Source organism: Vigna radiata, chromosome 5 (genome assembly GCF_000741045.1).
Source record: "Vigna radiata var. radiata cultivar VC1973A chromosome 5, Vradiata_ver6, whole genome shotgun sequence".
Lineage (NCBI taxonomy): Eukaryota > Viridiplantae > Streptophyta > Magnoliopsida > Fabales > Fabaceae > Vigna > Vigna radiata.
The window spans coordinates 32,655,119-32,727,035 of NC_028355.1; the positions used below are offsets into that span (position 1 = coordinate 32,655,119).

The 71,917-nt window shown below is 31.5% G+C and overlaps 8 protein-coding genes across 16 annotated transcripts in view; 4 read left to right on the forward strand and 4 right to left on the reverse strand.

The window, feature by feature from the left end:
- LOC106759747 (cytochrome P450 3A31-like) overlaps positions 1-3,473 on the forward strand; it is a 5,311-nt gene extending 1,838 nt beyond the window's left edge. The window contains exons 3-7 of one of the 2 annotated variants that reach the window (XM_014643075.2): positions 1-444; positions 1,141-1,291; positions 1,831-1,980; positions 2,377-2,546; positions 2,907-3,473. The exon at positions 1-444 is cut by the window's left edge and continues 201 nt beyond it. In XM_014643075.2, the coding sequence (XP_014498561.1) occupies positions 1-444; positions 1,141-1,291; positions 1,831-1,980; positions 2,377-2,546; positions 2,907-3,014 (1,023 nt within the window). In that variant the 3' untranslated portion in view covers positions 3,015-3,473. The remainder of the gene's footprint in view (positions 445-1,140; positions 1,292-1,830; positions 1,981-2,376; positions 2,547-2,906) is intronic. The other variant, XM_022781483.1, reaches the window with a different exon arrangement.
- A 1,165-nt stretch (positions 3,474-4,638) lies between these two features.
- Positions 4,639-12,937, reverse strand: LOC106760622. The gene is made up of 4 exons (XM_014644040.2): positions 12,371-12,937; positions 9,801-12,225; positions 5,336-8,213; positions 4,639-4,942 (listed from the first exon to the last, which is right to left on the reverse strand). The coding sequence occupies exons 1-3, from the start codon at positions 12,787-12,789 to the stop codon at positions 5,361-5,363; spliced, it is 5,697 nt and encodes a 1,898-aa protein (XP_014499526.1). The 5' UTR covers positions 12,790-12,937; the 3' UTR covers positions 4,639-4,942; positions 5,336-5,360.
- A 5,274-nt stretch (positions 12,938-18,211) lies between these two features.
- LOC111241594 lies at positions 18,212-19,279 on the reverse strand. Its single transcript, XM_022780268.1, has one exon. The coding sequence runs from the start codon at positions 19,277-19,279 to the stop codon at positions 18,212-18,214; it is 1,068 nt and encodes a 355-aa protein (XP_022635989.1).
- A 4,152-nt stretch (positions 19,280-23,431) lies between these two features.
- On the forward strand, positions 23,432-27,837 carry LOC106762248 (protein SUPPRESSOR OF npr1-1, CONSTITUTIVE 1-like). 3 transcript variants are annotated; one of them, XM_014646036.2, is made up of 6 exons: positions 23,432-24,057; positions 24,292-25,411; positions 25,513-25,579; positions 25,776-26,002; positions 26,179-26,895; positions 27,330-27,837. In XM_014646036.2, the coding sequence occupies exons 1-6, from the start codon at positions 23,531-23,533 to the stop codon at positions 27,378-27,380; spliced, it is 2,709 nt and encodes a 902-aa protein (XP_014501522.1). In that variant the 5' UTR covers positions 23,432-23,530; the 3' UTR covers positions 27,381-27,837. The 3 variants fall into 3 exon arrangements, with proteins under 3 accessions (XP_014501522.1, XP_014501523.1, XP_014501521.1); XM_014646037.2 differs by having other exon boundaries at positions 27,297-27,430; XM_014646035.2 differs by having other exon boundaries at positions 23,433-24,057; positions 26,995-27,837.
- A 738-nt stretch (positions 27,838-28,575) lies between these two features.
- LOC106759776 (dr1-associated corepressor homolog) lies at positions 28,576-33,989 on the reverse strand. Of its 3 annotated transcripts, XM_022781486.1 has the most exons (7): positions 33,682-33,989; positions 31,786-31,852; positions 31,540-31,612; positions 31,356-31,449; positions 30,001-30,129; positions 29,847-29,904; positions 28,576-29,485 (listed from the first exon to the last, which is right to left on the reverse strand). In XM_022781486.1, the coding sequence occupies exons 3-7, from the start codon at positions 31,592-31,594 to the stop codon at positions 29,012-29,014; spliced, it is 810 nt and encodes a 269-aa protein (XP_022637207.1). In that variant the 5' UTR covers positions 31,595-31,612; positions 31,786-31,852; positions 33,682-33,989; the 3' UTR covers positions 28,576-29,011. The 3 variants fall into 3 exon arrangements, with proteins under 3 accessions (XP_022637207.1, XP_014498599.1, XP_014498600.1); XM_014643113.2 differs by lacking the exon at positions 31,786-31,852; XM_014643114.2 differs by lacking the exons at positions 31,786-31,852; positions 33,682-33,989 and adding an exon at positions 32,309-33,649.
- Positions 33,990-37,753: 3,764 nt separating this feature from the next.
- LOC106760623 (zinc finger protein 1-like) lies at positions 37,754-38,653 on the forward strand. Its single transcript, XM_014644041.1, has one exon. It carries the CDS (start codon positions 37,754-37,756, stop codon positions 38,651-38,653), a length of 900 nt encoding a protein of 299 aa, XP_014499527.1.
- Positions 38,654-53,710: 15,057 nt separating this feature from the next.
- LOC106760624 lies at positions 53,711-57,084 on the forward strand. Its single transcript, XM_014644042.2, has one exon. The coding sequence runs from the start codon at positions 54,866-54,868 to the stop codon at positions 56,726-56,728; it is 1,863 nt and encodes a 620-aa protein (XP_014499528.1). The 5' UTR covers positions 53,711-54,865; the 3' UTR covers positions 56,729-57,084.
- A 1,625-nt stretch (positions 57,085-58,709) lies between these two features.
- Positions 58,710-65,885, reverse strand: LOC106759751 (cysteine-rich receptor-like protein kinase 10). Of its 4 annotated transcripts, XM_022781489.1 has the most exons (10): positions 65,520-65,885; positions 64,180-64,331; positions 63,222-63,344; positions 61,356-62,278; positions 60,987-61,112; positions 60,461-60,639; positions 60,161-60,371; positions 59,804-60,041; positions 59,494-59,644; positions 58,710-59,211 (listed from the first exon to the last, which is right to left on the reverse strand). In XM_022781489.1, exons 4-10 carry the CDS (start codon positions 62,170-62,172, stop codon positions 58,903-58,905), a joined length of 2,031 nt encoding a protein of 676 aa, XP_022637210.1. In that variant the 5' UTR covers positions 62,173-62,278; positions 63,222-63,344; positions 64,180-64,331; positions 65,520-65,885; the 3' UTR covers positions 58,710-58,902. The 4 variants fall into 4 exon arrangements, with proteins under 4 accessions (XP_022637210.1, XP_022637209.1, XP_022637211.1 ...); XM_022781488.1 differs by lacking the exon at positions 63,222-63,344; XM_022781490.1 differs by lacking the exons at positions 63,222-63,344; positions 64,180-64,331 and having other exon boundaries at positions 61,356-62,198.
- Between the last annotated feature and the right edge of the window lie 6,032 nt (positions 65,886-71,917).

The following is a 71,917-nucleotide window of genomic DNA, read 5'->3' on the forward strand; positions in this document are numbered from 1 at the left end:
TTGGCCTCGCCGAAGGCTGCAATGTATGAGGAACTGTTCATGACCATTGCTAAAGATGCTTGCTTTTGGGCCTCCTATAATGTTACTCCTTTCTGGAGACGTGGATTTTGGAAGTACCAATGCTTATGTACAAAGTTGAAATGCTTAACTCAAGACATCCTTCAACATTGCAGAAAAGGCTGTAAACTATCTAGCCATACTAAGCATGATGTACATAATGAAAGTTCCAATAAAGAAATGAAGTCAGCAGATGGTGCAAAATGCTGTTCTGATGATGAGTTCCAAGATTACTATTTCTTTCGAGATCTTAAGGATCATCGAGATGGTAAAGAAGAATCTTGTGGGAATGTAATGCGCATGATATTTCACGGATGTCAAACTACCTCTGTTCTAATCACGGATGTATTGACTAGGCTTGTCATGCATGGGGAAATACAGGATAAGGTTTCATTCTCTCTGTGGTGTATCCATTTCTGTGAATAATTTTATTTTGTTTTGCTCTCCAATGCCCAAAAATTCCTATAATGAATATTGCTAAATCATGAATCTATCTCTGTACAAACTAGGGATGCACTTTTGTTTTACAATCTGCTTAATAAAAGGAGGGCTAGTTAAGTTGAATTTGTTTTAATATGTTGGAGATTCATATTGACTAGGGAAAAGAAGAATTTATAATATATAAACAAGTATAAACTTTATCTTACAAACTGATTTTAAAAGATTGATTTATATTCAAAATCTACTTCTTAACATATTATTTTGAATTTTTTGTCTTTTAGCATAGACATTTTTTGTTAGGAAAATGCACTTGTTCTGTATCTCTTATTAACCCTTGCCAGTGGTTCTGTCTGCTATATACATCTGCTCTGCTATATGTATCTGCTCTTTTCATAGCAAAAGTTACGTTTTCTCATTTTCATTTTAGGTGAAATTTCTTTATTGTTGTCAAAACTGTAACAAACTGTTATTCTAGTATCTTTTGAAGAAAAACTATATTTCTGTTTGAATAGATTTCATTTACATGCTCAAAGGTGGGTTTAGTGCAGGATTTTCACTATCAAACTCTGCTTTTTAATTTGACTGAATGCAGTTCTTGATGTTTGCAAGCCCACCTGGTGCTTATTTCGTGTGCTTTTGCAGGTTTATTCGGAGATTAGAATGGTAGGAAGAAACCCATCGAAATGTGAGCATGAAGATGTTTATCGGATGCCGTTATTATTGGCTACAATTTATGAATCTGCACGCCTTCTTCCCACTGGTTCCATGCTGCAGAGATGTTCTTTGAAACATGGTGAGATGTTGCTTCTCAAGCATAGTTTTTTGTGTACAAAAGCTAACTAATTCATAATCTTTTCAAGTTATCTTGCTTAATAGTGGGCACTGCTTGGTTTGATTTGATTTTTATAAACTGGCTACAGTAAATCAATAAACTATAGGAGATTTGATTTCTATATGCACGATATGTTATGCGTATAAATCCGGTTCAAATGAAGATGCTGGTATAATTCTAAATATCCTAGTTAAATAAATATACAACTCATAATGTAAAAGAAAAAATAACTCCTAAGTGATAATCTAAGATACTCTACAACATGATATTATCAGATATTTCTATCAATTTAAAAGTATGGATTTGGATATTCTAGTTCCAATAATTTCATCAAAAAGGGCTAGTTTAAAAGGAAGGTTGTGCTAATTTATGCAATACAAATATGATGTACTTGCATGATTTGGAAATAATTGTTTTTTAGTTATTCTTAATGTATATTTGAGGATTCTATCTGTACTCCTACTGGTATTTGTATTCATTGATGCTCCTCCATATCTCAGACTTGAGCTTTGCATCTGGTGTAACCATTCCTGCTGGAGCTGTATTGGTTGTACCAGTTGAATTGGTACAGAAGGATGAATTCAATTGGGGGAGTGATGCAAGTCATTTCAATCCTTACAGATTTCTCTCAACTGTTACAAATAGATCAGGTATGAGCATTTGTCATCTCACACCCTCGCCATTCCTCTTCCACCCTTCTAATTTGGCAATGTCAATAAGAGAAAAAAATCTGTCCATTTGGGATTGAAAATTGCTAGTGTAGTCTGATGGGTCTTTCAAAAAATGATTACCAGAAAGATACAATAAAACATCGATGAAACATGAGTGCAATCCAAATATAAGAGATTAATATCACTTTCAACCCAAAATCTTAAAGTCTTAAAACAATGGTTTATGGGTTTTCATTCTTACATGGTGTTCAACTTGGATTCCCAAGTCGATATTAAACCTTTATATTCAATAAATTGTTTATATGTTATCTGTAGGTGGTAAGGGAGAAAAATTTGTTGCTCATCTATTGCTAATCTTTGATATTGAACTCTCAGGTTCTGCTGAAGACCTTTCTAGTACAGGATTCAGTTCATTTGTACTAAATGATCCAAATGAAAATGCAGCATTCTTGCCTTTTGGATCAGGTGCACGGGCTTGCATTGGACAGAAATTTATCATCCAACTTGTTGCCTCAGTGTTGGCATCATTGCTAAATAAATATGAGGTTTGTCCCATGAAACATCATCACCTTTGCTCTTGCTTCCTATGTAATGAGAGAGACGGGAACACAATTCTATACCATAAAATTACATAAAGTCAAATATCAAGTACTTTTCAATTCAGCAAAGGAAACAACATATAATATAAAGTAAGAAAATAGAAAATGAAAGTAACTGAATGAATGCAAAGTGTTGGTACACTTATTATAATGAGGATTGCTTTTGCTTATATACTTATCATTACTTATGTTAGATCTCCAACAATTACAAGTATTTTCTTTGAGTTATGATTCCATTGATGTTACAACATTATTGTGTTATAGCTTTTTCAATTGTTCTGTAACTGATGTTAGTTTTGAATGCAGATACGGCTTAGCTCAGACTCAAATGATGACTCAAACACAACCTTGAAGAATAATCTTCTGCAGCGTCATCCCAGTTCACAGATATTATTCATGAAAAGGGACCAGTGAAAGAAAAGAAGCACAAACACACTGTGTAGATAATAAACTTGGTGTTGTAATTGAAGTTAACAACACCAAAAACATCTGAACCTTTCCTTTTTAGTTTCACTACACTCCTTTTTCCAAGATGAATGGGGAAGTTCTCTGGCTCATTGTGGTCTTTGGGAGGATGAATCTAACCTGAGTTTCTTAGCTCAAGTTTTTTTCCTCCCTCTTTTTAAACATTGCCCTGGTGTTGGCTTCTGGCCCTGACACTTATTTTTTTGGTGTTTTAAGCACTTTGGGTCAATTGTTTCTTTGGAGCCTTTGATTTTCCTTCCCCTTCTCTGGATGTGGATCTTTTGCTTTTCTTATGTCAGTAACTTTTTCACTTCTGAAGGAAGTTTGTTCTTGTATCTGATATTTTCAAAATAAAATGTACTTACTTGGATAGTTTGCAGTACTTCTTATCTATCACCCTCTTGTTTAGTCTAAGTCTAAGGGCATATTCACCATCTTTATAGTTTTATATTGATATTGGAATTCTGTATGAAGTTTCATTTTACTTTCTATCGGAGAAACGCGATATCAAATGAGATAAACACGATATCAGATGAGATATGAGTCTAATTATATAAGGAATTGATATTATTTTTACTAAAAACTTGAGTTAATAGTCTTTTACTTTTATATAGTATTTTATTTTTTTATTTTCATGCAATGTGGAAACGAGACTTATATTTATATTTCCAATACCCAACCCACTTAACTCAAACGTATAAAGTATAAGGTTTCCAGCTTCATGTGCTTGAGTTCCTTAATCTTTATCATCTACTTTAAAAATATAGGTAGGCGTGTATAAGTCTTTTAAACTAGACAATGGAGGATTACTATACCTTCTTTAATATTTAAAAATATAATAATTTGTTTTATTTGGGTTAGATTAAATTTAATTAATACTCAAAAGTGGGCTTGATAAGGTGGAGTTTGTTTTTGTTTACATATATCAATAATAATGAGGACAAGTATAATCGGTGGTATTGATGATAAATGATAAAAATGGTAAGATTAAAGGTAAAAGTGATGCTAATTACTAAAATAACAATTATAAATAGTCACTTCAATATAATCAATATTCACCTATTTCCTTTTTAGTACATTAAGAAAAAAAATATTATTTTAATAAAATAACTTCAATTTTGTTAACTTTATTTTCGCCAATGATTAATATAACTGAACATGTATTTGATTTTTAACAATTTTTTATCAAATAAAAATTTTAATTTTACAAAACAAAAAGTAAAAGAATTAAAAACTTCAATTAATTTTTCTCTAAATGACACATGTGATCAATTTTAAAGAGTAAAGTTACATTTAATTACCTTGAACATAAATTTTTTTTAAACAAAATTAAATTTTTGTATTATATGTGTAATTTTTTTTCTTATTTTATTCAAAACTTAATATGTCAATACTTATGTTATCATTTAAGAATAATAACAATAATATTAAAATGTTGAGGATAATAAATAAATAATAATAATAATGAGACAAATGGACTAATAATCAAAGAAATAACCATAGTGTAAATAAGAATGATGTTATAATAACAATGATTAACTATTATATTAAATTGATAATATTAACAAATTTTGATGATACAATTATAATTATTATAACGAAATGATGTGATGCTAATTATGTAAAAAAATACATTATAAATATAATGAAAATACAGAATCCATCGCAGGTGCCCATGCATCCAAAACAACTTCCCAAGCCTACAGAATCCATTAACATTCTACATTTTGCTTTGACACATTCATGTTAATTTGAAACTGAAAGAATGTGGAAATCTTGAGGAAAAGATAATGCTAATTGCATTTATTACCAAGATGAAATTGTCCATTCAATTGAAGAAGTCTCGAATACAAGCTTTAAAGAGCAGCTCCGACAGCCTGCAATAAACACATGAAAAGAGAAGAAGTATTATCAAATTGCTTTTGGTTCTTAAAAGTTTTTATTATATAAAATGATTCTCGAATATATCGATTTCTGGATATGTTCACTCTTGCCAAGAGTTCACTACTACAAGAAAACGATTATGTTCACTAAAATAATCTAACTCAATCCTGTGTAAACTTGAGTTATAACATAAAATTTGCAATTACTTATATACTTTAAATTGGTCTTATTTTTAATTGATATAATCGATATAAGACTTTAAACACCTCTTTATGCAAGATAGTATGAGTGATCGATTCGATAGCAAATAAAATAATATACACGATAAATAACAAATATCGCTGTGTGGGACTTGCAACAAAGAATACTGTGGAAAGAGTATGTACCTTCATAATAGACGTCAAAGCATTATCAGTTTGTTAATGATTCTTTAGTAGACGAGTGAACAATGCGGACTTCAAAATCATTGAGTTTTGGTCCCATCCAACGACGAATGAATACAAGTGGAACATGATTGATGATCCAATAATCTTGGCCGTTTTGTGGATCAATGCTCTCAACAAGTTCAGTTGGCATATCACAGAAATCAATAACTTTAAGGTTATACAAGGCTTTGATGCCTGAGGGTACCTTTTTCATACGAGTGATTTTGGTAATTTTGACATATTCTAGAGAAAGCAGAGCTCCTTTATCTATGAGGATAGCACTTACTGTGTTCAAGCGAGCCAGATTCAGCTCCTTCAATTTTCGAAACCCTCCACTTTGAAAATGCAAGATTTCACCACCATAGGCATTGTCCCAGATAGTAAGCTTCAACAAATTAGGCAAATTTTCCAGCGATCTCAACGGATCATCTTTTAAATTGGATAAAGCCAGCCTCATCTTAACAAGAAACTCTAGTTTTGAAATCCAATTAGGCATCTTCTCCAGTCTTGCTTTCAAATGAAGCCGTTGAAGTTGGGGTATGGATGATATAGAGTTCAGGTCAATGATTTCATCCTCACCTATTGCTGTGATATTCAGTGATTCAAGGTGTGTCATCTCTGCCACTGAAGCACATATTGCTTTTCCATGTTCCCTCCTAACACTCCTCAAGCCTAACTTTCTTAACTGCTTCAAGAATATCAACTCTTGAATGAGATCTATTCCTCCATGTTCTACCTCCACATAGCAAAGATTTTGAAGAGAAGTCAAGTTTTTTATACCCTTTTTCATCAGCACACCAGTTGTAAATCCCAAAAGAGAATATGCTGCTTCATAGTTTCGATGGAAAGCAAGAAGATGCCTTAACTTTTTGAGCTTGTTTATCTCACTTGGTAACTCATGAACAAGAGTTTCTCTTATATCCAAGGTCTCTAGGTTCTGTAACCTACCAACAGATTTGGGAATAGACCGTATTTTAGTCCTCTTTAGATTTAGGTACTTCAAGTGGAAAATATTCCCTATATTCCTAGGAACATGGTTTAAAGATGTACTTTCAAGGTCTAGTACTTTCAAAACCCTAGACTTTGAAGCCAAGAGACCTGTAAAAAGCTCAACCGCTCCTCCTTTTCCAAATGCATGAAGTGCACGGATGTGTGTGAAGTTGGTGCTTTTCAACACATTGTTGATACTGGTGTCTATAGATAGGCGTCTACTTGATGCACTCGTCGCTGATTCATCATCACCTTCATGCACAAAATGGCAAAAACACAAATCCTTCATTTTTCTTACGATCAATTCGTGTAATAAATCATGAACTCGACAACTTTTAACTTTCCCTTCGAACCCAACCCAGGAGACTTGAACCAGACTTCTATAAATTAACTCAGATAAGTACTCATCCGCAACTTGCTCTAAAGTTCTCCCATCGGATTTAACAAACCCTTCAGCTATCCATTGCCGAGTTAACCTCTTGTGATTAATGGAGGAGTCCTCAGGATATATACCAAAATACAATATGCATGGTTTCAGATAGTAAGGCAGGTCATCATAACTAAGAGATAAAATCTTTTTTAATCTAGTTAAATGGGCATTACGGTGCAACTCCAAGTTGAGATTTTGACTCACCTTTTGCCATTCGAACACAGTTTTTGATTTTGTTGAAAGTAGACCACCAATGGCCACAATCGCCAAAGGTAACCCCTTGCATTTTCCAACAATTTCATTTGACATTCCTTTAAGCTCTGCCGGACATTGGCCATCAAGCTCAAATTTAAATGCCTTCTTGCAGAAGAGTTCCCATGCTTTTTCAGAAGGCAATGGTTGTAGGTTGTGAACATGAAGAGGAAAGGATTTCTTGAAAAACTCAACAACATGGATCATTCTAGTGGTGATTATGATCCTGCTACTTCTATTGTTACTAGGCATGGCAAGTTCAACTTGGTCACAAAAATCTTCATGCCATACATCATCAAAAAATATCAAATACCTTTTATGCTCCAGGTATTGCCTCAATTCAGAAATCAGCGTCTTCTCGTCCATCTCTTCTAACATTTCTGGAAGAGGGTCTTTTGTCTCCCTACAAAATTGCTTGATCATGTCTGTGAATATCCCTCTCACAGTGTATGATTGAGAAACTGTGATGCAAGCACGGCAATCAAAGTGGACTTTTACGTTTTCACTGTCAAAAACGAGTTTGGCAAGGGTAGTTTTTCCAAGACCCCCCATCCCTACCACTGAAATCAATGTGCGTTCTTTTTTGCCCTCCAACAACAGACTAAGCAATTCATCTCTTGGTAATTCAAATCCTACAATTTCTGTTTCTTCAATGAAAAGGGAACCCATTCCGTGATCATTCCTTCCACTACCTTCTATCCTTCCAGTGCTACTGCTTGATGGTTTTTCTTGTGAAATTTGAAACTTATACCTTTCACTTCTTTCCTTGATTAAAGAAAGTGACAATTTAATGTCCTGAATCTCGACGGCGATCTGATGACGAGAAAGCAATGTTCTTATCAGGTTTGTAATCTTGCAAATTGAAGCCCCAAATCCATGACGGGGGACCTGATGAATCACCCTGAGGTATTCATCGATGACATCTTCTATGCGAACTGAGACTTCTCTGACCTGCTTTACCCAAGTTCTTATTCCATCATTGGTGTTTGCTTCATCTGCTGCCTTTCTATCTGCATCTTTGAGGAAGGCTTGGATGCTTTCTAGTTCATCTCTGATGTCTAAAAACTCTTTGTTAATGCCACTTAGAAGGTTTTTTTCTTCCTTTAGAATTTGGAAAACTTCTCCCAATGCAAAAGAAATCGCAGCTTCTGCCATTTCAGTCGTACTCTCTCACCTTACAATCATGCTGCTCTCATCTATCCAGCATAAGCATTTCAGAAATATGGTGCCTCTTGCCTTTTTTCTTTGTTGGGTGTACTGTTTGTGAATGCTGCAAGGAAATTTAATCTCTAAAGTCAACGAAGAGGAACGTGTACAGTTGTTGGACGGCTACCAATTTTCTTTGTTTAACATTCTGCATCATGATTTCTTCTGTGTTCCCATTTATGTAAAACGATTAATTTGTCCTTATTTTATCATAACAATAATGGAAGTATTCCGTTTTTTGTTCAGATTAAACAATTTGTGAGTTGGAGAATTCTACTTGTTTTATTTTTCATTTCATATTATATAAATACTTATTCAGAAGATTTCTCAGAATGGACTTATTTGCAGTTGGAGTGGAACTTATTCAGTATAAGTTTTTAAAGAGCAAGCTTAATCATTATAGGTAACAGAGTAGATTAAGTTCTAGTTACCATTTTATTATGAAATTATCAGTTTTCTGAGCAAGTTTCCAATTTTTGTTCTGAAAATGGATTTTGACCAGTAAAATTGGTGTTCTTGAATTCCTAGAAAAATTTCATCAAAGGACGTAAATTTCTCAATTCTTTTACTCAAAATTATGATCATTGCTTTTTAAATCTGGTAGGAACCAGAAGCTTGTAATGTGAATGGTTGGTGGTGAACGTTATTATATGAGGAACAGAGAAGCACTTTCATTATGAAGATGATATCAAGTTGATGAGCAGTAATGGGATACACGTAACCAGTGTTAGGTCTATCGAAGAGGAGGTTCATTGAAGAGATAAAACAGCAATGAATTCTGAGTCCAACTATATAAGAGATTGACATAACTCTGTACTTAAAACCTTGAGTAGATGGATCTTCTACCTTATATGATGTTTTACTTTATCATTTCTATCTAAAGTGAGACTTAGACTCACATTTAGAATCCTAATAACCAGGATTTTCATTGTGTAGTGGATTAGAGGTTCTTAGAAATCTAAATGTGAGTTTGATTCTATCACATTGAAGAGAGATGAAAAAATTGAAAAATATATAAAGAAAAACACTTACAAACTCTTTACAATGTTTAGCTGCCGCATTCTTAAATTCATTACAATGTTTTACAAAATTCAAATTCACACGGAGTTCACATATTCCGAGTGAAGCAGGATAAGTTCAAGGAAATATGAACAACTTATTCGAAGATTCAAGCTACATGAAAGGAATGAACAGACAAAGTTCATCATTTTTGTGGGAGCTGCAATACTGGCAAATTTGAATTTCTGTCAACAAAGCCACAACAAATAGTAAGTTTGAGCAGTATAGGTGCAAGCAATTAACTAAAAAAACATTCTTACAAGTTTTTACAATATGAAAGATAGTAAACTAAATTTTCAAATGATAGACATTAAGTGTAAACGTGGGTTGATTAAAATAAATATTAGAATTTAACACAAACACAATGGATTACAAAGGTAGAATTAAAAAGTACACTACTCATTCATGCAGTCAATTAAAAACTATGACTTCAGAATTTTCATAAGAACAAGAATAGAAATGGCATGAGAAAAGTACCTTTACATTTCAGACAGTGACTAATGTGGGAATAGCACGCAACTCATAGTCATGGAATTTTGGTCCCACATTCTGACGAATGAGAACAAGGGGAATATGCTTGATAACTGAATAATCTTGTCCATCTTTTTCTGGATCAATGCTTTCTACTAATTCAGCTGGCATATCAGCAAACCCAAGAAATTGAAGGTTTTTCAAGTGTTTGAGGCCATGAGGTACCACCTTCATCTGGGGGTTATCTTTAAATCTGAAGTGTTTAAGACCAAGCAAAGCTCCTTCATCTATAGATATAGAATTTAATCTGCTTAATCGAGTGAGATCCAGTTCCTTCAACCTTCGAAATCCTCCTCTTTTGAAGTGCAAACTTTCACCAATATATGCATTGTCCCACATATTGAGTCGCAACAAACTTGGCAAATCTTTCAGTGAGTCCAATGGATCTCCTTCCAAATTAGATAAACCAAGCCTTAACTTAACAAGATACTTAAGTTTTGGAATCCAATCAGGAAACTTTGTAACTCGAGCTTTCAAATTCAACACCAGAAGGGAGGTTGGAGTTGATAAAAAATTCAAGTCAATTATTTCATCCTGATCTTTAGCACTTACATTGAGAGATTCAAGGTGCTTCATCTCCCCTATTGCACTAGATAGAGCATTTGCATATTCTGTTTTCACTCGCCTTATACCTAACTTCCTTAACTGTTTCAACATCTTGAGCTCTTGCATAAGCTCTAATCCACCATGATCAGCCTCCAAAAAGTAAAGCTTCTGTAAGGATTTCAAGCATCCAATACCCTTTTGCATTTTCACCCCAGTTGTGAAATTCAACATAGAGTACTGTCCTTCATATTTTCTATAGTAGACTGGGAGAAGTCTTAATTTTGTCAGGTTTTTTATCTCTCTTGGTAGCACTTGCACTTGTGTCTGTCTTAGATCCAAGGTTTCCAAGTTCAGCAACTTACCAACGGATTTAGGAAGAATCTTTACTTTTGTATGGCTCAAGTTTAGGTACCGCAGGTGGAAGAGATTCCCCAAATTATTAGGCACAGAATCTAACATAGTGCTTTCAAAATCAAGAACTTTCAAAAGCTTAAACTTGGCAGATAAGCTACCCACAAAATCTTCAGGCAATTCACTTTTCTTGAAAACATAAATAGCACGAATGCCTGAGTTACTGGTTTCCCTTAACACATTTTTGGAACAAGAAGCTATGGAAAACCTTCTAGTTTTTTCAACTGTGTCTAATTCATCATCTTCACGCATCAAGTGGCAAAAACTTAACTCGTTCATTTTTCTGATGATGATATCACGCAATAAATCATGGACTTGACAACTTTTAACTTTACCATCAAAGCCAACTCTGGAAACCTGAACCAAACTTCTACTTATTAACTGTGTCAGATACTCTTCAGCAACATCCTCCATTGGTCTTCTCTCCTCATTTTTGATGAACCCTTCAGCCATCCATTGCCTGGTTAATCTCTTGCGACTGATAGAGTAGTCCTCCGGATATACACCAAAATACAGCATGCATGATTTCAAATTGTGAGGAAGATCATCATAACTAAGAGATAAAATCCATTTCAAACTATTTAAATGTGTATTGCGCTCTAACTCCATTCTCAGATTCTGACACACCTTTCTCCATTCAAGTATGCTTTTTTCTTTTGTTGCCAAAAGACCTCCCATACAAACAATTGCTAGTGGTAGCCCTCCACATTTTTGAACAATTTCCTTTGACATGTCCTCAAGCTCAGTTGGACATTGCTCACTGGGCTCAAATCTAAATGCCTTCTTGCAAAAGAGCTCCCATGCTTTGTCTGGAGACAAATGCTGGAGTCTGTGAACATGAACAACAACTGATTTCTTAAAATACTCTGCAACGTCCATGTTTCTAGTGGTGATTATGATTCTACTTCCTTTTCTGTTATTAGGCAAGGCATGTTCAATCTCATCAGAAAAATTTTCTTTCCAGACATCATCAAACAACACCAAATACCTCTTTGACTGAAGGTATTGCCTCAATTCTGTTACCAATGTCTCATCATCCATATTGTGTAATCCTTTCGGAATAGGCTCATTAGCGTCCTTGCAAAACTTTTGTACCATTTCTGTCAATATCTCCCTCACAGTGTATGACTGAGAAACTGTGATGAAAGAACGACAATAAAAGTGTCTTTTCACTTGTTGATTATTGAAAACATGTTTAGCAAGAGTGGATTTTCCAAGTCCTCCCATGCCTACCACAGAAATCAATGAGAGTTGGTCGGTTCCTTTTATTAAGCAACCGATCAACTCATCCCTTGGGAGTTCGAATCCCACCACTTCAGTTTCTTCAATGAAATGTGAAGCCATTCTTGGGTCACCCCATTTGAAATCTTTTGCCCCTTTAGAACTATTCAATGATCCATCTTCAAATGTAGATTGAAACTTGTACCTTGTTAGAGATAATACTTGCAATTAGAAACTAAAATCTCAGAAAGTTACAAAGATAAAGGTTGAATCACTATACATTTAGAAGCATTGAGTAACTATCAATAATTATAGATTATATAAAGTGATAATTATACAAAGTAGCATACCTTTCACTTCTTTCCTTGATTCCTTGAACTGCTGACTTGATATCTTGAATATTAGAAGCAATCCGATGACGTGACTTCAAGGTTTTGATTTGGTGAGCAATCTTTTGGAGTGAAGCTATGCATGGTGGATGGTGGTTGGCCCTATATGCCACATCCATTATGTATTCATCAATGACATCTTCTATGCAAAAAGATATTTCTCTCAACTGCTTCACCCATGTTTTTATTCCTTCATGAGTATCTCCTTCACCTCCTTCATCTCCAGCTCTTCTATCTGCATCCTTCAGGAAGGCTTTGATGCTCTCTAATTCGTGTTTGATATCTGAAAAATCATTTCCAAGGCCTTTCAACAGATTTCCTTCTTCTCTTAGAAGTTGGTACAGCTGTTCCACAACAAACGATACTGCACTATCTGCCATTTCATTTCAGTAATGGAGCTTACAAATCTAGCATGTATGATGTTTTGGTGAATTTTTTGCTACCATATATAGCTCTGTTTCATTTTGCAGATTGAGTTTAAAGAAAATGTTTTGTATATGCTGTTGCTTTCAACTTGTTAGAGAAGTCATTGTTTAATGCTGAAGACAAAATAGGAGTCTAAGGTACGTTCGGTCTGAGTGATACATGACCCCCTATTTAAGATAATCTATAAAAATAAAATGGTTATAAAATTATGAATTTTTATATTAAAAAAAAAATAGAGTGAAAAATAAGAAAAAAATAATATTATATAAATGAAAAAAATTTAAGTGTGTGAAAGAATGATTATCCTTTAAAGAATTGTCTATTCCTCTTTATTTGAAGGCTTTTATATTTCCATATTCCTTCACCAACCTGTTTGATATAATATGGGAATAATACAATGTGACAGCAATACTCTTTTTTTGTAAATATTCCTTTATCAGAGAAGAAGGGTTTCAATGCCACTGTATATTTTATTAAAGCAACAAGGAAGGAATTAAACCTTTTTTATGTGTTCTATTTGTCTATTTGTGACTGTTACGTTTTAATCTTTATGCTGGCTTTAGCATATGAAATTATTTCATTTTGATTATGATAAATAGTATGTATATTGATGCTTTGCAATCATGCAGTTCTGCAATATTAAATTCCCAGAGGAAAAAAATAAAATAAATCTTTCTGGTAATGTGTATAATTAATTCTCTTACGAAGTCAATGGTTTAGGTCATCCTATATTACTGAACTTTCTTTCTTTATTCCATAATTAAAGGGTTGCACGTCATTCCACGTGCATAATTTTCCTTCTTAAAGGGTAAAAAATGCTAACCTATCCCATCCAAAGACAAGTTAGCAAGCTGCCTTGCCAGACTTTTTTTTTTTTTTTAAATATTATATTTTAAAATATGTATATATATAATTGATTAATACTTAGAATTTAATTTATAAATATTAATCATTTAAGTTTGTGATGTTATTAATATTGTATATGTTTCTTTCTTTAATTACCATTGTATCCAAAGGGCGTGAGATTCTTATATTTTGACGAGAATAAAAGTAATTTCTTAGAATAATTTTTCACTCCCGCTTTATTCTGCCTTATTTATTTAATGTTTTTATTTCGGATTAAAAAGATAAATTTTAAAAAAAAATCCGAAGAATGGTATAAGTTTGATCAAACATTGTTTGATGGGAATAATTTTTTTTTTTTTATATATAATGGTAATCCAAGAACAGTATACGTGATAATATAATTAAATAGTAGTGGTTTGACACTTGGAGGTGGTTGTTTGTCATTATTAGATGGTAGTTGTCAAAACCTTAATTGTGTTCACACCACGACTAGGTGTGTTGAAAATAATAAATAGTTGAACTGAATATAAAACATGGAAGTATTTTTTTTATGGAAAACTAAATTAAACTATTTATTTAATTCAAATTCTAGAAGACTGAACAACTAAAAGAATGGATCAATCTACGACTTAAACTCAAATTATTATGATAATTGGAAAGAAAAAAATATTTATATGGTCATTCACTAGTTCTCAAAGTCATCTATTTTATTTATTTTTTATAATTTTTGATTTTTTTCAATGAAATTAAAATTTAAGTTGTAAAATTTGTTTGTTAAAAATAGTTCAATATTAAAAATACATCAAACATATTAATAAATACAGTACATAATATCTTTTGCGATCTATAGTCAAAAGTTTATCTTTTGTTCTTATAAGAAATTAATTTATATTGCAAATTCTATTGTTTGTGGACAAATACTTTATTTTTATGACTGGAATGTTCTCGTTAGGTCTTGTATAATGAATCATGAAAAAGCGAGTACCTACAAGTACTTCGACACTTAAGTTAGTGGTAAGGAATATATGATGACTTTAATGATGATAAAAAACTTAAGATATTTTTTATTTGAAGTTGAGTTACCTTTATATATTTAACCCTCGTTAATTACCTTTAAGGACATTTAAAACTCTTCACAAATGCTAATGAATGTGTTGGGAGGAAATTTTAATGGCTAGAAGGAAGTTTTAAGATTGGGAGAGGTTGGAAGATAGTGAGAGGATGAAAGACTTGTAATATTGAAGGCTTCTAATCTTTTGGCTTGCATAGAAATGATACAACCATTTCCTATTTATACTAGTGGCACCTCCTTAACCAATGGCTAGGATCTTGCCACCACATCATTCATCTAAGAGCTATAATTCATTCTCTAGAACTTTCTAAAACATTCCTACAATTCTAAACTTTCCTAGAAACATCTTATGGATAAACATCCCTAGATATTTTTGTACATCATTTTAGAATCTTCTAGATAGGATTTTCTAGAATTCTATTTGGGCCTTCTCTACTTGGGCTTTTATCTTATAGGCCCAATAACAAAATGAATTTATATTTCAACACTCCCTCTTAAACTTGATTTTGTACTCCAAGCAAACTTCTCAGCTTCATGAAGACTTCTTTCTTCAGCGGTTTGGTGAAGATATCTGCTACCTGATCATGCGTCTTCACATATTCCATTTGCACATCCTTGTTGTTGATGCATTCTCGAATGTAATGGTAACGGGTGTGGATGTGCTTACTTCGATCATGGAAGACTGGGTTTTTTGCTAATGCTATTGCCGACTTGTTGTCCACGAAAATNTTTGTTNGTTCCACTTGTGGCAAGCTTAACTCCTTCAATAGGTTGCGTAGCCAAACAGCATGGCAAACGCATGAAGTTGCANCTACATACTCTGCTTCACATGTAGACAAAGTGACAATAGGCTGCTTCCTGGACATCCAAGTAAAAGCTGTGTCTCCCATGTAGAACACAAATCCACTTGTGCTCTTTCGGTCATCCATATCTCCACTCCAATNGCTATCACTATATCCAACAAGCTTGTAATCGTTAGAAATGGAATAATATAGGCCAAAAGTTGTCGTACCTTTGATATATCGAAGAATCCTCTTCGCAGACTTAAAGTGAGTAGTTGTTGGAGCTTCCATGTACCGACTCACGACTTCAACGGCATAGAGAATGTCTGGTCTTGTACAAGTTAAATAGCGCAAACTTCCAACAAGACTTTTATAGAGGGTTGGATCCACTTTTTCTCCCTCTTCATCCTTACTCAACTTGATGCCGCATTCCATAGGAGTACCAACTGGATTAGCATCATCCATCTTGAACTTCTTGAGGAGGTCTTTGACATAACTTTCTTGAGTAATAAATATTCCTTCATTTCCTTGCTTTACTTCAATTCCGAGATAATATGCCATAAGCCCCATGTCGGTCATTTCAAATTCCTTGGTCATATCCTTCTTGAATTCCTCAAACATGCTTGGATTGTTCCCTGTGGATATCAAGTCATCGACATACAAGCATACAATCAAAATATCTTTACCTTGAGCTTTGATATAGAGTGCATGCTCATATGGACACTTGATGAAATTTGCTTCTTTGAAGTACTTGTCAATCCGAACATTCCAAGCTCTCGGGGCTTGTTTCAATCCATAAAGAGCCTTCTTTAATCTCAAGACTTTATCTTCTTCTCCTTTAACTTCATACCCTTATGGTTGCTCAATGTAGACTTCTTCTTCAAGAACTCCATTTAAGAAGGCAGACTTGACATCCATTTGGTGTATCTTCCAACTATTCTGAGCTGCTAATGATATGATAAGTCTAACAGTTTCTAGTCGAGCAACAGGAGCAAATACCTCATCATAGTCGATGCCAGCCCTTTGACTGTAGCCCTTCTCCACCAATCTTGCTTTGTATCTCTGAACTTCTCCTTTGGAGTCCTTCTTTGCTTTGTAGACCCACTTGACACCAATTGCTTTGTGCCCTTTTGGAAGCGAGACTAGCTCCCAAGTGTCATTCTTCTTTATTGCCTCGATCTCTTCATCCATTGCATTTCTCCAACTCTTCTTTTCAGTTGCTTCTTGGAAGTTCATGGGCTCACAGTTTGCAAATAGACAAAATAAGGTAACATTGTCTAGATTTTCAGTTACCTCATAAATTTCTTGGAGATTTCGAAAACGTGGAATTCTTTCACTTGAGCTTTCATCATCTTGAAGAGTTGTATTTGGTGAAGTGGGTGGAGTAGCAGGTGCCTCTTGTGNTTGTTGTTGTTGTTGTTCCACATCATCTTCTTCAACGCACGGGAANAAGGTATGGTCCTCACAATTTGTCGACCAATCNCATTCTCCTTCTTCATCAAACACTACATTCCGACTGATGATTGTTTTCTTTGAATCAGGATTGTAGAGTTTGTACCCTTTGGAGTTGGCGTCGTAACCAATAAAGATGTATTTTTCACTTTTGTCATCAAGTTTACTTCGTTTCTCATCTGGNACATGCANATGAGCTATACTTCCAAAGACTCTNAGATGAGAAATACCTGGCTTTCTTCCGCTCCATGCTTCTTGTGGTGTTTTTCCATTAACGCTTCTTGTTGGAGAGCGGTTGGTTAGATAGACTGCACATGCAACGGCTTCAGCCCAAAACTCCTTTGGAAGTCTCTTGCTTTTAAGCATGCTCCTTGCCATCTCCAGGATAGTTCTATTCTTCCTTTCCGCCACTCCATTTTGTTGAGGGGATCTTGGTACTGTCAATTGTCGTCTGATCCCATTGTCTTCACAATACTTCTGAAACTCTTTTGATGTGAACTCTCCTCCACGATCGGATCTCAAAGCTTTGATTAGAAGGCCACTTTCCTTCTCAACATGGGCTTTAAACTTCTTGAANTTCTCNAATACTTCTGATTTTTCTTTTAAGAAATATACCCATGTTTTTCTTGAAAAATCATCAATGAAGAGAAGGAAATAATTACTCTTACCGAGTGATCTTGGCTTGATTGGTCCACACACATCTGTGTGAATGAGTTCTAATGGCTTTTGGGCTCTTGTGTCTGACTCCTTCGNAAAACTCAATCGAAATTGTTTTCCAAGTAGACATCCTTCACAAACTTGGTTGGGGTGAGTAATAGAAGGCAACCCTCTCACCATTGCCTTCTTGGAGAGCAACTCTAATCCTTTAAAATTAAGATGGCCAAATCGAAGATGCCAAAGCCATGATTGGTCTTTGTAGCACATCTTGAGACATTGTGGGCCATCACTTTGAATGTTGAGCACGAACATTCTATTTCTTGTCATTGGCACCTTTGTAATGAATCTACTTGTATTATCTCTTATAGAAAGGTTATTATTCTTAAGTTGAATATCATAACCTTTCTCTAAGAGTTTTCCTAAGCTCAAGATGTTGCTTTTCATGCTTGGCACATAATATACGTTGGAAATAAATTGATGTTCTCCATTCTTTAGTCGGATGAGGACATTACCTTTTCCTTTCACCGCCACCTTTGATTCATCTCCAAAAGCCACGTTTCCCTCTACTTATTCGTCAAGCTCTACGAACATGCTTCTTTTCCCACACATATGGTTACTTGCTCCACTGTCAAGGTACCACTGATTATCCTCGCCTTTATCTTGGCCCTTGTAAGCCAATAGCAAGGTACCATCTTCTTGACACCTTTCTTCAGCATAATTGGCTTTCTCTTCGACTTTATTCTTGTTAGGGGCTCTACATTCAGAAGCATAATGTCCAGACTTATCACAATTGTAACACTTGATTCGTGATTTGTCATACCTTGAATTCGAATTTCCTCTCCCACGACCTCTATTAGAGTTTTCTCCTCTTTGGTTATTGTTGTTAGACTTTCGTCCTTGTCCACGTCCATATGCACGCCCTCGTCCTTGTTCTTGATTATAACTTCGCCTTGATTGATTGTGTGCATTTTCTTCTTTTCTTGAATCAATGTGTACCTTGAGGACTTGTTCCACGATCTCTTCCATCTTCTTTTTCTTTTCTTCATAAGCTTGCAATGAACCAAGAAGTTGCTCTATTGACATAGCCTCCAAGTCCTTGGTTTCTTCGGTAATGGTGACAATATGTTCGAACTTTGGATCTAATGATCTAAGAATTTTCTCCATAATTCTTACATCATCTAGCTTCTCACCATTTCTTTTTAGGTTATTAGTAACCATTAAAACTCTTGAAAAGTAATCAGAGACTAGTTCTCCTTCCTTCATATGCAAAGCTTCAAACTCTCCTCTCAAAGTTTGAAGACGTACCTTTTTTACTTGATTTGCTCCCTTGTAAGAGATTTTGAGCTTCTCCCATGCTTCCTTGGCTGACTTGACTCCAGAAATCTTCTCAAAAGTATCTTCATCTAATCCTTGATAGATTAGACAGAGAGCTTTCTTGTCTCTCTTCCTTGAGTCTCTCAAGCTATCCTTTTGAGCTTGAGAAAGACTTTCTACATTCTCTGGCTCGGTGTGGCCCTTCTCGACCACCTCCCATACATCATGTGCACCAAGGAGAGCTACCATCCTTAAGCTCCAATTGTCATAGTTGCTCTTAGTGAGCATCGGGACTTGAAAGGGAACTCTGGTATTTGCCATTTCTATGAGGATCTTATGGCTCTTGATACCACTTTGTTGGGAGGAAACTTTAATGGCTAGAAGGAAGTTTTAAGATTGGGAGAGGTTGGAAGATAGTGAGAGGATGAAAGACTTGTAATATTGAAGGCTTCTAATCTTTTGGCTTGCATAGAAATGATACAACCATTTCCTATTTATACTAGTGGCACCTCCTTAACCAATGGCTAGGATCTTGCCACCACATCATTCATCTAAGAGCTATAATTCATTCTCTAGAACTTTCTAAAACATTCCTACAATTCTAAACTTTCCTAGAAACATCTTATGGATAAACATCCCTAGATATTTTTGTACATCATTCTAGAATCTTCTAGATAGGATTTTCTAGAATTCTATTTGGGCCTTCTCTACTTGGGCTTTTATCTTATAGGCCCAATAACAAAATCAATTTATATTTCAACAGAATGTTATGTTGTCACAATGTTAAAAAGGCAAATTACTGCCTTGTGAAAGCTAGTGGATCCTTGTCTCATATCTTCTCGTCTTATGTCTTTGGTCTCTTGTATCAGAATTATGCCTTACCTATTAGGCTTGATCATGGTAGTCAATGTATGATTGAGATATATCCAACTTTATATCCAAATTTACCAAGTTATCCTAGTCGAGATGTATCAGGCCCATCTTGACCTAGATGTATCAGGCATGCGTATGTGCATCAAGTCTTACATAATACACTAGCCCCTGCTTGTAGTAAACGAAGTATAACAAGAATCTCATGCCTTTGTGATGAAATTAAGAATACGATTGTAAGACCCGAGAAAATGCAAAACTTATAACTAATATGGTATAGAACTCGAGCATGTTCTATTAAAAATCACATGTCTTCACAAGGTGTTATGTAGCTCAGTTAAAAAGAACTATTTGATGGGCTAAGTGTACATGTTCGAGTCTTGATTAGAGCAATTAACTTTATGTTATGTAGCTCAGTTAAAAATCACGCAGTTCTGCAATATTAAGTTTCCTGAGGAAAAAAATAAATAAATCTTTCTGGTAATGTGTATAATTAATTCTCTTACGAAGTCAATGGTTTATGTCATCCTATTAAACTTTCTTTATTCCATAATTAAAGGGTTGCACGTCATTCCATGTACATAATTTTCCTCTCTTAAAGGGTAAACAAATGCTAACCTATCCATTGAAACTTTTTTTTTTATTTTATATTTTAAAAATAATTGATTATTCCTGAAACCACACTCAAAACCAACGTTTATATTCTATTATAAGTAATGATAATCGATTATTGTCAAATTGAAACACATCCTAGACATGATTCAAGCATTCAAACATACATACATCATCTTTAGATCACGTGAAAACATAGTTAACACATCATACAAGCATTCAAACATCACATACCCATGTAAACATACTCAAACACACATAATACATTGCCTAAATCATCTAGATCCAATCGTTGACATGTTATATACCAAATAATAGGGTGCAAAAGAGTCTCCGATAAAAACACCAAATAGGGTTTTCAATTAGCCAAACTAAATAAGCATAATGCTTACAAATGAGAACTAAGAAGATGAAAATTCTCCAAAATAGAGTTGCTAATACAAGGTTGTTTTCTCCTAAACTAGAGCTTTGATTGACAATCCAAATGGTCAAACTGAAGAACAATACGCAGGAAACCCATTGTTCAAAAATTAGTCTGATCCAACAGTGAACAATTTCACAACAACGAAAACACCAGTGTAGATTTTATGTTTTGCAAGAATGACTTTTTCTCTTCCTTTGGTTGTTTTCTCTCAAACTAGACTTCCGCTTGACGATCCGAACTGTCAGAATGAAGAACCATACGTCTACAACCCACTGTCCAAAAATCAGCCCGATCCAACAGTGAACGACTTCAAAACGACGAAAATACCAGTGTAGGTTTTATGTTATGCAGGAATGACTTCTTTTCTTCCTTCTCTCTCACTTGACTTCTCCCTCCCTTCAAATGACTCTATTATGCTCTACTAATCTGACCTATCTCCACTAAACCAAAGTGAGATATAATGGTCCACATTATTTGTCCTATTCTCCACATAGGAAGGGAGTCAAATAACCTAACACTTATAACATATAATTGAATGGAAACCCCCAAACATCATAACTTTGTTCTCCCTTAACATCAAACATTTTGTTAGGCTAACCAAACAAAACATACATAATACATTCATTGGGAAAACCCAACACAAATATTACATAAACCTTATGCCTATGCATACATAAACCCTTGCCCAACAATAACAACATACAACCAGAATCATAATCACATAAAAACATATATCAAACAAGGATCATTAATCAAAATAACCAAGAACACATATATCATACAACAATAAAGAAACAAAGGTAAGCTTCCCGATATCATAGCCAATCCTAAAGCTTTATCTATACTTCCAAAACACTACTAAGCATCCTTTGCACCAAGGGTTTTGTGTTGTTCTTTCTTTTTTTCTTCCAAACGTCTATCTCCCATGTTTTTCTCTTTGATTAAATTTTTAAGGTTTCTAAACACCATCTTCCCTTTCTCTATATCGTAATATGTATAAATCAACTCTACCTAAATCTTTAATTTCCTTCTATCTCATATTTTCTAACCTTTATTTTATTTAATTCAAACTCGTTTACTCCCTATACCTCTTATTTAATTTCTTGCACCTAATTAATAAAAGATAAAAGACTTTTTCTATTTAGACAAACATATAAATAAAATAAAATAAATAACATAACAATTATATTCTAACAAAAATGTATACTCAAAAACACTAATTTCTCAATAAAAACCAAAGTCACATAATTACTTTATTTTTAAAACTTCTATTTTCTCAAATTTTACTATTATCTTGTGAAAGCTAACATGTTCTTTTCCGAGATGTTCTCCCCTTATATATCTTTAATATCGTGTATTTGATTTCTATCTACATATAGGTTTGATGAAAATAGTCAATATATGACTGAAATATATCAACCTTATATCCAAACTTACCAAATTATATATATATATATATATATATATATATATATATATATATATATATATATATATATATATATATATTATCGTGTATTTTTTTTCCGTCTCATCTTCTAATGTGTAATAGGAAATGCAGTTCGAATAATTAAATCATTTCAATTTCTGTTTAAACAATATAGAATTTAGTAATCTAGAATATATTAGTTTGGTTGAGTTTTTTGAGTTTAATTTAGTTTAGACAAATTAATTTTTTTTAATTTAATTAAATTTGAATGTAATTTGGTTTAGTTAAGTAAGTATATAGTGAAAATTAAGGTTGTGTTCACTTTAATTAATTTATTGTTGAAAGAGAATTTGAAAGATGGATTTAAGTATCGTGTTCAGATACAATAATTTGAGAGGAAATGAAAGCTCGAATTTCCGGGATCAACTGAAAATCCCGTCTCTCTGAAGAAAGGAGATTTGTGGGAAAAAGAAGTTTTTACAATATTAATTTCATTATCATTGTCTAATGTAAAATTGCAAAAGAAAAAGAAAAAGAATTCATTCTTATTTTATGAACGATGCTTTTTGGAATCGAATATGAAAAAATATATATTTTCACAAACATGTAACTGAATATATATTTACGTGATTAAATTTTGTGGTTTTATTTTATATTTTTGTGTTGTTTAATAATGCAGTAGGTGATCTATTTTTCTAGTTTTAATAATAATAACAAACACTAATAATAATAATAATAACAATAATAATAAAATAATAATAATAATAATAATAATAATAATAATAATAATAATAGTTTAAAAAAATCTTTAACTCATTATTGTCTGTGGAGAAACTGGGTAAAGACAAGGCTTTTTGTAAGAAGCTTCAACGAAAAAATCACAGAAAGAGACTGCAAAAATGAAACGCGTTAACTTTAAAATTCCACTACCAACCGAAGGATTCCGATTTACATTTCTTGACTGTTTGCCTGTCTTTTCGCAGGATTTCGTGATTTAAGAACTCGTAAATACGATTTGGTAATTATAATAATCACAATATACTTAGAAAAGATTTTTGTAAGAAGCTTCAACGAAACGCGTTAACTTTATAATAATACTGTGTTTAATATCATTTGATGTTTCTCTTACTTCATTTTACCTCTCTTTCCTTTCTCCATAAATTCAGGTCACTCCCTTACTTGCCCTCATAACAACTATCTCTCACTTTCCCACTAAAGGTCAGAGAACAAAGTTCCAATGCTGTCAGGGGCAAGGTCGCAGTGGGATTCCTCCCACGCCATCATCCATCGCACCTCTTCTTCATCTAATGCATACGATGTATTTGTCAGCTTCCGTGGTGAAGACACGCGCAACAACTTCACTAGTTTTCTCTTTGGAGCTCTCCGTCGACAAGGCATTCTTGCCTTCAAAGATGACCAATGTATCAAAAAAGGCGATTTCATAGCACCCGAGCTTCTACAAGCCATTCAGGGCTCTCAAGTTTTCGTTGTTGTCTTATCAAAGAACTATGCTTCCTCCACTTGGTGCTTGCGTGAACTGGTAGAGATATTTAATTGTTGTCAAACTTCAGCAAGACCTGTTATACCTATATTTTATGATGTTGAGCCTACCACGGTGCGCAACCAGAAAGGATGTTATGAGAAAGCATTTGCAGAACACGAAAATAGATTCAGAGAAGATAAGGTGAAGATGGAAGAAGTTCAAAGATGGAAAGAAGCTCTCAGAAAAGTGGCCGATATCTCTGGTTCGGAAATCGGAAATAAGTGAGCACTCTTCTCTCCCAATTCAATAATTAGTAACCTCAATTGATTTCATGACAAATCTAGCTTTATTGATATTTGGAAGTGCTTCACAAAAATTAAACTGCGGTGGCCTATATACTTTACTCTGCACCTTTTTAGCTTTATTCTGCACGTTATTATTTTATCCTAAAAATATATATAATCTTTTCATGTTCTGGTCATGATGATTTGCCCTCGTTTCATATAAATTTTCAGGCCACAAAATGAACAAATTGAAAAAATTGTTCAAGAGATAATATATAATTTGAGACCAAAAATTTTAAATCTTCCAAGGGATGAACTAGTTGGGATAGAGGATCGAGTTCAAAACTTAGGAAATATTTTGCGTTTCGACCTCCTTAATGATGTTCGAGTTGTCGGAATAAGTGGGATGGGTGGCATAGGAAAAACAACTCTTGCTCGGGCTTTATACGAAAGAATTTGTCATCAATATAATTATCGTTGTTTTATTGATGATGTAAGCAAAATATTTCTTGATTCTCGTTCGTTGGGCTTACAAAAGCAATTAATTTCTCAGACTCTAAATGAGAAAAATGTAGAGATTTGTAATGTTATCGAGGGAACATGTTTGGTGCAGTCCAAACTAAACAATGCTAAGGCACTTATAGTTTTTGACAACGTTGATGAAGTTCAACAACTAAGGATATTTAGCGGAAATAGAGACAATTTGTTGCGAGAATGCTTAGGTAAAGGGAGCAGAATCATCATAGTTTCTAGGGATGAACAAATATTGAAGATACATGGAGTGGATGATATTTATCAAGTTCGACCGTTGATATGGAAAGATGCTATCCAACTATTTTGTAGAAATGCTTTCAAAGTTAATTACATTTTGAGCGATTATGAAAAGTTGGCACATGAGATACTATCACATGTTGAAGGTCATCCCTTGGCAATTGAAACAATTGGGTCATCTTTGTTTGGCCGAAGTTTGTCACAATGGAAAAGTGTATTGAAAGGGCTAGAAGAAAATAATAAAAGTAAAAATATTATGGATATTTTGCGCATAAGTTATATTCAACTGGAAGAAAAATACAAACAAACATTTTTGGATATTGCTTGCTTCTTCAATTATTTTCACGAAGAACGTCTGAAGGAAATTCTAAATTTCCGTGGATTTCATCCTGAAGATAGCATACAAGTTCTCATTGATAAATCACTCATTACTAGAGATTTCGATGAGAGAATACATATGCATAGCTTGCTAGTGGATATGGGAAGGTGTATTGTTCGAGAAGTATCACCTAAAGAGCCTATAAAGTGGAGTAGGTTGTGGACACGCAAAGATCTCCGTGATGCTATGTCAGAGAACGAGGTAAAATTTACATGTTTGATTATAAATTTTAGATTGCAATTATTTTAAAATTTGTAAATACTTTATTTAAAACATGCATCTAACAATGTGCCATGTTATAGGCAACTCGAAACCTTGAGGCAATAGTTCTTAGATATCACCTGGATGAGGTTGGTGTTAAAATCCCAGGTACGTAAACGTTGTAGTGGGAAAGAAGAAATTCCTGTGTTTTATTGAATGAGAAAGTGCCTCACCTAAGATTAAAGAAACTGAGAAAAAAAAAACTGTCGACATATGTAACCTGCTACTTCCTAATATTATCATAGACTATTCAACAATTACAAAACTGCTTCTAAATTTAGGGAATCATGCAACTGATTTACAGATGAAACAATCAAGGCGGATGGTCTATCAAAAATTAAACACCTGAAATTGCTTGATGTTCGGAACGTGAAGTTTTCGGGAAGTCTGAGTCATCTTTCGAATGAAATAGGATATCTTGTTTGGTACAAATATCCGTTTGAGTGTTTGCCTCAAAGTTTTCAGCCACACAAACTAGTTGAGTTAAACCTGTATGGGAGCAGTATTCAACGACTGTGGGAAGGCACAAAGGTAGTGTAAATTAATCTTTTATTTGTACTTCTTTTAAAAATAAAGAAAATAAATGACAAACTTTTTATTTTTAATTCCTTTATTCTTTGGTTAATTTATGGGGAAAAGAAATTAAAGAAAACCCAAGTGTCATTATTAATTTTGTTTTCTTTTTTTTTTTTTGCCTGTCTTTGTAGCCTTTATCCAATTTGAAGCATTTGGATCTCTCTCTTTGCAAAAGTTTAGTTGAGATGCCAGATGTAACAGAGGCCCTAAATCTTGAATCGATAAATCTTGAAGGATGTGGACAGCTCCAAAATCTCAATCCATCGATTGGGAGTCTGAGAAAGCTTGTTGTTTTGAAGTTGAGAGACTGCAAAAAACTAGTAATCTTATCCAATACTATATTGGGCCTAAATTCTCTTAAATATTTGGATGTCTACGGTTGTTCAAAAATAGGTAGTAATTGCTTACTAGATGAAACAGGGAACACAGAGCACATGATCAGCTGTTTGTCGCCCTCCTCTCCTCTCTCTTGTTTGTGTGAACTCGATCTAAGCTTCTGTAACGTAGTTCAAATTCCTGATTATATTGGAAAGTTAAGTTGCTTAGAGAAGCTAAATTTAAAGGGAAACAATTTTGTTAAATTGCCTAACCTCAAGGACCTTTTGAGACTGTATTTTTTAGATTTACGGAATTGCAAGCGATTGAAATACTTGCCTGATCTCCCTTCACAAACAGTCTTGCCCTCAAAACCTTTAATGTTGTCGAGATTCCCATCTTCAATGTTTCATGATCTCCCATACTATATGGATTTTAGACTTAGAGGATTAATTATTTTCGGCTGTCCAGAATTAGTTGAGATTGAAGAGTGCACTACAAAGAGTATTTTATGGACAATTCAAATTATTGAGGTGTGGATGCTCTTTCCTTCTTCTTCTTCTTCTTCTTGCTTTTTAATTTTTGTTTTGTGTAGGAGAACAACTACTAACCAATAACTTTGCTGGTACAAGGCGGCCTATCAATTGTCATTCCCTAGAACTTATATCCCTGAAAGTATTATGCCTGGAAGTCAAATACCGAGCTTGTTCAACAATGAGTTTGTGAACGTGGACATACAATACCCGGACAATAATTTCATAACCATTTATCCACCTCCCGTTCCGCATGACAATAATTTCATTGGTGTTTTGTGTTGCGTAATATTTCGTCTACACAATAAACATATTCCAATGGATTTTAGAACAGATCACATGTGCTTACATTATAAAGATGTTTCTATGGACGGACGTGATATTCATCCTTATCCTTTCAGATTGAGGTCGATTAACGCATTGTTGGATGACAGGGATTTTGCTGCAGTGGATGTGAAGAAATTTCAGTATCGCTGGGTAAATGAACAAGACCTAATTAACTTCAAAATAACCCATTGTGCAAATTTGACAGCTCGGAAGATTTCCGTAATTGAGGAAAACGGTTAGCTGCAGTGAAGAATTGAAGGCTTTATTATTGAATGTGGAATGTGGAAGTATGATTTGCAACCATCTAACCAGAGAGAGGCACAGTAGAAGCAAGAAGCAGCACTGCATTCAAATTATCCTTGAATAGGCACAATACTTCTCTCTTCTATAGATATACTTTTGTTTGCTTCTTTCAAGTTTTACAAATGCATTTCACATTTTGATTCAGAAAGTTATACTCTTATGCAGAGGCTTCTTTCAAGTTTTACAATTGATTGTTTCTCTGCATTTTCGCTGATTTTTCTCATAAGCTTCTACGATAAAACGCAAAAATGAAACGCGTTAATTCCACCACCAACCGAAGGATTCGAATTTATATTTCTTGACTTTTGCTTACAGACTAAGAGTCATCTTGACTTGTTACGTCCTAAAACTATTTATCGTAGGATGTAATGATTAAGATCATATTGATTAATACTTCTCATTTCTCAATTTCTTTTTAAAGTTTCATCTCTAAATCTACTTTTTTAATGGTCTCTCTATATAGTGTAATTAGTGTTATCACCCGTTCTACCTAATTTTGTTTACTTGTTAATTTTTATTACGAGTAAAAAAATTAATAGATTACTAAAATTGATAACAAAAGATATTTAAAGCCTCAATAACCTATTTTGTCCCATAATTTTTAATTTAATTTCAATATCGTTTTACTAGTTTTAGAATTCTCTATTAAATTTCATTTCTTTCTGAAACGTAATAATTTAATCTCTTGCATTAATTGATAAAAAAATAATCATGAAAGTAAAGATGCCATAAGTATTCTTAATAAAGAAGTTTAATTATTTTATTTTTCATTTTCTCCTCTTACAAGTTCTCATTAATAAGTGTATCCAAACAAGGCCTAAGACTCAATACATAACACTTAGAAGGCAAAAAAGGAAAGGAACACAACTTTGTTTTTTTCTTCAGATAAGAACAAGAGAATATTACATAAAGTTTATGCTAATTTATCATTATAGTTCTTTTTAAAAATGACCAAATTAAAATATATCTACAAGAAATGATAACGTTACCCTTCCTTACCCTCCAAAACTTAAGTCACAAACATACCCAAAGTAACATATTCTCCAGCAATTTGATAATTATGTCTCTTTCATTGCTTTTGGATATAGTTGACATCCATTGAGATACTTCTATCCAATTGATGAACAAAAACTAGAAAACTATTCTATCAGTTAACAATCCAACATAAAGAAATCAACTAGTAACTCAGATATACCATGAGTTTGATCCTGAACTAGCACTGTGGTTGTCAACTAAAAACATTCATTTAAATCCTAAAACTGCATGATGCTAGCATTACATTTAAGGAAGAAAAAAAAAATCTATATCTGCTACACGAGATCAGATACATACTAGAATAGATAAAGAGAGGGATCATCAGAAATGGGTCATCACATTAGCATGGGACACATACAGTGATTACTAGAAGATAGTGATCATATCATAGTACTAGCAGTAAGTGGTTATTCTTCTGTTACCATGAGCTTCCTGCAAAGGTGCATTTTATTTACCCTTCCTCATCATAATCTTCATCATCCTCTTCTAGTCTACTACCGAGGGTTGCCAGTTGCATAGTGTCAATGGCCATCTTGTCGGCGTTCAATAGGGACCAGCCTGGAATTTCTTCATGTTTAATGTCCATGTCAGCAGGCTCAGGCAATGGAGCTTCAACAGCTGCACTGGCATTTTTGTCTTCATTTTCGTTTAAGTTAGCATTCAGATCAATGTTACGGAAAGACTGAGCACTTTCCTCATGAGCTGCAGAAGTCTCCTTTGAGTACTCCTTGAATTGCACACCATTATCTATTGGCAGACTTGTGTTAGGCATATCATTGCTAATTTGTTGAATAGAGGAGCAAGGCTCAGATTCAACCTGCTGATGAATGATGTCTCTTTCAACAGTTCGAACCCCTCGTCCACGGCCTCTCCCTTTACCTCGGCCTCTTCCCCTACCAGGAGTGCTGGTGTGGCCCAACTCGTGCTGCAATGAACACAAAAGATGTTATTCACCAAAACAATACAAGTCCAAGATTAGGCCGTTTTACACACAACACAACTTCCCTTCCTAACAAGAACAACTTCTAATGAAAAATATTACTCTAAAAACAAAGCAAAACAAATATATCCACTTGATAACACATGCTTTTGCTTTGAACATTAAAAAGATTTAGAATGAAGTGAAACTTCAACATGATAACTAGATATAATTCACTGGTAGAATTAACAAAATATTATGAGACAGTATAACGACTTTTGCACCATTGTCAGTGTGTGTGACACTTTAACATGATTTAAGAAATATAATTATGTATTATCACGGATTTTCATGAAAATGCAATTACCATCTTACTCCTCTTGGCCTCTTCATCACTTTCATTGCCCTCAACGCCAGCAGCTTTCCTGATAGACATAGCATTCTTAAATTAATCAATTGCTAATATGGATGGTTAAATCAGACACCATAAGAAAAAATATAACGGTTACTGAACTTCAAACCTTCTCTTTGAAAGGGCGCGATCATCAGCTCCAGCCTCAGAATGGCCATGTCCATGCCCATAGTCAGGAACCCTGCTGACAATGTCTCTCAGAAAGTCGAAGACGTTATAACTATGTACACAATGTTTCCTGCAATTTACATTTGCCATTGGTTAGACTAGACTTCTAATGTACTCAAGATGTAATTCTGATGCACAAACTTGAAAGAGAAGTGGTATTATATTATAAATAAACAGGACCTGACTATTATATAGTTTAATTTAACAATTTGAAAGAGATATCAGAGAAAGAGAACTTGTAACTCCTAGGGTTGGTTACAGTGCTATCATATCATCTTACTCGGTTTTCAGTTTAAAAGGAGTCACAAACAAGTAAGTCAACTTATGTTCAAACATAGCACAAGGTACAAAAGAAACCACAAAATCTTAAGTATGTTTGAAATCTTAATGATGAAGTCAACAATTTTACAAGGAAAGGACGCTATTCTTATACTAGTGGACATAGTAACAGTTTTTGTACATTTTTCCCTTTACCTCATCCATGTTCAGCTGAGAAGGTGGTTCATTGGATGGATTTCCGTTCTCAGTTTTCTCTGATAATGATCCAATATTCTTGAATCATTTTTGGAAAGAATTGTTTCGGAGGAAAGACACCAAACTTCATATGAGCACCACTTATAATCCCCAAATGGATGTAGCCAACCATTGTCTAGCATAGTTACAGAATCTTGACTGGAACAAAGCCAAAATGCCCCCCTTCACTTAGCTGGGCTTAATTTTGGCTCACGAACTAAAATGCTTCAAGAAAAAAATGTCCACTTTTCATGCTATGTGTGGTCAAGAAAACTCCATTGTTGCTAAAAGGAGCAACTATTCCATCCAAAGATGATTATGTTAATTGGTTGACCTAACAAAGGGTTGAATTGCTTCATGAGCTACGGCCTATGAGCCAATTTACTTAACACACAAAACTAAATGAGAAATTATGCTCATCAACACAGGACAAAAATGTGATTTGTTTTTTGGTTGAACAAAAGGCTCGAGTTAAATGACTTTTTCCAGTCAAAAAGAAGATTTCAGTGGAGTTACCAAAATCAATAAATTATCACATGAAATCATTTAAGAGATATATAAATATATAGTATGATCTTATCATACGTAAAATGGAACTTGACCCTCTTTAACCAAGTGATGAGGACTGGGTATTTGCTACCTCAGGTGTTTAATAATTAAAACACACCTTAAAAAAAATTAAAATAAATTTCAGCACAGGGTAAAATACGCCCAAAATGAACAACACTTCAGTTCAAAAGGTTCATTAAAGTCGAAGTAACTTTAAAATATTCATTGACTTACAAATGCAGTGCATTCATGGTCTTTGCTCCTCTCTGAAGAGTTATTTCATAAGTGCGGTCACAAAGATCTTGCAAAAATAACTCCAAAGCTTTAGCTGTAAAAATGCCAAGAGTGACATCAACAACGAGGAAAATGACGAAACTGTGGGAAGGTACTGACTAGGTAGTATGTAAAAGCAACTTACATACTAAAACAGGAACTGCCAATGCTATCTTTCCGACATCCTCATCTGCTTGCATTATCTTCTTTATCCGAGCCTGAAAATTATAGTTTCCATCAGATAAAGAATTCTTTTAAAATATCACTTTCGTTAAATTAAATAATGGAACAGAAAAGTGGAAGAATTGAATCTGAATAACACTCCAATTTGTTAAGAGAATTATGGTTCAACTGAAAACTTAGTTCCCATTTCATAGAATCTAAATCCCACCCCATCCCCTTCCCCTTCTGCATGCTTCAAATTTGGTGATATGGAGATTGGTATCTCGGTCAGCTACCTAACAAAATAAAGGGTACAAGAAGAGAGAAAAATCATGTAAGGACAAGAAGCAAGGCAACGTAAACAAGGCAAGTACCAGAGGCAAGGCAAACAATGTAATCAAAAGTATTATTAATCAGACATTACTTGTGTTGGGAAAGTATAATGGTTAAAACTGATGGATAGAACTTAGAAGTAATGCTGTTGTGTCTCTCCCTTGTAATGACAAGTGTATTTCCTAAAACAATAATAGCATTATGATCATTGTTTTAAAAATTGGACCAGTTCTCAACTCAGTAAAGGTACAAAGTTAATGGGTTACAGGTGAAACCAGTGGATAGTGGAACCGCAAGAACAGATGAAAGGCACATATTATTTGTATATAGTAGATATATTATTTGTACATTTTCCAAACAATTAGTGTCTTGGTGGTAAATTGAGAAGTTGTAAATATTCCAGATCTTTGGTTTGATACCTCAAGGGTGAAGTTTAGCCTTTATTTTCCTTAAAATTGAAGTAACAAGTGAGAAGCTCGTTGGAGAAAGTTGCTGCCAGCTAGCCAGCATGAGAACTTGTGCAGATAGGCACTCGAGAAAGCCATTCATGAAGTAGGTGCTCAAGGTTATATCCACAGATCAAGACCAGGTTATAACACAAAAGTAGTAAATTCAAAAATGTTGTTCAATTAGACCAGTTGTCTTCAAGTCGGGTTTTAAAACACTGATTATCATATATCATCTATCAGAGGTTATCATATCAGCGTACACATTAAAAGCTTGAGAAATTAGCTCAATCTAAGCAACATTAGGTAAGAAAAGTGAATCAAGACTTAAAATATCATGCTATATACTTGAACAATAATGTCCTTGTCAACTAATCCGAGAATTGATACATAAAACAGCAAATACATGGTAGCAGAAAACAATAAAATCTTCTAGAGCACTTCAAGTCGTTATGATTATAAAGAACATAACCATGAACTATCATTAACCTATAAATAGAGTATAAACTTGAAGTAAACAATCATGTTCCTGCACATGAGTACAAATATACTTTACAGTCTATATAATATCTTTGCTTCAGCAAAATCATCAAAAAACTGTCATATTTCTAAACCCATTCCATCACAGATTCACAAAAAGGTAGTAAATCTCAGCTTCATAAGAACAATTCAAAGGGAAAGAACATTACAACCGTCAAATCCAAACCCGCAACACATGAAATGAATCTATCATCATAAATCTCCTCAACAGTCTCAACTCACGCATCCATCAATCTAAACTCACATAACCCAAATTACGCCAAGCACCCAAAATTAGCATCACAGTCTCCAAATCACCCCCATGACTATGAATCCATTTTTAGTACGTCGCCACGGGCATTCTCCACAAGAGACAATTCTGCTCAAGTCGTGTAGGAGTATTACAATCGACAAAACTCTCCCTCCTAGTACTAAACACGACCACATGCCCAGAACTCCAACTCAAAGTATACTAAATTGCCAAATTCAATTACAAACCACAAACAAACAACTTCCTAGAAATTAAACTTGGCAGAACTCTTCCTCCAAGTATTAAACTCGGCCACATACACAAAACTCCAACTCGAAGAGTACTAATTACCAAATCCAATTACCAACCACAAACAAAGAAATTCCCAGAAATTACACTGAATTCAACCCCCCTCCCCCGTCCCAGAAACTCGCAATAACCATAAACCGAAATGAGAAACGCTCAATTAAAGTCGGAAAAAACATTCCTTTCACTTTCCACAGTTTCCTGAGACCCCGAACAGCAGAGTTACGCGCAAAGAATAAAATTTGATAGCTGAAAAAGGAATTTTACTTACAGCGGGGAAACGGGTGTCGAGCTTCTTCCTCATTGTATCGAATCAGGGGGTCACACGAAGAGGAACGAAACTCCCAACAAAAAGAATGAGAAGAAGAAGAAAATCTGGAAGCTGAGAATAGGAAACTACGAAGCAGTAGACAAAATCAAAGGTAGCGAAACGATCTGGTCTCGTCTCAGATCCGAGGGTGGCTGTCTCTGATTCGGAATACACGTCCGTACGAGTTTGACGGTAGAAGGAACCTGCAACGTCACACAGCTGTGAGGGAACAGTCCCGATGGACCAATCGTTGCACAACACCTGACAACAAAATTATGATGCAAAACAACATAGGTTGTTGAAAGAATGTTTTTTTTTTAAAAAAAAAACAACGATTCGATTTTTTATTTATTTATTGAATTCAAAGTGGTCCTTTATATATTTTTAAAAGAAGTTTAATGAGATTTTTTTTATTAATTTACTGTTATTCTAAAGAGGAATTAACATATCCTAAATAATAATTAATTCTTTTCATATATCTATTTTGTAATTTTATAGAAACAAAAAAAATAACGTTGATTTAACCAAGAAAAATATATTAAACTTTTTTTAAAAAAATATAAGAATTACATTAAAGTAAAAATAATAAATCATTATTATAAATATAAAAAAGAAGATGTAAATATTTTTCAATGACAAATGATTTAAAGAATGCTACAAATTTATAATAATAATAATAATAATAATAAAATATTATTATTGTAGGCTTCATAGTTATTCAATGTTTTAAAAATCATTGGAATATGCTAAAAGTAATTATTGTAAAAATATTTATATTCTACATCCAATTATCATAATTATGTTTGATGTTTTTCATAAGACCACCTAGTACAAAATAATGAGTTGTTTATACGACACCTATCACAAAGTAAATTTTAATTATATTTTTAAATTTGAATTTGTAACCTAAACAAATCTTTAAAAAAAAATTGTAAAGGCATGGTTACTTATGTATATTAATTAATTCCATAATATTTTTAATCAACATAGAATCTTTAATATAAAAGTAATATTAGATAAAGTTGTTAGAATTATTTCAGAAAATATAGCCAGCTAATGAGTCCAATAATTTTACATTAATGAGTAATTTCGAATCAATTATTTTGTTACTCTAAAAAAAATATTGGAGTTGATCATGAAATAATTTGAAATATGGGAAAAATTAAATACATCATACAACCTAGTAAAAAATATATTTAAAATTAGTCTGTATAAACTTACTCGTAAGTCTTCAATCTTTATAACTTAATGAAAAATAACATTACAAAGAACATTAATAATAATATTTTTATAAAATATTATTATATAAGTAACTTATTTTATACAATAATAAATAAGAAAGTAATGATAACTTGATATAATATGTTTTATTTTAAGCTCATGGTAGTTTTTGGTGGCAGTTACATATGTTTATTAAAGAGTAAATCAATCAAAATTTATATACAATTAAATTTAAAAGAGATACTGAAGATTTTAAATTTACAAATAAAAACAAAAAATATAAAGCTTTGTTTATTAAGGTTAATGTACTAAAAACTACTTTTTCTTTTTTATTTTATTGCAATAAAAAGCAACTATATCAATATTGATTATAATGAGCCAACTATTATATAAGAACAATTTTTTGTGTCATCACAACTTTTTCTTTTACAGTCATAAAATATAAAACGATAGTTAACACGTCAAACCGTTACTATATATGTGTCATTTAATACATTTAAATTTATAACTATAATATTTTAAATTGTCTTAATCTTATCCATAATGTAAATTATTGTCTATTTAAAAGTAATTAATCACATAATCCTATATATTATGTTTGTTTGCAATTTCAACAAATTAAAATATATAATATTTAAATTGTTTGCAATGAATTATTTTTATTTTTTGAATATTTTTATTCAGATAAAATAATTAAAATATCTCATATTTCATTTTTTTTTATAAAATAAACAAAATTTAATTTTGGAAACATTCATTTTAAAATTTAAATTTTAAAATTAAACTTTACAAAAGAATATTATAATAAATTTTAGATATTTGTTTTCTTAACGAATTCACTAGTAGTGAAATTGTAATTTGTTTTCTTAACGAATTTTTAAATTTCATTATTTTAATTATTTGAAATACCTTTTAGATATTCCAAAATTTCAATCTTTTTTTAATATTATCATGCAAGCAACTTATTTTACTCAACCAAAATTATCATCATTATAATAAAATAAAAAATTATAAGATATATTTTTAATTGTTGTAATTTTTCTCTTTAAAATATTCATTATTCAATAGCGAAGTATTAATAATTAATGATCTGTATACCTAACCAAAATCAATGTTATTAGTATAAATTGATAATGTAGTGAGTATTGAAAAAAATCAAAATTATATTTATGTAAATATTTTTTTAATGATAATTAACCATCAATATTAAAGTAAACTATGGACTAATATTTGGTAATATAATATTTAAAATACTTATTATAAAATTAAAACTTACCATGTATATATATACGAACTTGTATGTGATAAAAAATGAAAACATTTTATAGTAAATATATATATATGTTACTATTTGTGTTAACAATATATAATAAAAAAAACATGTGCAATATTGTATGTAAAACCTAGCTATAAATAAAATTCAATTGTTGATTCATCTCTCAATTATTTCTCATTAAAAAAAACTCTCCTTAGTTATTAGTACTTAAATAGAAAACATTCCTCGAGTTTTAGTATTATTTACTTGTGTGGTATACTTTATTAATTTTACAAAATTTTACAAATTTCTACTGTCTCAATTTTTTACAAAACTGTGTCCTTCGTACTAAAACGAACATCCACAAATGTAATTGAAATTAAAAAAAAAATGTTGATTATTTACAAATTAGAACCACTAAAATTGTCATAATTCCTTCTTTGAAAATCAATGACATGAATATTTTTGTAATTAAATTAGGAATGTCTAAAATCTACAAATTAGGACCATTGAAATTTTGTTCATTAGTCCTTATAATAATGAATTTCACAAGTATGACAAAAATTTTACTGATTTTTGTTTTTGTTTTTTTTTTTTTAAAAAAAAAGTGGTTAATTCTTGAAACTAAGCCTAAGTAATTACATGTTATGAAGTTTTGGTTTAATTACTAACACAAAAAGATGCATGTTTATTAAAAGAATTAGCAGTATAATATGTTATTTAATAGTTTAATATATATGGCTTAGGTAATTAATTAATCATTTCAAAACTATGTATGTAAATTAGAGGTTAAAAAAATATTTGAAATATTTAAACTTGCCAGGAAATCAAGGGATTGTGTTTATGACAATATCAAGCATTAATGAAGCTAAAATTACATCACAGAATTACTTCCATTAATTTCTCCACCAAAGAAGCTTTTTTGAATGCCCAAGTAATTTTAATTCAACAAGTAAATTCAAAGTTTCCATTTTTGCTTAGACATCAAATTTGAACTACATAGAAGTAGAGATGGTATATTATTTGAGTAATTAGCCACATTCTTGCCCCTAAAAGATTTGAACTATTTAAGTAATTATTCACCATATTAGACTGTGTAATTAAAACCATTAAGCAAAAATTATATCCCAAAATCTCTTCCATATATTCATCTTTTAAAATGGAAACTTCCCAAGTAATTTTATACTTTAAAACAAGTAATTTGCAATTTGGTTTGACTTAAAATTTGAACTACACAGAAGCTATTTCAACAATTAACCACATGTCAATTATATCCTGATTTAAACTACTTGAGTAAATAACACACTACAAGGTGCAGTTAAATCCAATTTAGGAATTTTCTATGTGCAGAGATCATGCACAAATTACTCAAAACCTTGTTCAAACCTCTTCAAACTTTTTATGCTAAATAGTAACTGCAAAACACATGAGATCTCATTCCTTATTCATTAAAGATATTTGCATTAACACATATATGTTTAAATAAATAACCATAGTCATGTCTCTCTCTATTCAATCACTTCCACAAATTTCAAAAGATTGAATATTTCTTTTCCTATGGCATCTTCACATGATTTGGAAGATTATTCATCCGAAGCCTCAAGCACCTCACAAGACATTCATAAATCTAATGCTGAAGAAGAGAAGAAGCATGAGGTGACAACAATGAAGGAGAAAGGTATCAAATTTGAGGAAAGTAATAAGGTTTCCAATTCCAAAACTCACATGGTGTTAGATTTTGTTAAGTTTTCCAATGATCAAACACTTTGTGGGTCAAAAGTGGAATTGGATTTTTTCAATGCCAAGGGTTCATCTTCTAGGGCAAATCACACTCAAGGAAGAGATGAACACAACAAAGAGGAGAAGCCATCGTCAGAAACCAACAAGACCTTTTCCTGCAACTTCTGTCAGAAAGAGTTTTCTTCTTCACAAGCATTGGGAGGACACCAGAATGCCCATAAACAAGAACGTGCCCTAGCAAAACGAAGACAAGGGATTGATGGTGGTGCTTTTGGGAACCCTCATTTTCTCTATTACCCTTATAATCCCACACACTCTTTCTATGGATCTTACAATAGGGCACTTGGGGTTCGAATGGAGTCAATGATTCACAAACCTATGTATCCTTCATCTTCTTCACTAGGTTTAAGGTTTGGTCAAGGGTTGTCGAGACCAGATACGATGAACTCTTCTTGTTCTTCTTCTGCTGTTGGTTTGCAAGCAAATGCTGGAATCAAGATTATGGGGACTGACACAACTTTTAGGGCACAACGTGATCATGGTAATAATACCAGACACAGTATTCCATTCCTTGCAGAATCTTCTGCAAATGTCACTGCCAAAGCAAATTTGACTCCGTTGAATCATGTGGAGGACAATGATGATGATCACACCAAGATAGAAGGAACTTCAAATCCTAGTTCTTCAGATGAAATTGATTTGTCACTTAAACTTTAGTTTTGATCTTGTTTTAATGTGAGTAATCATCAAGTTCTTGTTTGATGGGGGTTACTCTTTTATTTTAATCGTCTTATTACTATGATGTTTTAGTGTCAAATTATATTTTTAAAAACTTTATGGAGTTTTTTTCTTACTTTTAATTGAGAAGGAAGTAATTTATGTTAATTTTCTACTGTTCTTTTAGCCCCTTATCAAAAATTATTTTTAAAACTTTATATAATGACATATTTTATATAATATATCTTAATTAATTGAACAATATTCGTATGTGTCATGTAAATATTATTGTTATAAATATTAGAAAAAATCATGACTATATATGCTATCTTAAAAACATTACTAGACGCTAATTTACTTATTTTACATATATTTTTACACGAGGCAATGAGTATTCGTAAAATATTTGATAAAGTATGCAATTTTAAACAATTATTTCTTTTCCTTTGTCAGATTTTTGGACATATTGTTTCCTATTACTCTTTAATTTGTAAAGTTCAATATTAAATTGATTACTTTTGTTTATTTACCAACGAAATCATACGTGAAAAATATATATGTATTTACATTTTCATTGCATAAAAAATATGTAATTTTATTACTTTTAACATATATATAATTTTATGAAAAGAGTGTTAAAAAATTATGTGGCCGTTATTTTTGAAAAAATATTGAATTATTTTAAATTAAAGAGAGGTTATTCAATAACTTATTTTAGTAAATAAATATATAAATTATCCTTTATTTATTAATGGGTTAAAATGTTCTATTAAAAAATTATACCAAAAGAAGTTATCAAATGATGTATTTTCTTTATATATTTGTATGAATTATATCTTTATGTCTTTTTAAATATTCAATATATTTTCTGATCCGTAAATAATTTATATATTTAAAGAGAAGTCAAATAATAAATTCTGACTATTTTATTAAAATAAAAAATTATTATATTTCTTAATTCATTCAAAGAAGATTATAAAAAGGAAGGAAAATATTAAAGTAACGCACTTAATTTTTTGTTCACTTAATTAGCATTAATTTAATTATTTAGTTTTAACCTATGGAGGTTCTTTTTTACTTCCAGCCATGGACCTCCTAAACTCAATTAACTCTTAATCAAATTACTAATGTTTGATTTGTTCGAATCTGATTGTAAAGTTATTTTTATAAATTAAAAAATAATGAAAGATAAAAAAAATGTCATGCACTCTCATTCATTAATTTGTTTTGAAGAGTTGCTTTAGGAGGGAAAACTGAAAATATTAATATTACTTTTTGTGTTATATTAAATAAAGGATAATAACTACGTATCCTTTTAAAAAATAAATGAGAAAATATTGGAAAAAAAATATAAAAACATATTTCATGAACTGTGAAAACATTAGTTTCACTTTTTAGGGTAATACTAACTCTCAGTTACTAGAAATAAAAACACAAAAAAAAAGAAAAGAATCATAATATCCAAAGATAAACACTACCATATAATTTATTGTTCATAATATTTACAAAAATTCATTTCAGTTACTCCATTAAAATAAAAATAGTTTTTAAAAAGTATACAAAGATATAAATATATGGACAACTTTTCTATATATTCATTAATATTTTTACATTGATCTCATTCTCCTTAACGAATTTTTATCAAAGATCCTTAAACATGTAATTGATCAAATTTGAAATCACTTTAGCCTCTTAAAAAAAATAGTATTCTTTCTTAGATTTGTTATAATTCCCGATTTTATCCATTCCAACTGTTAGCAAATAACATATACATTATTTCCACTAATCAGGACTTATAAAATGTATTACTTATGTTTTCATGTTAAAACACTATTATAGCAAATCAAAAGATAACAAGTAATTCAAATATGTAAAAGAAAAATCATTTTAATGCATTCCATAAATAACAATTATCTAGCACATTTCATCAATTTAACAGTATTGATATATAGATGACTTTTGAAATGCTCCATTGGATTAGTATTCATAAAATACGAAATTCTTCTAACATATTTTATTAAAATAAAAATAGAATTTTTTCAAAAAAATATAAGAAGATATCATATCTTAGATATGTAAATATATAGACAACTACTACTCTACATATTTATTAATATATATATTCTTGATTCTATAGTATCCTATGCTATAATTCTCATTCTCATCTCTTATAGATTAGTAAAAACTCGTATAAAACATTCAGGAGGAGTGGCCATGTTTTATTAATTAAAATTTTCATTTAATGTACGTATCTTTCACAAACAAAGAAAAAAAATGTCATAAATTATTTACAAATATTATTTTTCGTTATGCTAGCAAAAGAGTGAAAATATGAACAAACTTTGAACTGGTTTGTCAAAGATCTTTGCATAAAGAACATATTCCAAAAATGATTTCAACAACAAGGTATAATTAATGAGTCTAATAGCTCAAACGGTTCAAATCTTTCCATAAACAGAATGTTACTAATTATTAAATTGAAGTATGTTTAAAATATATTTTTTGTCCAATTTAATCGTCTATATTTTACAAGCATATCTCCTATTTTCACCCACAGCAGTAGTTCCAAAATATCAAATAATATTTTCTATAATTTTTGTATCAATAGGATTTATCTTTTTTAAATTACACACATTAAAAAACAAATACATCTAAAGAAATGTACTTTTAATTTTAAGAGTGATAAGTTGGAACGAGAAGCATCTCACTTTAAAGCCTTCACTATTTGGTTTCAACATGAGTTGAAGAATGAATAAAAATGTTAGAATCGAAGGTATTTATCAAGTAGTTTACCCAATTTAGATCACTTTAGAAAAATTCTAGTAAGAGGAAGAATTGAAGTATAGTCTTACTCTCCTTGCCTAACAAATATTTGCTTTCCAAGAAGCAACAATTTAAACTAAGAGGAAGAATTGAAAAACTTAAAAATACTAGAAAAGCTCTTAGCTAAACCACTTACCTAATTGAGATTTATTTAAGTTAGGATCTTTCGTCGCAAGCTTTAAAAACAAACTTTTGGAACAATTCTTGGTTGAATTGTCATCATGGTTTTTTCTCTTTCTTTGAGGAAGCTATAGAAAAAGAAATGATGTAGGTTTATGGTTGTTTAGTTTTTGTTGTGTGTTCTCAGTTATGTTTGGTTAATGTTTCAGTTTCTTTTAGTTAGACTGATGACTTTTATTTGTGTGGTCAGAGTTATGGCATCTAAGTCACCTCTTCCTTTCCCTCTAACCTTAGATTTGTTGAACTTGATTAGGGAAATCGAGTTTATGGCAATAACTCTTTAGCAACAGAATGTTGCCATGATGCAACAACATCAGATGGCCTTGCACCAAATGGAAACTGCCATGTTTTCAGAAACTACCCAACAACAACATATGGATACTTTGAGGTAATTAAGAGAGAATAGGACATTTGGTGGTCCTTCGCATGTTACACCCCCTCAAGTTCAAGAATGGATCTTTAAGAACTTTCTAAACATCATCCAACTAAGTTCGATGGGAAGACAAGCCCAAAAGGGGTAGATCAATGGTTAAGGGATATGGAGAGAATCTTTGATGCCAAGAGTCTAGCAAAAAATTGGTATGAAAGTGTAGGAAGTTTGAGAATGGGCCGAGAGGTGACATCAAGATGGTGATGATGGTACCATTATCTATTAAGGAGTTTCCTGCTTTAATAAAAAAAACCAAAGTGGTGGAAAAGTTAAAGGCTGAGATTGAAGTCAGTAGAGACAACCATAGAGAGTGGGAGAACTATCTAGGTCAAGAGCTCGACAAGATGAGAGGAATAAATCTTACTCTAGATCTCGATCTTAGAAGTTAAGAGGGAGTTCTTACCAACAGTAGTTTCAACAAGGCAAAGCACAATGATATGTCTGTGGAGGACCACATCTAAGGAGTGTTTGTCTTTAGATGGTTGGTTACAAGAGATCTAACCTCTGTGGTGGAAGGGACATTTTGCTAAGAATAATCCCTCTGAGGAAAGAGTTGTAGCTCAACCTCAACAAGTATCTCAATAAGAGATGAAGGGTGACAAACCTCAAACTATAAAGATGGTGTATGTAATATATATATATATATATATATATATATATATATATGAATTTATAATTATTGTTGTTAAAAAAAAAAAGTCAATTAACCTTTTAAAATATTTTATATTAGTTATATTAAATAAATATAATATATTATTTTGAATAGGTTTTATTACAATTCAATAATATACATAGAAAAAAATAATTAACTACTTAAAATATTTTATATTAGTTATATTAAATAAATATAATATATTTTTTTGGATGGGTTTCATTGTAATTTAGTTATATATATATATAATTTTGTATAATTAATTTAATATAAAAAAAATAGAAAAGAGAGAAGAAAGATTAGATTTAGTTTAGATTTATACTCTATGACAATTAGTCAGGTCAAACTTGAAGGATGACCAAAACGATCATAATTATTTAAACACTTTAAGTATTATCAATAATCAAGTTTATAATAGTAAAGTGTGTTTACTAGATATTACGTTATGATTAAGCCTATATTAATAGTAGGTTCATCTCGAAACCAATAAATACAAGTGTGAGGTAAAGAGATAGGTACTTACATTTATTGTGAATTTAAGATTTTATTGTACTAACCGATCAACTATATTATTAACTTGAGCATTAGAGTATTTTGACAAATTTAGAGTCTTACACAACTTGAAGGAGTATGAAAAACTTACGAAAACTTTAAAACTCTAAAAAAAAGTGAGAAGTAAAATGTTTTGACTATCCAAACTCTACACCTGAAACAAAATTAGACCTAGATATAGTATTTAATTTATTATGAAAATTGTATTCTAGATAGACATAATACATAATTATATAATATGAACTAACATATTAAAATTAAAATTTATTATAAAAGTATAATTGCACAATTTATCATGACATGAATTATAGTCTTCATAATATAAATAAAAAATATAATATAAATTAAAATTTAATTTTAATTAAACTTAACTTAATAAAATATAAATTAATTTTAATTTAAATTAATTTAATTTAAAAAATTAATTTTAATTTTAATTTTTGTAAGTACTGAATATTCGTAATACAAATAATATAATAACCAATATTAAAATATCTATTATTTGTATATAATAAATATCAATACTAACTATCTAAAATAGATTTTAATAAATTTTATCCACGAATACTCATACATACGAATACTTTTAACATCCTTAATTTCACATCATACCATAATAGATTCCTGATAATTAATAATATAATTTAATTTAAACACAATAAAACTAAGGAAACAATATAGCATATATTAAATAGGCTAGATTTTTCCTAAATTGACATATGTCACTAGTTAATAGGTCAGCTTTAATTTTATTCATTTATATTTTATTTAATTTTTTTAAAGTTGAAAACCAAAACAGCATTTTTGTTAAAAAAATTATTGGCCGATTATTGTCGATTTTTATTAATTTTTCAACATTTTCTTTTATCTCTTTTCTAGTTGTTTTTTTTCTTTTACTATTATGATTCGATCTTGAGGTTTATTTGAACCAAATACTTGGCTAATTCATTGACTTTTTATAATGATGGATTCATTTAATCTAATTTTAAATGCTACTTTAATTAACTTAATCAATATTTTTTCGTAATAACAAAAAAAGACAAGAACCTTAGTTTAATTATATAATTTTAACTTTAATTTTACTTGAGACGTTTCAAACTTGTTCATTAAGTCTACAAAATAACGTCTCTATTAAAATAACATTGCATGACGCGTATAACACAATATAAAGACCACTCTACATTTTACAAAGCTAATATACCTTAGACAAAAGTTTCTTGGTTGGTGAAGTACAACATAGGTATCGACATTTTTGTGTTTCCTTTTTTCAAGCATGCAATTTCCCCTTTTCTTTTGCGAGTGATTTACGGGTTTATGTTTGTAGTGGATTTTTTCATGTATGAAATTTCTTTTATTGTTTGTTCTTTGGTGCTTAATTTGGGGAAAACTAGTATATTTGAGGTGATTGAGAATAAGTTTATATTAATTTTTTTCTAGTGATAATTTTTAGGGTTTACATTCTAATTTGCTTATATAGAACAAGTCGACATAAGTTATAAAAAAGAATTAAAGATCTAAATCAAATTTTTAGTTAGTGTGTGCATGTTTTCATAATGAACACTCACTTCTCTCTTTTAAAGAAATCAAACATAACTTGTAAAATTTGTTGGATTTAGGTTCAATTGAAACACAATTTGTGGTTTAAGTATGATAATTATAACTACTTGGGAGAATTTTTGCTAGATTTTGAGGTGAAAAGTGTCGGATTATAGTTTCCCCTTTATTCTTCATATGTGATTATATTTATATATATACCTTACATTTTTTTTTTATGAACTGTTCTTATAAATAATAGGTATCTTGACATGCAAAATGGACACAAAGAAAAAGAGACTTAAATCAAATGCAACGACTATTGAGGCCAATGGATGGAGATCTAAAGAGAGTCGTAACATGATGGTAAAGAAAATGTAAGAATTTACTTACAAAATATTACTAATTGTTTATGATAATGACATTTGTTAAATAGTTTGATGATAACTATTTGTTAAATAGTTCTTTGGAACCTAATTGTTTTTTTTTTCATTGTTCTTTCTTTTCTTTGTTAAACTAGATAGACATTAGATGCAAGGAGTACAACAACCCTTATATACATGCAAAAAAAATATGCCTTTATCCTTATCAATAAAATTAATCATAATTTTTTTTCTGTAATATTTAAACGTATAATACTATATATACAACTTTGGTATTTTACTCCTATAACCAATTATTCCATGTGATTCATTGGGAAAATGATAAATTATTCATAATGTTAGACAATTATATGCATGATATATACTTAGTTGAATCAAGAACACATTTAATGTTACGGTTCTCATTCTTATAAGTACTATATTTTTTTCTAGAAAAATTAGAATACAACATAGACAAACTCATGAGAAACAAAATATATTTTTTAAATAAAGATTTATATGATAAATAGTCATAGATATTAAAATGTAAAATAGAAACTTTAGGTGAAATAGTACATTATTTTTAAGAACTTTTTCAAGGTGGCCCACAAGTTCTTGAGGATATAGCAAGAACATTTCAAACAAAGTTTAGGATACAAAACAAGGGAAAAAAAAACTCAAGAACAAAAAATTTGAAAGAGAAATGAGTTGAATGATGATCCAAGATAAGTGATGAATGAGTTGCCACTCTTTCAAAGAACTCGATAAACCTTCAATTCATTCAAAATATGTCAAAGTTGACTAAGAAGTGTTGACTATTTAACATCTCATATTGACACTTCAAGTGCATCCAATACTTTTAAATGCTTTTTAGAGATTTTCACATTTTTAATAATAGAGACCTAAGCTTTATTTTTTTTTATAGTTTAGTTAAAGTAAAATTCATTTGAATCTAATTGCATGAAATATTGATTTTCAAAGTGTTGAACATTTTGTCAAACGAGATCCTCTGTCGTCTTGGACACAAAACGTAGCTAAGCTTAAGAAGTCTATAGAAAGATTTGAAGAAGAGGTATTTGATACAGCCAAAGATGAGGTATACCTTTACATGTCTCGTGTTATTGTTTTTATTTTGTTTTTGTCCATTTTTATTTTTGAAATTACATGTTTTTTCTATCTTATATATAAAAATCATATTATTATAAACACTTAATGTTAAAATAAACAATACTATATATTTGTAGGCTGAGTACATCACAAGAATATCAACAAAGATGAAAGGAACAAGGCCACCATTTCAAAGTGAGGAATGCAATCTTTTTCCCTCACAAGTTTCTGGTTCAGGTGCTCAATTTTATTGAATAGAGTACTTATAAATCTATTATTATTTCACTCTATTTCTCTTAAAATGGCAATGATTTCTAATCACATTTTTCTCATGCATTTTTACTTTTAGATGTTTTTAGTCTATAAAATATTAACTTTTAAAAAGTTATTTTTTAAAATTTGAAATCACTATTTTAGTATAGAATAAGTGAATTTTATTGTTAGTCATTATAAAAAAAAACTTTTATTTCCATCCTTCAAAATTTAAAATAACTTTTTTGACATATAAACATTCATTTTAAGGAAAATAAATTATATTTATATAAGGGATATAAAAAATATATTTTGAGGTGATGAGAAGGTGTTGTAGAGACTAAAGGGGTATTGAAACATAACTAACCCTTGTTTTCAATTTTAAATGTTGCTTCCACTTGACTTGCAATAATAGCTTTGGATCTTCTAGGCTAATAGAAATTAAGAAAGAAAATATTTCTTTAACTTCTTAGTTACATAATTTGATACTTTTTTCTAACTAAATTAGTTATTAGAAACCTAAAAAAATTTAGGAATTTTGTTAGAAGACTGATAATTTTTTAAGTTTATGCCAATCAAATTGTTACATTCTTCTTTTAGGGTCATTAATATTGAGTTACTAGTCTATCAGTTTGTAATAGAATGATGATATTTTGACAATATTTTTTAACAATTTTTTTGACAACGAGACACGTGTTATTATTTTATTGATCTATTTAAATTTAAATTTAAAAAATATTTAAAACAGACCAATCATAAATTGTGACATATACATGGTGAAAAAAGTTGTTACTTTATAATAATTATTGTCTTTTCACTTAATAATATACGCTTTTTCCTCTACTTTTGAACCAAAGAGACTTAATAAGTTTCAATCTTCGTATGTAAAAGTGCAGATATGCATAAAATTAATCATTATACTTATCATAATTACATATTCAGAAGTAAGCACATAAGTTATTTTTACAAGTTTTTTTTTATATATTTACAATTAACTAAATATATGTTTTAATTTTATGTTTTTAGGAGGAGAAAAAGAAGTAAGTGCAGAATGGCAGGAAGAAATTTATCAGAAGGTAACATTAAACATAATGCTTTGCTTTCATAATTTTTATATGTTAGCTAGTGGCTATTAATTCAAAAATACGATGTTAGTATTGAATATAAGCAGGTTATAAAGAATCATTTTGGATATTATGCAATACCTTTTATCTAACAATTTGGTTTCTTTTAAGATTAAATTAGATATTAGATACTAATTTCTTTTATAGCTAAAATATAGTTAATTTTAGAGACCAATTTAGATTTTAATTTATAAATCAATTATAATTTTTTATTCATAATATATACTATTTTAGATACCAACATTTTTTAGTTTCTAAATTGATAGTTAATTAGTCACTATAATGATTAATTATTTTTTGTTTTTAAAATTGATTACTATTTAATGATTTTCTTATATTGAGAGAGAAGTCTAAATTTAGTTTTTGTTATTGATATAGTTATAAACAAATTGAAGTTTTGTGAAATGATAATGTTAGTGACACACCCTTATTGCAGATACAATCGGTAAAATGCAAATATTTTACAAAACTCAACATTCTTTACAAAGGTTTGAGTAAAAGACTCGAGCAGGTAGATAATTTTTCAATTTTATAATTAATTTGGAAAGTTTCATTTAGAATAATTAATATTTTTCATTGCACTAAAGTTTCAGTCCCTTCCTCCACAACCAAAGACACATGACATGAAAAAATGTGAGCATCATTTGAAAGCATTGGAATTTACTTTTGCACTCTTCAAAGCAAGCAAAAGAGAAATTACTTCTGATTTCGAGCAAAAAGTTGATAAGATGGAAAAATATATACAAGTTATTGACCAACATAAAATTGTTAATTCCAAATCAAAAATGTTTCAAGTGGAAGAGACATCTACAGAGAAAGTAGAAGAAGCACATATACACAAACCAACAATAACACAAGTATTTGGCCCACATAACTCCTATTTTACAATGCCAATTTTTCAACAAGTGACAAACCAATTTTTCACTTCATATCCACAAGAAGGTATGATTCTATGCAATTAATATATTCATTATGTATGTTTATACAAGGGTTAATGTTAGAAGTCTTACATCGATTAGAGAGATAAAGTCAATTTATAGTATATAAATAGATGCAAATCTTATTTTATAAACTGATTTTGTAGGATTAATTTAGACTTAAAATCTACTTCTCAATAGAGCTGTCAAAACGGGTTGTAACCCGCGGGTCAATCCTGCTCACCACGGGTTTGAAAAAAATATTTTTTTTATGCGGACTAGTTTTTAACCTGATTCATTGGGTTGAACCCGTGGTGAGTCGAGTTGGCTCGCTAATTCACCTAATTTAATTTAATTATTTATTATTTTATGTTTCAATATTATTATTTAGCATTTTTTTCATTATATTGTAGATGAGGATAAAGAAGATGTTTCAAAAGAGAAAAATATTATAGATTTATCTATTCAAGACTCTAATATTATAAATGGACAAGTGATACAAAAATTATAAATATTAAAAACGTATTTGTTCACCTTTTGTACATGTTTTTGGATTACGCTTGGATTGTATGATACTTTTTTATTTATTTTGAATTTTCTTTGGAGTTTAACATCATTTTAGTGTGACGTTTATTCATATCTGAATTAAAAAAAAAGTTTTATTTTTTTTTTATTTAAAAAAAATTATAATTAAATGAACCAGTGAGCCAAGCCAACCCATTTAACCCACAGTGGTGGGTCAGGCTGGGTTTAAATTTTTTCAACTCGTCTATAAGTGAGCCGGGTTGAGTTGGTTCACTAACCAATCCGTGATGGTTCGGACTGGATCGAGTCGGATTACCCGTTTTGATAGCTCTGCTTCTCAACGGTTAATAACAAACACTCTTTATCATTTTTATTTACCAGGCTATGGAAATGTTGTACAAGAACAAACAAATGGTGAAACCACTCCTGTCATTAGCAATTCTGCAATTTTAACTCCACCCTTACTTGAAAACTGCAATAAAGTGAAAGAACATTTTGAAGATCATAGTTCCATTTGTGATGATTCAAGCCCTGCGATGCAACACTTGATTAAAGTGGTTAGAATATTACAACTCATTACATGATATATTTCATAATAAAAGCTTTAATATGTATACTAAAATGTTATAATTATGATATATTTGTAGTTGACTTCCATATCAGCAGAAGCCTTGATGGCTTCTTGTGGAGAGATTGGAATGATATTCCATTTGAGTGATGACAAGTCAACACTTGAACCACTAAATGGTCAACCAATTGGTGTAATTGACTCAAACTCAAAGAAAGTATTTGTAACAGATTCCCAAGCAAGATATTTGAGTCGTAGCAAATTTGGTCCAAAAGAAACGAAAATTAATCGTTTTACTAATGCAATGCCTATAGGTGACAATGTTATGCAAGAAACTAATTCAGAGAAACTTTTCTCAAATTCAAGCATTATTCAGGTAAAATTCCTAAATGGTAATGAGCTATATTTATTTTCTAGTATGCTTATGGAAAATATTGTTTGCTAAAAAATGTCTCATGTTATATTATTAGAAACATATATACATAATTAATTTTTTTTTTCATATTTTTTTTTTATCTAATGCATGACTAGAATTAATGCCACATCATTTTCTATGCAAATATATTTTTATCATTTCAGTGAGCTCTTATAGAATTATATTGATAGTAATACTTAGAATTAAGCATTATTTATTTTTTATGCTGAAACCGGTTTTGTGGGGTTGAGTTAGGCCTAAAATTCACTTTCTAACATGGTATCAAAGTTATGGTTAGGGCCTATCCTAACGATATTTGTTGGGCAGATTGTTCCATCCGCTATTGGGCCGTTATCGGACCACCTATTAATATCTAGTCTCACGCTCGATATGTATATACATTGGCGTGAGGGGGGTGTGTTGGAAGTCCCACATCGACTAGAGATATGACCAATTTATAATATGTAAGTGGAGTGTATTGGAAGTCCCACATCGACTAGAGATACGGCCAATTTATAATATGTAAGTGGGGTGCAGGCCTCACCTTATAAGCTCATTTTGTAGGGTTGAATTGAGCCTAAAACCCACTTCTAACATAAAGTTCATGTAATCATTATTTCATCTCAACCTAAATATTGAAAAATTTCCTAATAATATTTTTTAGTACTAAATTTGTATGACAGAACATTAGTTTTTGAAATAACATGTTAGTTTTAGAACAAGGATTGAAGAAATCAATGTTTTGAAATTTTTTCATAATAGAACAATGGTTGAAGCTTGCATACAAATCATTATCCTTGTGTTAATGCTTTAGGAAAGGTTGGTAGCCTTTTTGCATACAAGTTTGGTAGCTCTTATGAATACCAAAATACAATGCTATAGTAAGAATTAATATGGTTATGTCTTATGTAAAAAAATAACACAGTGATAACTTTTGTAGGAAAATCATACTCTTTCAGAAGAAATAAAGGAGATAAACAAGCAACTAATAGACACAGAGGTAGTCATTGACAAAAATAAGAAAAAGTTTCCAACTACCATTGAAGCACAAATTGCAGTTGGTGGTGAAGGATTAACTGTCAAATTGTTTTTCAATTCAGTGACTGTTAATCTAAACCCAATGTCAAAGCATGATTTTCACAAAAAGGTAAATTGAGTTATGTTTAATTTTATACATAACCTTAATTTGCTTTGTTTAGTTCATTTTCTTAACTATAATATTGATCATGTAGCCAATAATCAACCCACTTTGGTTGCACATTCCAAAAAGCTACCCAAATTGCTCAATTGTTATTCTAGATGAAACTCCACCAGAAACCAGGTTTTTTTTTTTTCTATTTCTATTTTTTTAACATATTATCAAGATATATTTTTAGTACTTTATTTTATTATAATTCTATTTCTTATGCCACATTTCATTGATCAAAATTTCTATTTAAAAAGTCAAAATTCTTAGTTTCTCTTCTTTTTTTCATTTTGAACAGCAAGGGTTTAGATGATTTATCAATTAAAGCCAAGTCAAAGTTAAAACTTTCTCTTCAATTGCTAAGTGAACCTTTGTCACTAAAGGATATTGCAATGTCATGGGATCATTGTGCTAGAGAAACAATATGTGAATACGCAGAACTTCATGGTGGTGGAACCTTCACCTCAAAATATGGAGGATGGCAAGATTGTCTTCATGATAGTTAAAGAAGTTTATATATTCTTATTAATTAACTTCAAAATTCTCAAAAATCTTTGAGATATATTTGTATTCAAGTACTTCAATGATGAAGAGTTACTTCTATCAAATGATATAATATGTTAGATGATGAGATAAGTTGTTTGATTACATTGATAACAAAACCTAATTAATTTATTTTGAAATCAATTTTTATACATTATTAAGTTTAGAAGTTGAACATGTTCATTTGTAACAACTTTAGATTCAAATGTTCATTCTAATTTCATATAATAAGGTAATTATTACTTAATGCAATGTTAATATTTGCAATTTATAGCTATTAGTAACTCTCTTTATAAATCTCTATTAGTATCTTTAAGTTCCATTATACATTCTACCACACTTTTACTAAAAATAGAATTTTTATACATGACTTTTAAGTATGTAAATGTTAACAATTTTATGATATATCACAATATGTAATTAATTTGTATGCTCTTGATGTATTTGAATTGAAATAATTAAAAAAAAAAAATCACAGTCCATTTAATAGGTGGAAAGACTAATTCACAATTTATTGATTTAATTGTTATATAAAAGTTATTTAATTATTAAACAATAAACTAATGTAAAATTTAAAAATAAAAGTATAAACTTTTAACAATATAAACAAATATACTTGTATTAATATGAATGTTATTGTGTATAATTGTTTTTTGTTTCATTACTTATAATTATATAAATGTTGTTTTAAAGTTAATCTGACTCATAACTATTAGATTATGTGTTGTTAATTATAATTTATTTTGTTTATTATCAAAGTACCTGGAAAATTGAAAATACATAAATTGGTTTAATTGTCTAACTCTTTTTAATGAAAACATTTTCATAATGTTACCACGCATAACAATATTTGAGAGAATGATAAACTTTCTACGTTGTTCAAATATTTTTATTTTTCTCTTAAAATTCACATTAGACATGATTGTGAACTTTAAAAACCTCAATTAGGTGACACTCTAAAATTTAATAAACATATATAATAACACGAAACAATCCATAATAAAAGTAAATACAAAAACATAAAAAGAAAACAAAAAATAAAAGACCAAACTAAATTTATGTTCAAAAAACATACATAAAAACTTGGGGTTAAATATGCTTTCAGTCCTTATATTCTGGGGTGATTTTGATTTTAGTCCATTTTCAAATTAAAGTACAATTTAGTCCTTCAACTTTAAAAAACTCTGATTTTAGTCTTTTTTACCAATTTTTTTAATTTTATTTGTTTCAAATGCGTTTCTCAGTTAACACTGAAACAAAAATGTATCAAAAAGTATAAACAATCCAAATGCTATAATGAATCGTGTTTAAAACATCAAATAAAGTTAAAAAATTTTGATAAACAGGACTAAAAACATAGTTTTTTAAAGTTAAAGAACTAAATTGCACCTTAGTTTGAAAATGGACTAAAACCAAAATCACCCCAAAATATAGGAAATAAAAACATATTTAATCCTAAAACTTCTTTATAAAGAATTAAAAAAAAAACAAAACAAAGGAAATTGATTTCCATTATGAAAAGAATTCCAAACTATATCGCAATCAATATATACTATTATAATGTTCTCAATGCACACATAGATTTAATATAATAATATTATTATCACTACATTTTTCAATTGAACTTTTATTAAAACAAACTGGTCTTTCTTTTTTTAGTAACATTCTAAGTGAGTGGCTGAACGAGAATCACGGATAGGCAAAGACTTTTTCTTTTTCTACGAACATTATTTTGTAGGTTAAATTTGTAATTCAAAACCAAATAAAAAGAAAATGAATTTGGTTTATTTCGCTAGACTCGGACCTTCAACTAATTTTTGAGTGAATCTTTTTCTATTTTTTTATTTCAATGTTCATCCTAGAAACTCCCACATTTGACCCTGTTATGTTTGAATTTGTGCCATGTGTAATACAGACAAATAGACAAGTGGAAATATTGGTTAAGTTTGATATTATGAAATATTGCTATTCAGTTTATTTATGACAAGTCATGTATTGAAAGAAAGACAAGCAAAACCAGAAAGCAAAAGGAAAACACACACTAACAACATAGGTATGCTTCTGTGATCTCTTGAAGCTTGAACAATGTAGATTGCTCAGTGATCTGGGAATTTATTTTGTTGATGGGTGTCTTGGTTTTTTCTCCATCTTGTTCTTGTGGTGTGTGTGAATCTGAATCTTGTGGTGTGTTGGAGTGATGGAACTGGGGTTAAAGTTTGGATTTTGAAGATGTTATTCTTAAACCCATGTCTATTTTTTTCTTTTTCAGATGGTTATGATTGTGCTTTTAGAGGGTAGAGAAACAAGAAAATGGGGTTGTTCATGGTGCATTGTTTGATGGGCTAGTTTGATTGAGAAAATGAGTGGAATGGCTGTGAAATGCAGTTGTTAAAAATCTATTGAAATGAGTACTGGAATAGGGTTCCTAAACCATTGACCTAGAAGAATCAAAAGAAGAACTTTGCTATTAGAAATCATATGGCAGTGCATTGATAAATCATAGCACATATTTATGCATTCCAATGAAAAAGCTTTCCACTTTAAACTTATTAACAATGCTCTCCATTGCCCTTAACATTTGTATTTTGAATATCTATATTATGGACTGTTTTCATGGTTTAGTATGTGTTCATTTTCTAACACTAACTGCAAAATTAATCGTGTCATCATCGTTTAAAACCATCTTGGTCTATTCATTCATTTTACTATCTTTTAGGTTTCAAATTTTCTTTGCATTGATGATTTCGGCTGTGCTTACCTCTTATTCATCTGTTTAAATTGTTGAGGGAAAGCTAGTATCAAACTCTTGAACTTTTTCATTAATTGGATGTGTTTTGATTAGCTTTGTTTTCTAACCAAAAAATTAAGGACCTAAAGCAAGGATTGATGATGCTAACCTTATTTCTGGGGTTTGGTTCTCAATGATTCTTCCATTTTCCAGATTATGTATTTTGTTTGGTTCAGTACTTGTAGAAGGAAGTAGACATTTGATTTCTCTATATATAAGTGGCAGGAGTAGAGCAGGACGTCAAAAACTGAATAGATGTCTCCAGTGAAATCGAAATCAAAATCTAAGGCTGGTAAGGATCAAAGGAACGCCACTCCAACTACATATGGTACCAGTAATCATGGAACTGGTCTAACTGGTACTTCTGCTACTGCATATAATCCATTTTCAAGTGCATCATTTCCTTCCCTGGAAACAGCATTATTTTCTACTTTCACTTCAACCAATGGCAACAGTCATTTTCAAAAGATAGATGACACATATGAGCATCCAAGTAGTCTTCAAGGGACAGTGTCTGAGTGTGACTCGGTTTCTAACAATGGCAGCTGTTCTGGTGAATCAGAAGACCCTAAAGAGAAAGTGAGAAAGTCTTCCTTTGGGCAGGAGGGTGTTCCAGGATCTGACAACGAAAGAAGGGAGAAGATTCGGCTGAAGAACGAGAGGAAACACCAGCGCCAGAGGGAAAGGAGAGCTCAAGAACTGCATAACAGATGTTGTGGGTATCTGATGTCAAAGAAACTAGAATCACTTGCACAGCTCCTGGTGGCAATGGGGTTCTCTTCTGATAGAGCAACGTTGGCCTTAATGTTAAATCATGGAAAGATAGAGGAATCAGTATCATGGATGTTTGAAGCAAGTGAAGCTCACACCAAGACTACTTCGAATGTTGGAGTCAGAGCTAATTTGAAAATTGATGTGAGTAAGGAGCTTGTGCAAGTATCTGATATGGAGGCAAGGTACAATTGTTCTAAGCAAGAAGTTGAAAGGGTAGTTATTGCATGTGAAGGGGACCTTCGTAAGGCAGAAAATACTTTAAAGTCTCAGAAGCAAGAATCTTCAGTGAGCCAACTAAAAACAGAACAGTCTGCTAAATTCAGTGGCCTGATGAGATCACAGCGGTTGCCATCTGTTTCAGTTTCATCCCAGCAAAGACAAAAGGGTGAAGGTGATTTCAAGTATTCCAGAGTAGGTAGTTCAGCTTCTGTGTTCCCAGATCCTCAAAGCAAGAATCTTCTGTATCATCAAATGTCTCTGCCAGTTAAAAGATGTGTTGTTTCAGGATCAAGCCCTTCTGCTACGTATGCTACAGCACCCTCCACACAAGTATCATCCCCATCTGTTAAAATAGAGGTTCAGCTTAGTTCTTTTGGGAATAAAGGGAGAATGTTCCACAAAGGAATGGATAGGGAGCCATTAGTCATGATGCAGCAGCATCCATTATTTAGAAATGGTAAGCAAGACCCTATTTCTAGGGGAAATGCCTCACCTTCAGGGACACGAGGTTTGTATGCAAACAATTATCCAGCTGCTGAAAATGTAAGGTCAAATGGGATGTTTCTGCAAAACCACATCAGAGGAAGTGTGGCTAATGTGAACATGGACCAGTTTTACCAAGCTTATTATAAAGAGCATCCCTATGTGTTTGGACATGTAGATTCCTCATCATCTGGGGTGGGGTTTTTTTGTAAGCCAACGCATACTTCATCACCTTGGCCTTCAATTCGGTGGAGCACAAATGCACCTTCACCTTCTCTTACAGTTCCACCTTCCCTTGGACTGTTTTCTGGTCAGACTGGAGCAAGAGCATTCAGCTCACATTCACATGTTGATTGGAACACTGGTGCCATGATGCCAGAGTTCGACTACACCAGAGTTGACTGGACTTTGGATTGCACTTCCCTGTCTTCTAAACAAGGTGGATTGAGGCTAGGGATCTCATCAAACATTTCAGGCAACAGAATGAGAAATTCATGCATGGCAGGGCTACAAAATGTTTGCATGAGTAGGAACACTTCATCCTTCAGTGGTTTGAAAGAGTGGACATCCCCTTTTGAAGGGAATGACATATTCAGTCTTCCTAGGAGCTTTGTCACCTCTCCTCCTCTCATGAGACTGTAGGACTCTTGAGTCTTCTATAATTGCTGCAATGGCTATCTTCATGGATTGTTCTTGTTTTCCAATGAAATGCATCAATTACTTGCTAGTGGCTTATGTTCTTCTGTGCCTTGTTGCTGAAACTAAACTCTTGTGTTGTGCCCTCTAAAAAAAGACAGCTTCTTTCTAATTAAATCTAACTATCTTGTTTCCAATACATTTTACAAACTAGACTCACAGCATACATGAATTGTTTTTTCAACCATTCTAGTTGTTCACCAATGGGAGTTGATCTAGCAGAAAAGATTAGTCTTTTCTTTTTAATTTTCTTAAAGAAAGGTACTTTAAATAAAATTGACTGTGCAAAAGTATATGGGAAAAAGAATAGAAAACATATATTACCAAAAAAATGAAAATATTAGAATTTTATTTGGTAACATAACATATATAACTACCTAAGATAAACTTGATTATTTAGATTATCAAAATAAAAGGATAAATGGAAACTAGAATAGATAGAAAACATGTCTGTGAGAGGTCATGCAGACATAAGTTCGATTCTTACGTATGAATCCAAAGAACTTCGGTACCTTTGCATTGTGTCCAAGGTGAGACACCTCAAAGGAGAATGAGTACCCAATTGATCACTCTACGCCCCCATCAGTTCCCAACATCATAAACCCAAACACCAGAAAAAGACCAACACCAAATATTTTTTATCCCTTCCCATGTCTACAAACACCCTTCAGTCGTATTCTTAGAACTCTGCACTTCCCTCAAAAAGCTTCACCAAATCCTCCTCCTTGTCATAAAAACCGGTTTCTCCGACGAGCACTTTTTCTAGACCAAGCTCGTCAGCTTGTTCTGCAAGTTCAGCAGCATCACTGAAGCTGCACGTGTCTTTGAGACTGTGGAACACAGCTCGACGTGCTTTACCACATCATGCTCAAAGGGTACGTGAAAAACTCAGCTTTACGTGATGCCCTGAAGTTTTATGGTAGGATAAGGTATGATGAGTTGAGTCCTGTGGTGTATGACTTCACCTACTTGTTGCAGCTGTTCGGTTACAGTTTGGATCTTAGGAGGGGGAGGGAGGTTCACGGGATGGTCATAACTAATGGGTTTCAGTCAAATTTGTTTGCGTACAAGATATTCGAAAGAATGCCGCAGCGGGACTTGGTTTCGTGGAACACGGTGGTGGCGGGGGTTCGCATAGAATGGCCTTGCCGGAGGGCTGTGCAGCTGGTTTTCAAGATGCAGGAGGCTGTCTAGAAGCCAGATTCCATCATCTTGGTCACTGTTTTGCCGGTCCTGGCTGATTTCAAGGCTTTGAGGATTGGAAAGTCTGTCCACAGTTATGCTTTCAGAACTGGGTTTGAGTCTATGGTTAATATTGGGACAGCGATGCTGGACATGTACTTCAAATGTGGATGTGTGAAGAATGCAAGGTTGGTGTTTAAGGGGATGAGTGGCAGGAATGTTGTTTCATGGAATACGATGATTAATGGTTATGAGCAGAATGGGGAATCTGAGGAAGCTTTTCGACTATTTTGAAGAAGTTGATGAAGGGATGGAACCAACGTTTTCTTGTTCTATCCGAATATTTCTTTTTATTCTTTTTTATGTTATTTATACTTTGTTTATCACTGAATAATATTTCTATACTCAATATTTTGTTCAATAAAAGTAAAATAGAAATGTCATCCCTTTTAACTGTACAGTTGCGTTGTAAAATTTGGAAATATATGCTCTAACCAACGAGGGGAAATAAATGCATAAAAGAAGAGAAATACATTAAACAAAGCAAAGATAGAGGCATTTTTAAGTTAATTATGAAAAATATTTCATACATACATAAAACAAATTATTAGTATCATAAAAGTATTGTATTATAATATATGACACAAGTTTGAATTCCACATTAAACATGTTTTCAGGTTTCAAAATTTGATGATAAATTAATTGTTGATTAAATTTCATTGATTTTAACTTTACCAAGACATGATTGGAGAAATAATGGAAACTACATGAACTAATCCATCTTGCTAAACTACATGAAATAATGAACAACTCTTGAAAACTCAATCACTTTTATACACCAGCCAAAGAATCATGTCATGTTCCTAAAGACATTACGTTTCTGGGTGTTCCAAAAACTTGATTATACACATTTCTTGAAACCTATCTATTATGATTCATCACCTTGGTATCACTTCAGAGACTGTTATTTGATTGAGAGAGTAATGCATAGAAGTGTTTGATGAAGATTCTCTTTCAATGGCTGCTCTTCCAACAGAAAATGCAGGGCGTGTGGGACTGGGAAGACTCATTGTGTCACTTGCAAGCATATGAACAACACTTGACATTGTTGGTCTATCTGCTGCATCTTCTTGCACACACAACAGTCCAATGTGCATATACTTCACAACTTCACTGTGTACACTTGATTTTTCTATTGATGGATCCATCAATTCCAACCCTTTGCTTTCACACCAGAGGTTCCATGCCTATGATAGTAAATGCAGATGATTTAGATAGAACCACTTCAAGAAAATGAAGAGAACATAAGGTTAAACAATAGAGAAATTCTAGGAATGAATAAGTTTCAACCAAGAACAATAATAATGGATATATAAGGAAGCTTTAAGACTAGAAAACAGGTAAAACCAACATAAAAATTTTGTTCTTGTGCTAGAGTAGGTGACAACAAACATTTGGGGACTAAAAGCAGAACATGTGCATGTACCACCATGAACATATTTAAACATAAACGTAAGTTTGAAACATACATATACGAGAAGGCTTTGGCCTCTGTCTGACTGATAAAATTTACAGCTCATTTTTCCACTGATGATCTCTAGCAAAAGAACACCAAAGCTGAAAACATCTGACTTCACTGAAAACAAACCTTCCATAGCATACTCTGGAGCCATGTATCCACTGCTCAAAATCAATGTAACAGTAAGCTTTATAAATCTCATGTAAATTCAGCAAGAGGAGAAGGCTGGAAAATTAATTGTGATGCTATACGGCAATTCATAGTTACATGTTCATGTGAAGAATTTGGTACACAATTGAAAGAAGGAAAATGGTTCATACAACGTTCCAACAACTCTAATTGTGTTGGCCTGCCTCTGGTCTCCTCCAAATGTTCTTGCCAATCCAAAGTCTGAGATTTTAGGATTCATTTCATGATCTAGCAGAATGTTGCTAGCTTTCAGGTCTCTGTGAATAACCCTTAATCTTGAGTCTTCATGTAGATATAGAAGCCCTTTAGCAATCCCATTTATAATGTTTAATCGATTTTTCCAATCCAGATGGACACCCTTCTTGGTATCTGAAATGCAATTCTAAGAATTATGATCACTATATTCAAAAACATGTCATTCAAAGTGAGAAATATGACTACTTCCACAGCAAATAATGAACAACTGGGTCATTGTTTTGGAGTCATACCAAATAGGTGGAAATCAAGGCTTGAATTTGGCATGAATTCATAGACTAGCAGCTTTTCATTTTGCTCAATGCAGCCAGCCAACAGTCTCACAAGGTTGCGATGCTGCAATTTGGCAATCAATATTACTTCATTCTTGAATTCCTCCCCACCTTGAACTGATGTTTTTGAAAGCCTTTTAACAGCAATTTGTCTTCCATCTGGTAATATACCCTAGAATATTTTTCAAATTTATAAGTAAGAATGTTGCATGTGGAGAAACCAAACAAGTAAACATCATGTCTGATATCCTAATTCATTACCTTATAGACAGGTCCAAATCCACCTTTCCCCAGTTTTTGTTCATCAGAAAAATTGTTTGTACATTTTAGAATAGTACTCAGAGGTATCATAGGAAGGTCAGTGTTCATACTCTCCTCCTTTTCTGTTTGTTCTTGTGAAAATATTGAATTTAGTCCCTCCTCTTGTNTANTTTGTTTGTCTGCAAAGATGAAATTATCAGACATAAACAGGAACTAATAGATAGCCTTGGCTGAGAGAACACTTTTAGAGTNATGATATGATTGGAACTTTATTTCTATAAACACTTGCAAAAGAAGAAAATAAGAAATGAAAAATCTTTTCCACAGACTAAAATTAGCTTATAAATAACTTAAACATCAACTTTTTTTGGAGTAGTTAACAGGAGAAAGCTTTTACAAATTAGTTTAACATATGTACATAAACTAATTCTAGTTTGTGGAAAAGCTTTATCTCATATTTCTTCTTTCTATTTTCTTCTCCTACAAGTGTTTCTGAAGAGGTTTATCCAATGTTCTTTATGCTTACCTTTTTTCCTTTTCAAGCAGCAGTAGTATATGCTGATAGCCAATAGAGCTAGTACTACAATTCCAGCTACGACAATGATTACTATAAGCCACCACCTTCTGTTATTCCCATCTGTGGCTGCATTATCTAGAGAAAATAGAAAGTTTAGTTTGTGTAAAATGGTGAGAAGTGAAAATATTTTTATTTCAGGCCTTATAAAAACTCAGGATCAAACTACCACAAGTTGTTGGGGAGTTAATAACAACAGAAGATGTTAATAACAACACTTTAACCATCAATCCAAATTTAAGGGAATGAATTTTCACTGATCTTATAAACAGTAGCAAATGAAATGTCTCAGAATGAAGGTGAAAAAAACTGAACTCATACCTTGCTGAGGTGGTGGTGCAGAATCAGTACCATTCAAAAAGAAAGGCTGAGTTTCATACATCACTATGCAACTAGGAGAAAAGATACGCCACACCTTCTTCTCCTGACAGCAATTGTCAACATCCTCAAGCATATTGCTCAAACATGTTCTGCATTCCTCAGCTGTAATGTCTCTGCTGCACTGCACCCAACCATACCTTCTCTGAGTGCCATTTATGTTGAACATATGTGTTCCAAACTTCAAGGGTGCCTCTGACCCTATTTGTATCAAACCATTCATCAAAACCTGAGCATCACTGTCAAACTCTCCAGCACTAGTAGAATTATGCGTGGCATCAAACATGGGAATCCTTGGTCTAAGGGTGAGATTGCCAAAGAAATTCTCGTTTGAGTACCTCAGACGACAATAGAGGTACCAGAGAATAGCAGAAGCATTGTTGGGGCAGTGCTGCATGAGCAAGATGCTAGAGTTTTGGACACAAGTGTTGCAAAGGCTGGTGTTCACATCACCACGGCAAAGGTAGAGTCCATAAACCATGTCTTGATTAACACCAGAAGTTCTATTCCCAAAACCATTGCTGGTAGCAGAATCAGATGAGAGGGAAGTGAACAAATTGTTGAGGTTGGTTTGGTAAGAAGTAGAAGGAGGAGCAGAAGATTGGTCCAAACAAGCATATCTATAATCAAGTGGTTGTTGTGAGTTGCTGCTGTTCTGAGCAGCAACAAAGCAAACAATCATGTATACCAGTTTGATGATGAATAACCACTGATAGATCATTCTTCTTTTGCTGCAATCACCACTGTGTATCATCAGCATAATGATCCGATGAGAGCTTCAGAGGCCTAGATTTCGAAGTTATACATCATCAATTTGTCAAACGTTTGACATTTGCTCATTTTCATGTTCTTGCTTGTAGCATCAACTTTTTGACCATGCAAAAAACACAAAATGTGAAACCCCATATAGTATTAGAAAATTTCAAAAATTGGTTAATACTAAATTAACTTTATACAAATTGTTCGGGCTTAGTATGTATCAAATTTTATAATTTATGTATTTTCAATTGAATTTTTTTTTTTTTTCTATTGAGTACTTAATATTTTATGTTTTTTATTTGAGTAGGCATCATTTAATTTTTATGTGAAATATGTGACATTACTATTATGTATTTTTGTTTGACTTGAAATGTGTTGGATAAATTATTGTTATTATACTAAAAAATAGTTATTATTACGATATTACTAAATTGTTATAAACGATGACGTAGAAGTTTTGATAATAGTGAAAACATTCACACTGGTAAAAGTCAAAATAATAAAAATCGCTCTTAATACAAATAGAGTATTATTAATCATAAAATTTATATCATTTTATACTAATCACTAGAGTTGTCAAATTGGCCCATTTGATAGATCCTGCCCCTAATCCATGTGGGTTGGGGCCAAAAAAGCCCACAGGGCCAAAAAAATATTTTATTGAAAAAGTCCACAGGGCTAAAAACCTCCAAAGTCCTGTGGATCAGGACCAGCCCATGGGCCTTTCTTTTTACCAAATTTTATGTATAAAAATATAAAATCATCATACCAAACTATATCAAACTATACCAAACAGATCACTCACATAAGGCATTTTGCAAAATCAAATAGTTAAAATTCTGAAAGTTTATAGGGGGATTGGAATCAGTTAAATACTACAAATCTGAATTTCTAAAAACAACCCCTGCACAACTAAATACATCATCCAAGCAAAGAGAAACATGCCACAAATCTGCATCAGTGTCAAGAAATGGATTCCTGGTCTCTAACCAAAAGAAGTAACCAACTATAATTCCAAACAGCTCCCAAACATTACTGCCTGGTACTCACAGTTTCAAAATTTATAGGATCCATTTCCTTCAGCTTATGGACATGGCCTTTTGTGTCTGGATCAAAAATACTTCCAACGAAGCTATAAACTTTAGCAAAATCTGTTAAACCTATGAAATTTGGCTGATCCAAAGAGAAGGCAATCATCATCAAAGAATAAATGAAAAATATATAATTTTTACAAACTTCAAAGGCAAATTGTCCTCCATAGTTTGTCGGATGAGGAAGGATAATTTCAGCATAAACAAACAAATAGGATAGACAAACCCAATTGATAAGATAATTATGAAACTTATACCTAATGACAGTACCAAAGAAACAAAACCACCCAATAAGAAAAAAAATACATTTATTATGAAACTCTTCTACCTAATTACAGTCCAAAAGAAACAACATAACCACACAATAAGAAGCAATAGTATCAAGCATACCAATATAATTAGACAAATAAAAAACTATTCTAGATATAAGAATTAAAAATACATTTAATAGTTTAGATTTCGTAGAAAATACTTTTTTTTTTTGTAAATATTTTGCTTTTCATGTGGACTGGATTCTTTTGACCTCATTCTTTTATTTTCTCTTTATACAGTAACATTTAATTATTTGCTGATATTGTAAAATAAGTTTCAAAGCATAATGATATTTTCTTTTTATACAAAAATGGATCATAACGGGACAAACAAAGTGATGGTAAACGTGGATTGAGCCAATGAAGCCCTTTTTCCACTCCTACTCAAACTAAGATTTATCACACAAAAGTATGTTCAAATCACAACTCAACCTCTTTTACCAAACATCTGTAAGAACAGTTGTGTTGAGAGGCTTTGACCAGCATGTCAATAGATTCAATTTAGGGCAAAAGTACAAGTACCATAAAGTGTAATTTCACTCAAATGGATGAGCCAACTTTGGCTTAGATGAAATTGATGTGTATGTTAGCAGATAGCAATTATACCTCAAACTTTTCATGAGTCATGAATAGTGCAGTTTTTTTTTGTAAAGCACACCAATGGTCATATTCTACTCTGGAAGATGTCGTTGCATGGACCAATCAAAGAAAATGGAAAATGGTAGGACATGTGGAAGCAACCTTTGACCATTGAAAACCTAATAATGTTATGATAAATAGTAAGTGATCACAGGGTGAACCTAAAACAAACATCATTGTCTATGGTACATGTGCCGATGATTCCGGAACTAGGTCCTATATAAATCAAGTTCTAAATGAATGTAAAGGCAAAGCTAAAATTAACTATTTTAATGAGTTTAAATTAGTTTACATGATATACTCAAATAATGCTCTTATAGTTTTTGCACTCAAGTGGTTTGTTCTATTATTCCATAATGTTCTCTAATCTGAAATGATATCTGTATATTCAAAAATATCATTCTGATCATGGTTTTGAATCTTATTACAAATCAGCTTATGATTTCAATCGTTTCATGGATTTTTGAAAGCAGAGTTTTAGAATGATGAGAGGAATGTGCTAAATATAAATAGAATGAATATAGGTTAACAAAGAGTTTCTTCATTTCACCTTTTGTTAAATTGTGATGTAATGTTGTACTTGGCGGTTTAATGCGAACAATGGTTTGACATATAGAAAACTTTCATTCTTAATTCTCCATTCCTCTGATTTTAACATCTATCATGCATAGCCTAAGTAAATTCAGGTATTCATCAAGGGTACATGCTGCAAAGGAAAGCATAAATAAGCTTAATAATAGTGGATCCGAAGCAAACTATGGACATGTTGAGTTCAGCTTGCAAAGCAGTGTCAGCCGAAAGTCAGGTAAAGTAAATTAATTATGTGATCACTATAAGAAGTAAGAAAACTCTACTTATGTGTTCATTCACTGCATAATGTATAGACAAAAATTACCCTCAAAATGGTTTACATATTGTGATGCAAATAAGCCATTAAGATGGTGGAAAAGGAAGCACAGAGAAGATTTAATGCAGAGATGAAGGACAAATAGCTGGTGGGTCCATTTTTTTCACCAAAATCCTAAGGAGGCAACTCAAAATAGGCCTTCAATTAATCCCTCTTCACACTTGGTTTCCTAATATCCATGCACCAAAGTTACAAATGAAGAATGTTACGCATACAGACAATTTTTTACATACTTTCCTTCAACAAAAAACAAATAAGCCCTTGACCTTTGTCTAAGAATACATTGGATAGCATTTTCTACAGTGGTCTCGAGAAGTGATTTGTTAGCTTATGAATAATTGATGAACTGGGTCACAACAATCCTTAGAAAAAACATGAAAAGTATTTGAAAGAAGCTAACCTTGATTCTTCTTCGCCGCTTGTACCACCACTGCCGTCAAGTATGTCAAGTATCGTTGACTCTACTTTGTGCTGTCGTTCACTGTGTGCTGCCGTCCATCATGCGCCGTCGTCTGCCGTCGACTTTGTACTGCCGTCTGCCGTCGACCTATGTTGCGGTTGCTAGCTCTTAAGCAAGTGCTTGATCAGAGAATAAGTCAATATCGAAAAAACAATAGCTTGTTGAGGGGTAGAGGCTTAGAGTATACTGAAATATTCAGAGGTTAGGGTTGACCCGGCCCTAATTGAACTCCAACCCATTTCCTGGGGCTGTGAGGGCCAGGGGTATAATGAACTAATTGAAAAAGTGGTTGACCTTGGGGTCAACCCATTTCCTGGGGCTGTGAGGGCCAGGGGTATAATGAACTAATTGAAAAAGTGGTTGACCTTGGGGTCAAAGAAAATGTTGACAGCTCTACTGATCACAAAATTTATATTTTAAAAACAAATAAACAAAATAATGATAAAAAATTTATCTGGAATCTAGGATTCCATACGATTTTGTTTTTAAAAAATAAAAGAAAAAATAAATATTTAAACTGTTTTATTTTTTAATTCTTAATTTTTAAAGTATATGAGACTATTATACATAATAGTACCAATAATATTATTTAATAAAATCTTATGCATATGTTTTTTTTTTCATATTTGGAAGCGTGTTGGTGATTTCTGAGATTGAAAAATCAAATAGCAGTTGTAACCAATGAACATATAGCTTAATATTAAAAGCATAATCATGGTCAACTTTGGTACCTCTGAAAAAGTTAAAAGCATGTTTGGCATGCAAATAATTGAGGTAAGGGACCATCGAATGTCTTCATCATGTTTTGGTTAAGATATTCATAAATGTTGAAAGTATATGTCTTTGGATTGATGATCCAAACACTTTATAATTTTTTATTTTTATTTTATTTTATTTTATTTTTTTTCTGCCAGATTAGAACTACACTGAATCAGACATAAAAGGAAAATAAATTATGACAGTATAATTTAGCTAAGATCAAGGAAAAAATAACCAAACTTTAAACTTATTATTAGTTTATAAGAAAAATATATTTTGATATATATAAATTTTTTATTCATTTGATATTGTAAGGCCTTAGTTTTATAAGGCCATTGGGCCCTAATAAGGTGCAGCAAGCCCATCAGATTTGGGCACTTTGTTTTGAGAGGGTCTCTTCCCCAACATCAGATTTTCCATTTTCATAATCCCTTTCTTTCTCTAAAAGAGAAATCCTTGTGCCCTAACTCTCCTCCACCTTCTCTCTAAATTTTAGAGTTTTGAATCGTTCAAATCTTGTTTTGGTGCTGCCAATCTGTTCCTGGTGAGAAAGGCTTTCAATTGAACCGAACATTTCTCAATTCCAATCGATAAGTAGATTTCCCTTCTTTTCCTTGACTGTCCTAGACATAGGGTTTATTTTTTTTTGAATTTTTCCTTTGTCTTGCGAAAATTGTTTTTCATTCTCAGTTGTTCCAACTCCAAGAGCAAAAATTCATCACCTATTTTGGTGATTTATAGGTTTTGTCCAGTAAGCGCAGTGTCAAGAGTCACCGTTAGAGCGTTCTCTGAAATAGACTACTTGAAGGAACCTCCTTCTTTGTTGGTAGGATAGAGGGAACCTAAAAACCAGAGCTGGCACGTCACTGATCATAGAGCAGCCCTGGCCTAGTCCAGTCAGTTGTGACTAGTCATACGTGTTGGTGACGAAGGTGAGTCCGCTGCGGTGGACATTTGTTCCCACTCCGGTGACCAATTGGGACATAACTGATCATAGAGCAGCCTTGGCCTGGTCCAGTCAGTTGTGACTAGTCATACGTGTTGGTGACGAAGGTGAGTCCGTTGCGGTGGACATTTGTTCCCACTCCGGTGACCAATTGGGGCATAAGAAGGTCGAGAGAGAGTAGAGCCCTTAGGAAGTTTGAGGATCAGTAGTTGAATTGGGTTGAAATTGGGTTGGGAATAGGGAAGTGGCATAGTGATTTTGGGGATTTGGGGTTTGGGGTTGTGTTAGAGCATTTAGGCATCATAGGTAAGTCAATTATGACTTATTAGAAGTAACAAAGTTGGTAAAAATAGTTTCTAAGTGGTAAATTTAGAAGTGGGTATTTTGGTTGATAAAAATGGAGATTTAAAGTATAATTTTGTGCTTAATTACTAGGTAACGAGGTTAGAAAGTATTAGAGTTGATTATGCAAGTTTACTTCCTCATGTAGACCAATTTAGGAGTGTTAGAAATTCACCAACAAGCCTAAAACGAAATTGTCCAAGTGAGATTTAAAGTGTATCTAGGAGAGGTTAGTTTCTGCTCTGCACAATTCCACTACCCATGGAAAAATCCACAATCTGCTTGTGGACTTCTCTGTTTTCAAATCCACTGTCCCAGAAGTAAATCCACAGGTTGTGGAAAAAGCCACAACTTAGTTGTTGACTGGTTTTTAATCTGTTTCTCTCGAGACAATTCCACAGGTTGTGGAATTGTTCACCACTATGTTGTGGACCTCTCTGGTTTCAAGGTTTAGATCGCCCTAGTTACTTACATTGCTTAGGTTTTAATTGAATTGTGATGCATGGTTGGGTTGTTTATTGTACTCTGATGTATGATTCATGTATGGTTTGTATGAATTTATATGGTATGATTCAATTGATTAGATGAGGTTTGTGATTAAAACAAGGAAGGATTGTGTTATATGTGATGTGGTTTAAGAATCTAAGTTGTAATTTAAAGTTAAGTAACATGTTCTATAAGTTCAAGATCTCTTGGTGAGATCTTTAGTGTTTTAAAATGAAAGTAGGGGCTCAGCCTTGGGAGTCATCCTGATGCTTCAATGGTCAATCAAACTCACTTAGAGAGATTGAACCATGTGGTGAGAAGTAGCAGGAGGTCCTTAACTTCCAGTATGCCTCAAGGCGCGGAACGGACTAACCTCGTGAGTGTGGCAGGGTGGGGAACCCAAGTTTCATAAGTCACCACGGGTGCAAGACTCGCCATAGCCCGACTATCATTTTAAAGTCCAGACGAGTCAAGTCTAGAATCTCGCATGCTTAGGTTATATGTGATAAATATGCCTTGTTTCCATATATCTTATATGGTTACATGAGAAAGTTGTTGTATGTTCCTCATTTATATAATTAGCTCACCCTTGCCATTGTTGTTTGCTGCGTGTGTATGTTGCATGTGCTTTTCTGTTGCGATGATCATCCCGTTATGGATGTGAGCAGAGGAGAATGAGGTCTCTGTGGAGAACATTTTGGAGGAGAACGAAGATGCTGCTGCTCCTTAGATTTTTAGGAATTTCTTATGTCATTTTCATGTACTCTATTTTGAAACACTTATACTTTCCACTTTTTTAAATTTCTCCTAAATTTCCTAGATTACTGAAATCCTAACTTAAGTACTTTTAAACACTCTAACTGCTTTCTATTATTATATATGATGACGTCTTTAAATTATATGTATGATGTATATTAATTGGGATGTCCTAGATATTATTTTGTTTTACTTTTTATTTTTATTTTCTTTTAAAAAGAATTTAAAAGTTTACTTTTATATAATTATTTTATCTTTATATTATTTTTCATGTAAAAAAATTATTACTTATCTTATAACTTAAATGGAATTATGAGTCAAACTGAATTATAACCTTACAGAGTGTTGGAAGGGTTTCTTTTAGCATTTATGAGATAGGATAAACCAAATGGTACGTTGACACGTGTCATTCATATTTTTTCAGAAAAATATGTCATTCAATTTACCTTTTAAAGAAATAAGGAGAATAATACATGAGTTTGTGTGATTATTTGCAAACAATGTAAATTAACTTTTGTTAATAAATTATCTAAAATTTAATAAATTTATTTTTGTAATTAAGTATTCAAATATTAATTATAAATTATTGTTGCTAAAATATAAAAATCAATTAATTACATTATTTTTTATTTATCTGTAAGATTTTTTTTTTCTGTACATATTTTTTTCAAGTTTATATCTTAATTAATCTTTATTTTAAATAAAAAAAATTACATTACTATTTTTATCTTTTAAATAACATCTAAATTTAGACGTGTTATAATTAAAACATATATTTTATTATTTTATCTTTTTAATAATTATTTTTTTAATTCAAATAATTATTTATAATAAAGAATATTTAATAATAAAAATGTATAAAAATTATTTATTTTTACAATTATTTTTAATAAAAATTATCTATAAAATAAAAAAAATAACACATGTGTTTTCACTTGTTTGAATAATATTATTTCAATTCATGTAATAATTATATTTAAAAATTTAGTTTTGAGAACTCCTAAAATTATTTTAATTTAAGTGTGAATAGAATTTTTATGTACATTGTAAATTAAATAAATTTAGTTATGGATTAAAAGTATAACAATATTTATCAAGTTCCAAATTATTGTTCAGCAATGTTTTTAAGATTTTTAAAATAAAAAATTTTAAAAAAAATTAAGTATAAACTTTTCCCAATATAACATCTTCATAGATCTTGAAGGAAAAAAAAAAACTAATACAATAATGAGTCAAACTTACTAGTAATTTTGCACCATTAACGGCAAATACGTCTTGAAAGGGTTTTCTAAATAATTTTTATGAGATATTTAGTTAAAGAAAATATAATAATAGAAAACATGTAATTGCATATTTTTTTTTTATTAAAAAGCTAAACAGATCTCTCTCTATATATATTTTAAATTAAACAAATTTGATCACTCATTTTTTCTTTTTATGTTTAAAAGGTTTAATTTGTCATTTTTCTATTGAAAATACTTAATTATATAAATTGACATGCATTAACCAAATTATCAAATTTCATCTAAAATATAGAAGAATATAGGAATTCATATATTAAAAACATCAAATAAATAAATAATACATGAGAGAGAAAGAAGGTGCACAAAATAAAGATTAAGTTTAAAGTCAATGAAAGTTGTACATGTGTGAAATGAAAAACATGTCTCTCACCTTCCATATACATATATCAATTTTAAAATAGCAACAAAAAATGTATATATAAATAACTCTTCATAATAGTATTCCCTCGTATATAGAATAATACAAATGTTATTAATCAATTATTTTAAATATTAGTTTGCAAATATTAAAACATCATTTTGCAATAGTAAACAAGTTGAAAAGTTTTATAGTTCTTTATAAATGGTGTCATTATTTCGTATTATTATTTTTCTTAGTGTTTAAAACATGTATTATAATTAGTTCTCAAATTGTAAATATTAAGTATTTTTTTTTTGTGTGTATGTTTTTGTGATTATTATTTTTAGAATTGTATATATAAACCATAAGTTTCCCTATTTAGTTATATAGTAGAAATTTCAACTCTCCTTATTATACTATGTTTTCTAAAATTAGTTGGAAGATAGTTGAAAAATGAAAAGGCAGTTGAGAGTTAAATCTTAATATTAAGTAATTACATATTTTTAATGATTATAAATATAACAATATTCATGATAAAATAAATTAAAATTGTATTGGTTACTCAATTTAGGTTTGATTATCAATAATAGAAAAATCAATTAACACTAATACCCTCAAATACTTTTAAAAGTCTAAATTTGGTCATTGTCTCATGTAATTAATGTGATTATTAAAGTGATTAGTTAATTTTTCATAAAATAATAGCTTCATAATGTAGTTTGAATTTTCAGCATAGGACAATAAATTGGAATATGTAAATGATCCATTAACATCATACCTCACCTTTTTTTCCCTTAAAGTTATTATTTATAAATTCAACTGTTAAATCATACAATATAGTTTAATTCTTAATAGCTATAATACTTTAAAGGTCAACTTTAAATTTTACTTTCAACTTTGAAATTAGGATATTGGTTTGGTCAAAGAAGAGTGTAGAACTATTTTTAAAAAAATATTAATACCTCTTTTAACTAAATAAAACTATTTTCATATACACAGAATAGAGATTAAGCCTCTAACTATACGTGATTAAGAAATGAATTTATTTGTTAATCATATGAGTTATTTTTATAGTTCTACTTTCATCATAATTAATATTTTGGGCAATAATGTTTTTTTGTAAATAATCGATTTAAATTTTAATTTCATCTAAATCTATCCCCAAATTTTAAGTTTAGCCTAATTAATATTAAGATGTTATTCATGTGGTAGAAAAATATCTTTAAATTTTAATTGACTTTCAAAATTTAATTTTCCATTTTATAAGTAGACACTCTAAACTTTAAATTCCATTTCAATTCATTTTGAAATTTAATTCTACTTATAAATATAGTTTACATTAATTTGAAGTTATATTGCTAAGGGAAAAGAAACTTCAGCTAATTATTTATCTTATATTTTAATT

Coding starts and splice junctions, on each gene's coding strand:
- LOC106760624 (XM_014644042.2), top strand. CDS start 54,866: ATGTCTCCAGTGAAATCGAAATCAAAATCTAAGGCTGGTAAGGATCAA.
- LOC106760622 (XM_014644040.2), bottom strand. CDS start 12,789: ATGGCAGATAGTGCAGTATCGTTTGTTGTGGAACAGCTGTACCAACTT. Junction 12,226..12,370: donor ATCAAGGAAAGAAGTGAAAG/GTATGCTACTTT, acceptor ATCTCTAACAAG/GTACAAGTTTCAATCTACAT. Junction 8,214..9,800: donor TTCCCACATTAGTCACTGTC/TGAAATGTAAAG, acceptor GTAAGGTGAGAG/AGTACGACTGAAATGGCAGA.
- LOC111241594 (XM_022780268.1), bottom strand. CDS start 19,279: ATGGCAAATACCAGAGTTCCCTTTCAAGTCCCGATGCTCACTAAGAGC.
- LOC106759776 (XM_014643113.2), bottom strand. CDS start 33,714: ATGAGGAAGAAGCTCGACACCCGTTTCCCCGCT. Junction 31,613..33,681: donor TCGACACCCGTTTCCCCGCT/GTAAGTAAAATT, acceptor TATAATTTTCAG/GCTCGGATAAAGAAGATAAT. Junction 31,450..31,539: donor GGCAGTTCCTGTTTTAGTAT/GTAAGTTGCTTT, acceptor GCATTTTTACAG/CTAAAGCTTTGGAGTTATTT.
- LOC106762248 (XM_014646035.2), top strand. CDS start 23,531: ATGCTGTCAGGGGCAAGGTCGCAGTGGGATTCCTCCCACGCCATCATC. Junction 25,412..25,512: donor ATGCTATGTCAGAGAACGAG/GTAAAATTTACA, acceptor GCCATGTTATAG/GCAACTCGAAACCTTGAGGC. Junction 25,580..25,775: donor GGTTGGTGTTAAAATCCCAG/GTACGTAAACGT, acceptor ACTGATTTACAG/ATGAAACAATCAAGGCGGAT.
- LOC106760623 (XM_014644041.1), top strand. CDS start 37,754: ATGGCATCTTCACATGATTTGGAAGATTATTCATCCGAAGCCTCAAGC.